This window comes from Castanea sativa, chromosome 10 (assembly GCF_040712315.1).
Source record: "Castanea sativa cultivar Marrone di Chiusa Pesio chromosome 10, ASM4071231v1".
Taxonomy (NCBI): domain Eukaryota; kingdom Viridiplantae; phylum Streptophyta; class Magnoliopsida; order Fagales; family Fagaceae; genus Castanea; species Castanea sativa.
In genome coordinates this window covers 40,272,014-40,344,102 of record NC_134022.1, presented here as the reverse complement: position 1 = coordinate 40,344,102, position 72,089 = coordinate 40,272,014, and the positions used below count along the sequence as shown (strand labels likewise).

The 72,089-nt window shown below is 33.4% G+C and overlaps 1 pseudogene; it reads right to left on the bottom strand.

The window, feature by feature from the left end:
• Positions 1-37,781: 37,781 nt before the first annotated feature.
• LOC142613863 (very-long-chain aldehyde decarbonylase CER1-like) lies at positions 37,782-45,751 on the bottom strand (annotated as a pseudogene).
• Between the last annotated feature and the right edge of the window lie 26,338 nt (positions 45,752-72,089).

Below are 72,089 nucleotides of genomic sequence, written 5' to 3'. Positions count from 1 at the left end.
TCTCAACAAAAATGCAAAGCATTCAGAGATCCAAAAACACGCACTCACACTAAACAAGTCTAACCAATTCTATATTTCAAAAACAAGTTAAGACAGTTTAGTGAGTAGATATTTACACATGTATTCCTTCTGATGACCAAATCACATTGTACCTATACATGTATCAAAAGTAGCAAAGAATTTACACAATTTGTGTATGAAAACATAGTAAGAGTGTATAAGTGTCTCATATTATGACAATTTGAGATATGAGAAAATGAAATACACTCACACACAATCATAATTGCTTGATGGGGACTATCACATTCGACATACATCCTATAACTCTCACATCGCCTAAAAACACGCTTGCAACCATATTCAAAGCATTTTGATTCTTTTTGCTTTTTATATTCTTTGCATATTTTCTTTTTTAAACATATCATGCATGAACATATATAGAGAGAGAAGAAATACCAAATTATGTATGCCAAAACATCACAATTTTGCTATGCCGAAACACACAAATGTTATATATGATTGACGGGCTTTTGTGGTAAGATGGCTGTTTATGTCTTTCTCTTAGGATGTTTTAGTCATTCCCTTCAAAAAGAGTGATATAAGTGTTAAGTATAAGAGATAAATTTAATCGTACTCATCACAAACACGAGCCACAAAGCTCACTTGCTTAATTGTGTATTAAAGTGCTCATCTAAGCTACAAGAGATACAAAGATTAGAAAACTTTGCTTTAACGGCCATCCAAAGTACACAAGTACCAATATACACAAACACATACTGTTTTTGTATTTTTCTAATTTTTTCTCTTTTTTTATTTTGAAAACAAAACAAAATAAGAACTAAACATCCAAACAAAAACAAACAAATAATATGAAAGCATGAAAGAAAGATGCAGATGCATGAAAGCATGATTCTAAAAAAAGATAAGAAATCAAGCAAGAAAGTCCTACTTTAGATAAAAAGAATTAAAGTAGAGGACAAATAGGAAAGAAAATTAAGTCTTAGGCTCCTTTCTCACCCGAACAGCACGAGTCTTTGGCCGTGAAGATGAAAAAGCAAGTGTCCTAGTATATCTACTAAAGGACATAGAAGAATTAGAATTTTCCTAAAATTGAATTAAAAAGCTTAAAACTTTTAATAACTCTCCAAACAAAGGTGTAGTTCCTTGAAAGGAAACCTGTGACTGTTTGGACACTAGCTTTTGAGGATACAACTTAAAGAAATTAAGACGAATGTGTCCAGAAACATCATAATGGTGACAAACATGAGCAATTTTAGGACTACTAGACTTCCTAGAGTGAGGTCTAACAAAGGATTTAGAATTAAACAAATCAATTATGGAATTCATACCTTTATTACCTTTCTCAGATTAGGGTACAAAGACAGTATTTGATCCAGAAGCCATGGAAGAGGAGGGGCTGGAGAAAACAGCATATCTTAAGCCAGTCTTATCAGAATTAGGTTTTTAAGCACTCAATACTTCATCAAGCTTTACACTAGACATCCTCTCCATTTGAGTTCTAGCTTAACTAAGCTCAACGTCGAGATTCTTAACCTTCTCTTCTAATAAGGTGCTCTTCATAACAAGAGTCTCAAATAACCTTGTAATCTCATGTAGTTTGACTAAGAGTTTAGCTTTTTCAGTTTTTACCTCATTAAGCTCTTTTCTATAAAGATAAGAAGTTTTTTCAGATTTTATAAATCCAGTGCATAGCTTATCATAAGCTTCTTGAATGGCCAACTTCTTCGGTACTTCATCATCAAAAGAATCCGCACTGTCACTAGTACTCTTCATAATCACCTTATCAATTGTGGCAGCAAAAGTCATAAAGTGACCACATTCATCCACATACTCATCAGTAGAGTCAATCTTAATATCACTCCAAGTAGCAACCAACCCTTTATCTTTTGACTTCTTGGTCTTTTTCTTCATAAGATAGTTTGGGAACTCCATCCTCGTCATCATCTTCATCTTCATCTTCATCTTCGCTTTCATCTTCATTTTCAAAGTCATAAATCTCTTTCTCTATACCTTTAAGAGCTAAGTTTTTACTATTTCCACCTTTTCCCACTAAACCTAATCCCATCTCATAGGTATGGAGGTTCCCTACAAGCTTAGTCAAAGGAATTTGATCAATGTTCTTCACTTCTTCAATGACAGTGATCTTGGCATGAAATCTTTCAGGTAGGGACCTAAGAATTTTCCTAACAATTTTGGGTTCTGCAATAGATTCTACAAGATTGAAGGCAAAATTCATAATATCTTTGAGTTTAGCATAGAACTCATCAAAGGTTTCATCCTCCTCCATCCTTATTTCTTCAAAACTACTAGTGAGTCTTTGAAACTTCACAGTCTTTACTGCCTTGGTACCTTCATAGGTGGTCTCATTAATGGTCCATGCTTCCTTGCCAACTATTATGGATGATATTTTCTTGAATTCCTCCTTGGTCACCTCACTAAACAAAGCATTCAAGGCCCTACTGTTGCAATTTGCCGCTTTGATTTTTACATCATCCCAATCCACCGACGCTTCCTTTGGCTTAATCCAGCCAACTTCAATAGCTTGCCATACATTTTCACATAGAGCTTGCAAAAAAACTTTCATACGAACTTTCTAGTATGCATAATTAGTGTCATCAAATAAATGAGGAATCAAAAGAAATTGTCCACGATCCATGACAACAAGGGCCAAGGATCACACTCAGGAAATTAATCCAATAAGAGTGTACCCACTCTGATACCACTTGATAGACCAAAAATGTATTAATCCCTTTGAAAAATTAACTAATTAATTAATTATCCAAGCTAGTCAATTAAGTCAATTTAAAATGCAATAGAGTGGTAGCACAAACAAATCACCAAATAAATTAAATGCAACGGAAAATAAATTTGATACAGGTGATTTGTTTATGAATGGAAAAAAACCACCGAGACAAAACTCCACTGGGTGAATTTAAGGTCACCACTCCCAAAAATCCACTATTATCAAAACAAGCGGTTACAATTAAAAGTAATCCCAGTACCTAATACTAACCTACAGTTGAACCTTTACCCCAATACCCAATTGGACTTGTAATATAACGGCAATCTCTCCTTTCAATGCACGAATTCCAATACATGACTAACACACACAATCTTGAGGAAGATGTTGTTAGCTGCAAAGTTCTTCACTTCATCAACAATGAAGATTTAGAAGTACTTAGTTACAAAACCCTAAGGCGCAAAAGACGCAGTAACTTCTTGCAAAGAGAATAAAGCACTAGGTCACTTTTTGCTTGTATTCTCCTTGTGTATTAACTCAATGCATATGTGACAGCCTTTAAAATAACCCTTATTTATATCTGGGGTTGTAAGAAAAGAAACCCTACATAAATATACAAGAATGGACCGAAAATTAGATCTGAAAATTTTGATTTCATAAGTCTCAATAGATTCAAGTTTTATCGAGCTTCCTTCATTAAGTCTCGATAGATTTTCTGTCGAGGTATTTATCAAGCTTTAATGAACAACTTTTCTTCACTTATTTCTTGGTCTAATCTCCATGGTTTTAATACTTGGCTTGAACAAGAAGCTTTTTAAAGTACTAAACACATCCTAGATCTACCGAATTACAAGTAAAATACATTTTGTCAAATGATTAGTCAATTACATAAAATATATTCTTAACAAAACCCATTAAAAAACCCACTAAAAAATCACAACAACGCACTACCACTACCACTCAAATCCCAGAAAACTCACTGACCACCACGAGCCCACATCAACCACCAAAACTAAAATAACCACCACCACGCCACCACCATGCCAACCATCAAAACCCATGAAGAAAACCGCCAAACAACCACAACAACACACTGCCACCACCACTCACATCCCAACAAACCCAACAAATACCACGAACCCACATCAACCACCAAAACCACAAATAACCACCACCACCAGGCCAACACCATGCCAACAACCAAAAATTGCACAACTCAACCACCATTGAACCAACACCTAGCCACCAATGGATCAGTGGAGACTAGATCGAAACACCTAACAACTAGCGGATCGGTGGAGACTAAACTTGTTAGGACATATGTGATTCATGTTAGGAAAATATGTCATCATGTATTGGCTAATCATTTGACAAAATGCACTTTACTTGTAATTTGGTAGATTTAGGATATGTTTAATACTTCAAGGAACAAGGTTTCAAGTTCAAGGGTTAAAGCCATAAAAGTCTGTCCAAGAATCAAGTGATGAAGTGCTGATTTTTAAAACTCAACAGCTAGTATCTATCGAGATTTAAAAAGCTGTTTTAGCCCAATGCTCGACAGCTGCTTGATAGATAGGGGATCTATCAAGATTTATGAAAATCAAGTTTTCAATTCTGATTTTATTCCAATCCATGAGTATGTGTTTAGACTTTCTTTTCTCACAACCCTAAACATATATAATGATTATTTTAAGGGTCGTCACAGGTTGCACAGTTGCATGAGTGTGAAGTAAAGTGTTGTTCATGCAAATTGTGACTGAAAACCTAATTTGCCCTAGTTCTTCTTTCTCTTGAAGAAGTTTTTGTGTTTGTACACTGTAGGGTTTTGTGACCAAGGAGCTTTGTGATCTTCATCGTGTGATGAACTGAAGAACTTTGTAGCCAACATCTTTCACAAGTTAGTGATTAAGTCGCGTACTGAGATCCGTGCATCTATTGGTTAGTCATGTACTAAGAGCCATGCATTAAAATGAGAGATTGTTACTCTAGAACAAGTCCAATTGGATATTGGGGTAAGGGTTCAATTGTAGGTTGATATGAGATACTAACTGTTTGTTTTGATAATAGTGAATTCTCAAGAGTGGTGACCTTAAAATCACCCAGTGGGGTTTTTGTCTTGGAGGTTTTCCCCATTCGTCAACAAATCACCTTGCCAACTTTATTTTCTGCTGCATTTTATTTTAGTTGGTGATTTGTTTGTGCTGCCACGTATATTGTATGTTAATTTGATTAATTAATAAACTTGGCTAATTAATTAATTAATTCATCACAATGGGTCAATACATTCTTGGCCTATCAAGTAGTATCAAAGTAGGCACACTTTGATTAGGATTTAATCCTTACTTTGTGATCCATTGACCCTTATTTGTCATGGATAGAGGACAATCACTCATTATACCTCTGTTATTTGATGGTATTAACTATGCATACTGAAAAGTACACATGAAAGTTTTCTAGCCGAAGAAAGTGCTGGCCAATTGGGATGACGCTAAGATCAAGGTAGAAAACTTCAATAGCAGGGCATTGAATGCTTTATTCAGTGCTATCATGAATGAGGAGTTCAAGAAAATATTCTCTACTAAAATTGCAAAGGAAGTATGGATCATTCTCTAAACAACCTATGAGAGAACAAAGGCTGTCAAGGACTCGAAACTTCAGAGGCTCATTACCAGCTTTGAAGAGATTAAGATGGAGGAGGATGAGTCATTTGATGAGTTTTATGTCAAGCTCAAGGACATAGTGAACTCAGCTTTAATCTTGGGGAAACCATTCCCGAACCCAAGATTGTGAAAAAGGTACTCAGGTCTCTACTTGAGAGATTTCATGCTAAGATCACCACTATTGAGGAATCAAAGGACATCAACAAAATTCTTTTGATAGAGCTGGTTGGCAATCTGCAGACCTATGAGTTGGGTTTGACAAGGATTGGGAAATCTAGTAAAGGTAAGAGCATGGCACTGAAGGCCAAGAACAATGACATTGATGAGTCTTCAAATGATGAAGATTCTAAAATGAAGTCTTATATCACAAGGCAATTCAAGAGTTCATGAACAATGCCAATGGGAAGGGCTTTGACAAGGACCATAGGCAATCTAGTTCTTCTCTGTCTAAGAGCCAAGACAAAGGGAAGAAGGATGCTAGGGATGGCGGTCAATACACTGTTCCCTCAAGACCTAAGTGTTTCAAGTGTCAAGGCTTTGGTCACATGAAACAAGAGTGTCCTACTTATCTTAAGTCCATCGGGAAGAGCAAGACACTTGCTGCTACTTTAAGCAACACTGAACCTGAGGATGATTCCGAAAAAGAGGATGATGGAATCCTAAATACCTTCACTGCCACTGTCAATCTTACGGAGGTGGTTGTAGAAGAGGACTTGGTGGAGTTAAAGTTTAAGAAGATGGATGAACAAGATGACATCCATACAACCTATGCAAAGTTATACAAGGTCTCTGAAAAGCATGAGAAGTTGTATGGGTTACCCACCAAGAAGCTTAGTGATGTGGAGCTCGAGCGAGAAGAAATCTCCACAAAGTTTGATGAACCCAATTAGACTATTAGAGCACTGAGGTTTGAGAACAATTTCTTGGCTGAAAAGACCAAAAAGCTTGTTAAGACATGTGATTCATGTTAGGAACATATCTTATCATGTATTGGCTAATTCTTTGACAAAACGCACTTTACTTGTATTTAGGTAGATCTAGAATATGCTTAATACTTCAAAGAACAAGAGTTCAAGTCTAGTATTGAAGCCATGCAAATCTGTCCAAGAAACATTTGCAAAAGTGCTGATTCATTAAAGCTCAATAGATAGCTCAACAAATAGCTATCTATCGAGGCTCAACAAATACTATTTATCAAGTTATCTATCGAGAATTACGAAATTCAGATTTTCAGATCTTATTTTCGGCCCATGTTTATGTATTTGTATAAGGTTTCTTTTCTCACAGCCCTAGACATATATAAGGCTTATTTTAGAGGCCGTCACATAAGAGAACATAAGAAGAATACATGTAAAAGGTGACCGATGCCTTATTCTCTCTGAAAGAAGCTACTGCGTCTTTACGCCTTAAGATTTTGTCACCAAGTGTTTCTTGATCTTCATTGTTAATAAAGTGAAGAACTTTGCAGCCAACATTCTTCTCCCTCAAGTTAGTGAGTGAGTCACGTACTGGGATTCATGTAAAAGAGTTAGTCACGTATGAGAATCTGTGCATCAAAGGGCAGCGTTCATATATTGAAGAGTTCAAAAGTTTTGAAACGGTAGAAGGTTTATACTGTAAGTTCATCTACGGGTGTTAAGAACCTAGAGGTTCCTAATGGGGATGGGTATGAATTATAAGAGGATTGATGAGAATTGTAGGGAAATTGACTTAATTCGAGGTAATCACCCTCCATAGAGAAAGAGAGAGATTGAGAGAGAGAGAGAGTGATGCACTAATGCACTAAGAAGTTGGTTTATTCTTCAATTGATATCTCATATTGGATTATAATCATGTATTTATAGGAGACTAGCTCTAATATCATTGGCCAATATGACCTTATCCTATTATAACTATTATTTTCCATGTGCATTAATAATTCCAACATGTGCTAAATGTGATTAACATTGGTTCTATTATTCCCCATGTGTATTAATAATTCCAACATGTGCTAAATGTGATTAACATGCTTGTAATTGTAACTAACTAACTAACTAAATCTCAATACAACAATTATTATCTATATGCTTATAGCATTCCTAACATTTTCCTCCCCTTGAAAACACCTTGCCCACAAGGTGTTGTTGTAAAATGACACCTTCAGTAGGGCAAACCAGCCACTAACCCAATATGCCAAAGCATCTTGACCATTGATTACACGAATAGCTCCAAAGCAATTAATCACAGCCCATGACATAGGAGCATAACGCAGAGCAGTCGTATTGAACTTAACCTTCAACAATATAGAACTCAATTTCTTATAAAAGTTGTAATCATCTCGGCTATGGAATCCATCATTTATCCCACAACTACCACCAAGAAAAGAAGCATCTAATTCCTTGGCTTTGTGACAGCCACTAATAAGCAAGATGTGGCCCCCATAGCAAAGTCCAAATTCAATGGAATTGCCACCAACATGCATGACTGTTAAGTCCACGCCCTCATTCATGATTATATGAGCAACCCCATTTGTTGAAGCATGAGTTTGGCCAACATCAAACCCTATTGGATCACTTGTATTCACACCAACTGTGTGTTCTTGCTCTACACCAACAAAAACAAGTTCATGTATTGTGGATTCTTGGTTAGTCGAATTAAGAGATTGTAGCTCATCTTCCGTCAAATTCTCAAAAACCTCTTGCAATCTTGAGAGCTCTTTATTCATGGCCTTGTTAGATTCAGCAAAGGTCTTGAATTTCTTTGAAATAGCCTCGTTAGATTTTGTCAATACCTTTACCTTCTCTGAAACTTCATTCACCATTTGTCGTAAATCTTTCAAGATTTATTGTTGGTCATATTCATCCATCTTAAGATCGATGGCTCTGATACCAAATGTTATGAATTGTAGAGGGGTTTACTTGATTCGAGGTAGTCACCCTCCATAGAGAAAGAGAGAGATTAAGAGAGAGAGAGTGATGCGCTAATGCACTAAGAAGTTGGTTTATTCTTCAATTGATATCTAATATTGGATTACAATCATGTATTTATAGGAGAATCGCTCTAATCTCTTTGGCTCACATGACCTTATCTTATTGTAACTAATATTTCCCATGTGCATTAATAATTCCAACATGTGCTAAATGTGATTAACATGCTTGTAATTGTAACTAACTAACTAACTAACTAACTAAATCTCAATACAACAATTATTATCTAAAAGTTTTGTACTAGCTCTGAAACTTCTCTTTACTATAGTAGATTGATTTTTGAGAAGGTTTCCCCCTAGGTTTTTTACTGTGAAGCTAGTTTGTTTAATTGGTTTTCCTAGGTCATCATATCTTGTCTTATTTACTTTTTTGCTGCACATGATTTTAACATGATATTGATATTTGTTTTTTTTTAACAAGTTTTATTTATAATAAATCTAATTAATAATTTGGGTTTAAAACTTGTTAATTCTATCAACCGGGGTCTAAATTTTCCAACAAAGCTTGAAGCGGAACTGTTTCAAATTAGAGCTCAGTTGGAGAGGACTTCAAGTGCAAAGGTTGATGAGATGCTCAATATGCATAAATCTGCTTCCGATCGAACCGGTTTAGGGTACGATTTCTCTTTTTCTAATATTGCTTCTTTTAGTACTACTATTTTTGTTTCTCCTGCTAATAATGTTGAATCTAAGAACAATGATGTTAAAACTGTGATAGCTAGTGAGAACATTGATAAGAGTAAATCTATCTTAGGAGCACCTCTAAGCTTACTGAGAAAGAAACTAAAAACCCTAGGGTTAAGAAGGGCAATACCCAAAAGCCTAAATAGAAGAAGCAGCATCTCTGTCATCACTGTGGAGCAACTGGACATACTCGACCTAATTGCTATAAGTGGCTAGCCACTCAACAGAGCAACAATATGGTCTCATTAGAAAACCTGAGTCAGTTTCCATCCTCTTTTGCTCCTCTTGGAAATCTCCTCAAAGCCCTCATATTCCTTTTGAACTTGAACGGTTGTCATTCTTCCCCCTTAGTTCCAGTTTAAGGGTTCCTTAAAAGGAAAAGTTCCTCCAAGGTGTGGAAAGAAAAACGCTTTAAGTGATTTAGTCACTTTTCGTTCTCTCCCTTTTTTTGTGTGTTTGCATTACTTGTGTGTTTTGCTTTTATTGTATTGAGTCAGTATAGTTTTTATGCATTACTTTGCTTAACATGTTTTTGTTTGTGTGTTTTCAGTTTTGTTTTATTTTTTTTTTTCAAAAAAAAATTTTGAAAAATCAGAAAAATACAAAAATAGTGTGTCTATGTACATTGGAACTTGTGTACCTTAAATGGCCAATGAAACAAAGTTTTCTAAGTTTTGTATCTCTTGTAACTTAGATGAGCATCTCTATGCACAACTAAGCAAGAGGGTTTTGTGGCTCATGTTTGTGATAAGTAAGACTAAGTAATCTCTTGTACTTAATACTCGTATCACTCTTTTTGACGGGAAGGACTAGAAAATCCTAAAAGAAAGACATTAATAACTATCTCATCACTATTACCCGCAAATTATGAAATGACATTTGTATGCTTCGGCATAGCAAAAGTGTAATGTCAAAAACTTAACATAATTGAGTATTTCTTCTCTCTCTCTCTCTCTTATATGTCCATGCATGATATGCTTAAAAGAAAATATGTAAAGAAAAATTAAAGTAAAAAGAATCAAAATGCTTTAAAATATGATTGCAAGCGTGTCTTCTAGGAGATGTGGGAGTTATAGGATGTACCTCGAAAGTGATAGTCCTCATCAAGTAGTTATGATCGTGTGTGAGTTAAATTGATTTACTTATATCGCAAATCATCTTAACTTGTAGATGTTTATGCAATCTTAAGATGTTTTCACACAACACGCAATATATTTCGCTATTTTTGATATATATGCAGGTACAATGTGATTTGGCCATCACAAGGGATACATGTGTTAATGTATACCCACTAAATTGTCTTGACTTCTTTTTAAAATAAAAAATTGGTTAGACTTGTTTAGTGTTTGTGTGTGTGTGTGTATTTTGGATCTAATTGCTTGACATTTTTCTTGATTGAGAGATGTTTTTTTAGAGCTAAAATTGTTAAAAGGAGAGATTGTCACTACAGAACAAGTCCAATTGGGTATTGGGGTAAGGGTTCAACTGTTGATTGGTAAAAAGTACTGGGATTCCTTTATTTGTAACCGCTTATTGTGATAATAGTAAATTCTCGAAAGTGGTGACCTTAAAATCACTCAGTAGGGTTTTTTTCTTAGAGGTTTTCCCCATTCGTAAACAAATAACATTGTCAAATTTACTTTCCGCTGCATTTTATTTTAGTTGGTAATTTGTTTGTGCTGCCATGTATATTGCATGTTAATTTGATTAATTAATAAACTTGACTAATTAATCAATTAATTCATCACAAGAGGTCAATATATTATTGGCCTATCAAAGTTGAAAACAGCCTTGATCTTTGCTTCTCTGCTCTATTGGCTTGGTGGCCTAACATTGGCATCAAGAGGCAGGTTAGAGAGAGAGAGAGAGAGAGAGAGAGAGAGAGAGAGAGAGACCAAAGGAAAAAAGAATGAAGAGAGAGAAAGAAGCAGATATTTTAGGAAGAGAAAGAATAAAAATATTATTTTATTTTTCTAACCTTGCTGCAGTATGTTCTATTTTTAGGATGTTACTATAGCTGAATTGTAAATTTTCTTACAACTAGCTACCTAGATAATGCATGTATTTTGTGGTTTGATGCTAGCTAAAAAATAGCACATTGGGAGTTTTTGAACTTCCAATGCTAATGCTCTAAGAGCATCCACATTGAAGGTGCTAAAATTTCATAAAAGTTATTTTAGCAACGAAAACACAAAAAAACAAGCTACATTAGTGGTGTTAAATCTACAGATTTTAGCAACAAAGTTACTAAGAAACTGCCATCTTTGACACTTTAGAGCATTCACAGCAAAGTTCCTAAAACATTTAGCTTTTAGTAACTCAAAAAATCACTTTATCTATTTTACCACCTCACTTTACAAAGTACCCGACATCAATGATTTTCTTTTAGCATTCAATACATTAAAATAATTTAAATAACACAATAAAATAATATATCTAACACAATAAACAACAGCCACAATCACCCATAGCAACAACCACCATAGCCACACACCGAAACCCAACCAAAATCAAATCACAATAGAGAAAACCCAAATAAAACATTATTATGAATTGTGGTTGTTATAGGTGGTTAGACATGGCAAAACAGGTTAGAAAATTCTGACCCGACCCAACCCAAAAAATACTCGACCCGAACCTGATTTTTTTTACCCAAAGCAAAAACGGGTTAACCTGACCCGTGTTTTTTGCGGGTCAACCCAACCTGAACCATTTTTTTTAAACTTTTTTTTGGTAAAAAAATAGTACAATTAAGACAATATTGGTTTAATTGTTTATTGTGAACTTTAAGGAAACAATTGATACATTTACATAATTGCATGCAAATTATTTGAAAGACAGATGGTTGAACGTTCTGTAATGAGTAAAGATTTTTAAATATCAAATAACAATGTACATGCCAAGATAATCTGGTTATAGTAAAGTTAAAAACATAAATTTAAAATTGTAGACATATGTGAGAAACATTCACAAGTGTGAAAATAGTGAAGCCAAAGTATTAAATTAGCATAAATTATGAATGCTTAGACCTCTTTTTTAACAATTTATGTCCAAAATAAATGGTTTTTTAAAATAAATTATGATATTTCCTAGAGTGTGTGTTGCTTAATAATGATATGATATTCATAAAAAAGACCATGTATAAATAAGTAAGCAATCAAACTTTAATGTATATCTCAAATTGAAATAGAGTGTTAACCACAATTGATAATAGATTATAAATTTAATTTTCAAGATTGTAAATTTCTTATATGTTTTTATTCTTTATCAAATGAATTATCTAATAAGTCATCTGTAATTTTTTTATATATATAATTTGGTGTAAAAATGAAATTTGTGTATTTGTTTTACTTATCTTTGTGTTATTTTGTTTTAGATAGTAATGTTAAGATTTGTATAATTTTAAAATTATTGAATAAGTATTAATAAGTTTAACAGAGTTCATTCTTGATGTGGGGGGGGGGGTCAAAACTCCTAAATAAACATTTGGGTTTTGGGCCTGATTGGCTGGTATCTGTCTGTTTGTGATCATGGCCCCCAGGCCTACAAATCAGTCTACACTGTAAAAATTCGAGGAGTTGTCCGAGGAGGAATGTCTCCTCGGACGGGCCCGGTGATGACCCTAGGACGTGCTAAACGGGTTAAAGGCAGGATTCTAGAAAAACTGATGGGTAAGAAGGTGATCCAAGCACCCTTTAGAAGCAAGGACGTGAGAGAATATCTAAGAAAAAGGCTGCTACCTCCACATTAAAGACCCTACATCTACTTCCCTGGCTGCATTAATGGGGAAGTGACCTATGAACAAGAGGATTCAGCCTCCCTGCTATTATTTGAAGACTTCAAGAAGGTGGTGGATGGGACAAGTATCTAGGGGGAAGATTGGTATGACACGTGGATGAACTAGTGAAGGAGAAGTATATAAGGAAACGAGAGAGGAAAGAGAAAAGGGGATCGAGACTTTCCATTGAGAGTAAGCAGGAACCAAGAATTGTAAACTTTGGCACAGAGAGAGAGTATATGTATATAAATCGTCCTCGGCTTGCGTCCGAGGAGGTTTTTTGTTGTACTCGTTTACCACTTGCATAGATTGTGGCACTCTAGCCTACTAATCAAACTTCCAACATTCCGAACCTAGATTTCAAATCCATACTCTACAAATCTTATTGCATAAGGCTCATTGGGCTTGAGCCCAACACTTGTTTTTGGGTCCGAGTACAATTGTGCACTTACACTTGATATAAGTGGTGAATTAAAAATAATGCATTTTACATCAAATAATTTGTTGCATAACTTTTCAAATGGCAAATACATGTTGTTTTCTTTATAAAAATAAAAAAGAAAAAAAATTCATGTGAAAAATATGGGTCAACCCAACCCAACCCAACCTGCAACCCGATAGACCCGAACCCGTTTTTAACCTGCTTAAAATGACCCGTGACCCGTTTGACCCGTAACTCGATTGACCCGACCCGCCCATTTTGCCCTATCTATAGGTGGTTGTGGCTTTGGCTAGGTTTCTGCGTGTGGTTGTGGTGATGGTTGTGGTTGTAAAGATAGTGGTTATGGTTGTTATTTATTGTGTTATTTATATTATTTTAATGTATTTTATGCTAAAATAAAACTATTGATGTTGAATATTTTGTAAAGTAAAGTAAAAGCTAAAATTTTTTGCTCCTTTGATATGAATGCTATAAGCCAAGAGTAATAGGCTAATAGCATTATTTGTTTTTCATATGAATTCAAATCTCCTTCGTTTTCATGGTGTAATTATCAAATTATAATTATAATTATTATATTGAATTAAGTAACATCCGCTAAATAGTTGAGTGCTCCAAGCTTTAATATTATGCTAAGGCGCACACCTTTTTATGAAATAAGAGCAACCACATCAGTTCGGTTAAAAATTCCGTCTATTTTACACAAAAAATCTCCTTCTAAAATTTTACACATTCATTTTTACAAATCACTCACATCAGTTCATTTATTCTACTCCATCTATTAATTAAATAATCAATTTTTTCACATTTTTTATTATTTATCTCAACGGCCTAATCTTATACTCGCGCACTACTGCTCCTTCTGTTCATTTCTGATTCATCTTTCTCTCTCTCTCTCTCTCTCTCTCTCTACCCATTTCAGATCAACCGTCCATCTCGATCAACTCTCCGATCCACGAGCGCCGTCCTCCATTTCTCAATCTGACCGAGCTCCGATCCTCTGTTTCTCGACCCGATCCAGCTCCGATCCAGCTCCGTCCTCTGTTTCGCGACCCGATCCAGCTCCGATCCAGCTCCGTCCTCTATTTCTCGACCCGATCCAACTCCGATCCATCTCCGTCCTCTGTTTCTCGATCCGATCCAGCTCCGCTCCGATCCGTTCCGAGCTCCGTCCTCTGTTTCTGGATTGAGGCAAAGCGGGTTTTCTGGGTTTCTTTGAATTTAGTTTCTGTTTTTGTTTATTTTGGGTTGAATTTTTTGTTGATTTTAGTTTTTTTGTTGAGGCAAAGCTCCGTCCTCTGTTTCTGTTTTTTTGTTGTTTTTTTTATTATTTTGGGTTGAGGCAAAGCGGGTCCGTTCAGAGGAAGAGGGAGAGGGAGAGAGAGAGAGGCAGAGAGAGAGAGAACAGATGGAGAAAGAAGAGAGGTGAGAGAAAAAAATATAAAATAATATTTTACACCGCTACAGTAACCGTGTATATTTACACGGTACTGTAGCGATTTTGAACGAAATGTAAAATATAGACAGTTATGAAAGGACTGATGTGAGGTGTTTTTGATAAAAAATGTGTAAATTTAAGCATTTCTTTTATTATACACACTTATACACCAACTGATACAATTGCTCTAAGGCATCCAACCTTATACACCGTTCAATTTAGTTATAATAGTGCTGACACTCACAATTAGTTCTTCGCTAATGATACGTTTCCTTCCTGCGAAAATATATATTAAAACTTTTTTTTTTGTCTTCTTTGTAGAAATTGATGTGATATACATGCCACTTGCTGCATACTTATAATTAAGAAAAGTGAAATTGTCCACTTTAATATATATATTATATTTTATTGGACAAAAGAGATCGAGAAGAAACAACAAGAATAATTAAGAATTAATTATAACTTTAATGTTCTATAGAAAAAAGAAAAGCGGGGAAAAGAATAACAAAAAAGGAATCGAAGATTATGATAATAGTCATCATGTATTCAACCCCAGGAATCATTCCCTTAGCATAAGAATTAGAAGACGTATCCTTTCCCAGTCAAGTACTTCACTAAATGTTAACGGCTACTGTCTTTGTAAAATATTGTTGGATTCACTTTTCTTGTGATCTTTTGCCATGCGCATTGGCCTTATATATATATATGATTCAATGAGAGGCAAGAGCAGCAAATCTCGCCCAAATTTCTTTTATAGGCCTCCTTTTTCCCTAGCGAATCGGAACCATCATCAGTGCAATGTGATTGCTACTGCACATAGTTGCAAACACGTTTTGTTATAATGGACCCCTAGTCAGGCACTTTTTTTAAGTAACCCTACTAAATTTTGATGGATGCTGATGTTCTTATCTCACGTTTCTTTAATTCATTCATATTTTACTAGTATTTCCAAAATATTGTCTAGAAAATTCTCATCCCGTCTCAGAAATAAGAGAGAGACAAATTGATTCATAAATCATCCATCATTGTCATTTGAAAATTTTTATGATAAACAGAATTTAATTTTATGTCCCGAAAATGCATACAGATATATTTTTCCTTATTTTATTTTATTTATGCAACATGATCCTTTGCAAAAGAACTAGTACTGCCAAAAGATTTATTTACTTTTTTCAAAATAACTTTGGAATTAAGAATATGATATATGTAATTAATCCCCACAAATGAATCTGCAACTCAGGTCATCAGAAAATATATAGAACCATATCCGCAGGCATTGGTCGTTACGCTACCCGTATGAATTGGAACTATATATCACATATATAATAAAGTTGAAGGTGGTCCCGTGGGTTTCTTTGAATTAATGATCGGAAATATGGAGCCGTAAAGTTGAGTTGTTGAGGGACAATGACTAGTGTGTTTTGGGGACAAGAACTTATATGTTAATATTAAATTGCTACAATAATAATCCACATTAGATTAATTATTAATTAATTACCGGGATTACTTAAAGGTGCAAGCGAAACTATATGTCAAACCCAGTTCACTTAGTTTGCTCGGCAGGCTAGAAGACTTCTAGACCAGAAAATTATACTCACTGTTCAAGTAGATTAAAGCCAAGCTATCTAAAAATAAATAGTGAAAATTAAACTTGATCATCCTAAATTATATCTCGATTATACTTTGTACTCTAAATTTTTCAAATACACATTTTACATCCTAAATTATGATATTTGTTACACTGGACACCCTAACATTAATTTTGCTATTAATTTGGATGAAAATTCAAGTTTTAAGATGCAAAGTGTAATAGGTAGTATAATTTAGGGTGTTAAGAAGATGAATAATTGAGTCTTTCTACGTGATACCATACTTTTTCATCCAAGTTAACAACAAACTTGACATTAGGATGCAAAGTGTAACAAATGGTACAAAACGTGTATTCGAAAAGTTTAGGGTGCAAAGTGTAATCTAGAGTATATAATTTAAATTAGTAAAGTATAATTTTCCCAAATAAATAAATAAAGAAGAAGAAGATGTAAATGAAGCCAAGTCATTTAACTTAAGACAAAATTTAGGTATAGTTGTTTAATTGAATGGTGACCTTAGAAACAGTTATAAGTGCACAATTATACTCGGACCCAAAAACAAGTGTTGGGCTTAGGCCCAATGAGTCTTATACAATAAAATTTGTAGAGAATGAGTTTGAAATCTAGGTTCAGGATGTTGGAAGTTCGATTAGCAGGTTAGAATACTTCAATCTATGCAATTGATAAACAAATATGACGAAAGGACCTCCTCGAACGTAAGCCGATGACGATTTTATATATCTTCCCTTTCTGTGACAAAGTTTACAACTTTTGGTTTCTGCCTTTTTCTTCGTAGAAAGTGTCCTTCCCCTCTCTTTCCTATCCCCTTTCCTTATATACTTCTTCTTTACTGGTTTTTCCAGGTGTCATACAAATTTTTTTCTTAGATACTTGTCTCATCCGCTATCTTCTTCAAGTCTTCCAACAACAACAAGAAAGCTGAATTCTACTGTTCAGAGGTCATTTCCTCATTAATGCAGCCAGACAGATAGATGCAGGGTCTTTAATGTGGTGGTAGCAGCTTTTTCCTCAGATATTTTTCACATGTCTTTGCTTCAAAAGGGTGTTTGGATCGTCCTTTTATCCCCTAGTTTTTCCAGGAGCTTGCCTCTAACCCCTTTAACAAATCCCAGGACCTTTGTCGAGCCCGTCTGAGGAGACATTAATCCTCGGACGACTCCTCGGACCTCTACAGTGTAAGCTGACTCGTGGGCTTAGAAGCCCCCTAATAAAAACAAACTGGTACCAACCGATCAGGCCCAAAGCCTAATTGTTTATTCAATAGTTTTTACCCCCCACAACAGTAATTAAATATACACAAGAAAGTCATATTTAGTAATAAAATACATATTTGAATTTAAATAATTGAAAAAGAGATACTAAAATTATTACAAATTTTACTACATAATTTTTACAAACTCATGTAGTCATATGTCACAAATTAAAGAAAAAATAATTTAAAAAGTCATTAATTATATTTTGAAATTTACCAATCACATTTGTAGGGATAAAAGGTCCAAAGTGCATTTTTGGGCCATGGGCTTTGTTCAAGGTTATTCACTTGTCCGAGAATAGATTGATAGTGATGAAGATGTCAGACCTAGAGATCCACGAGCAAATTGTGACAAGATAAACTAAGGAAGGTAATCCAAGGAGGAGTATCTCCTCAGCTAAGTGAAGTAAGGATTAGATGGTACATCATGTTGTCCAAAATAATCTTCTAGGAGGTCTTGTGAGTAAAGATATGTTTTGCGGGGCATAGAAAGCAGGAATAGTTGTGAAATATCTAAGAGAAAGCTGCTATCGCCGCATTGAATGCTCTGTATCTAAATCTCTGGCTACATCAATGAGGAAGTGATATTTGAACAGTGATTTTCAGCCTTACAACTATTACCTAAATACTTCCGGAAGGTGCTGATATGACAAGTATCAACATTAGCAGTCTAGACCTACACGTAAAGAGTAGAAATGAGGAAGAAGGAGATATAAGAGAGAAGAAGGTCCTGGAGGAAAGGGGATCGAGAAAAAAGGAGAGGAAGAGAGGAAACACTGTAGACATAAGAACAATATCTGTAATTTGTCCTTGAGAGAGTGAAATATAAAAACTAACCTCCTCGGCTTAAGACCGAGGACAATTTTTACTATTGAAATTGTTCCAATTTCTTTCTATTATAATTTCAGCCCAACGTTGTTGCTAGCAAAACTCATTAAAACCTAAAGTTTTAGTACACTCTCTAAAAATTCACTGTATTGGGATCTTTAGGCTTATCCCCTTCCCATTTGTGGGCTTAGGTGCAAAACGGGACCTTACAACATTCATTGCTACATTGACTTGTAAAAATTATTTAGGAAACTTAAAGTCAAGCACAATGAATTTTGTCCTAGTATTGTACATTACTTTGAAGTATCAAAAAAAAAAAAAAAAACTTTGAAGTAGGATATTACCAAAATTATCTACTGATCAAGACAACGATGAGGATAGATGATTTGTAATAGCATATTATAACCAGGGTGGTCGATACCGTACCAATACTGGCCATACTGGCCGGTACATACCGTACCGGCTAGTGCACCGGTACCGGTACACTTTTATATTGTACCAGAAATAATACCGGTCGCATACCAGCCATACCGGTCAATTTCGGACAATACCGGCCGGTACCGGGCATACCGGCCGGTATAGAAAAAAACTTTTTTTTATTTTAAATTTTGTAAATTTTGAATTTTTGTAAGGGTATAATGGTAACTTATTTACATTAACTTATTAGTATTATTTGTTTTCTTAGTATGCAATGAACAACTAAGTTTTCTATTTTTTATATTGTTTTTTTGTTCTTTTAATTGATACTAAAGTTTAAGACTATGAATAATTTGTTCTGAATTGAGGTAATGTTTTATGATAAACTTTTATATTTACTATAATATAAGTGAAATATTATATGTTTATAAACATGGTTCTAGAGATTTTAGTGTTTGTGTGTGTGTGTGTGTGTATAAAATAGCGGTAAACCCGAAACGGTACACCGGTATTGATCGGTATCCGAAATATATCGTACCAGTGGCCAAATTGGTACAGCCTCCGGTACGGTATTGACTTCCTTGATTATAACTGCTTTTGATTCTCCTAAAAACTACACATGCAAGCTTGTTTTGAAGCTAAGGTAATGCTTTCAGTGCCCAGTAATGACTTTTATGGAAAAAGCCTATGATATCAAAAATTAGATAAAGCAAACAATTGGATTATTTTGAAGGAAATGAACGAATGATATTTGAATTAAGGATTTTACTAATGTGTACCCTAAGGGCACACAATAGTATACCATTTTTGGAAAAAAAAATTTATCGGGAATTGAAAAAGTTTTGACAGTTATTTCAATTCCTGATAAAAATTTTCCAAAAACGGATTTGTTAGTGTATGCCCTAAGGGCATACATTAACTAGACTTTTAAATTAATTATTGCCATTGAATTATCACTAAAAGTAAAGTGATGTCGTTCCAGCTTTCTTTGGAATGGTTCAAGAATTTCAAGGAAACAATGTATTCTGTGTGGGCGCTTGTTCAAAGAGAGGGAGGGTATTAGTTCTTTGACAATAATATTATACTTTTTTTATTTTGGTTGGAATTGACATTTGACAATAATATTATATATGTTAAGAGCATTTACATCTAGAATACTAAATGTCATATGTTGCCTTTAGTTAGTATTTGTCTCTCAAAACCTCCCACATCGAGAATTGTAAAAGTCAAGAATGGTAATTTTTTTTTCCAATACTACTATAGTGCCATCCCACTTTTATGATGGTACTGTAGACTATTGCATTCGTTTTTTAATTTGTTTTATTCTTTCTCTCTCCTCTATGTTAGACTTCTCAACTCTCTCTCTTTCCTCATTTCGTCTCCCTTTCTCCCGCTTTGCTCTCAATTCTCACTCTCTCTCGTTGTGTGGATTTTTTTTTTTTTTTTTTTTTGCTGTGACCAATGCTTAAAGGAAGAGGTGGGTATGATTGAATTGGGTATGGCTGAAGTGGGTTGTGGCTCGTGGCTCTCTCAAGTCTGGTGTTGCTGGGTTTTGTTGGTTGTTAGAGATCATTGGTGTTTGGGTCTGATTTTGCTGGGTTTGGGTCCGATGTTTCTAGGTTTTGTTGCTCGTTGAAGATCATCAGTGTTTGGGTCCAATTTTGCTGGGTTTGGGTTTGGTGTTGCTTTGATGTTTTGGGTTCAATGTGGCTTCGATGTTTTGCTTCGATTTTGGTGGTGTGGGTTTTATTGATGGGTTTGCTCCAATGTTTTTTTTTTTTTTTTTTTTTTATCTGTTGTGGCCGATGCTAAAGGTTTAAGGTGAAAGAGAGGTTGGTGGTGGGGGCTTGTTGTTGTGGTGGTGATTGATGGTGGTGGTGGTGATTTTTGGTGGCCATGGGTAATGTTCATGGGTGTGGTTAAGTTGTGTTTTGGCCGTGTTTTTTCCTAGTGGTGGTGGGTTTGTGACTGATGTGGTGGTGGTGGTGGTGGTGGGTGATGTTCATGGGTTTGGGTTGGTGGTGGGTGGATGAGAAAAAGAGAAAAACAGAAAGAAGGAGAAAAGAGATGAAGAGAGAAGAGAGAGAGATTTTTTTATATTATTTTATTGTATAATTTATATTATTTTAATGTGTTGTATTGCAAAATAAAATTTTGGATGCTGGAATATTATAAAATGGTATAGTATAATTGATAAAGTAACTTTTTGAAATTGTAAAATAGGATAGGATACAATTTCCGGATGCGAATGCTCTAAAAGTATTGGTACTATAAATTTAGTAATTTGGCACCACAAAAAAATTAATTACTTTATTTATTTTACCACCTTATTATACAAAATACCTAATATCAGTGGTTTTATTTTAGCATTTAACATAGTAAAATAATACAATATCAATAATACAATAAAATAATATATTTATTACAATAAATAACAACTACCACCACTAATACAATAAAATAATATATCTTTTAATAAAATATTATTTTTTTATCATCTTAGCTACCGTGCACAACGATTTTTGACTATACACCGTAGCCCAATGACAAAAAAAAAATATAACTTTTGCTTCATTAATGCATTAGCCTTTTGTTATATTCAGTAGTTAAATATAGCATTTTGCCTATTTGCCTCCACCAATACTAGTGGTCTAAGTAGATTAAAAAAAATTTCATTATTAAGCCAAAAAGAGGAAGCATATATATATATATATAAGGTTTTTTTAATTTTTATTTTTATTTTTAATAGAATGTATATAAGATTGTTTTAAGAATTTGGAAACAGGAAAACAAGAAAAGAAACTTAGGCGTAAAAAAAAGAAAAGAAAAGCGAAACTTTCGCTTAATTTGCCTATTCACACGATACGAAATTAACTCATCCAGTAGTATTACCAAGATTGACCACTGTTGGCATTGGGGTTTAATCAGTACTACGTACAGAAGGCTGTAGGCCTAGATTAAAGCATTACTAGCATGAACTACTCGATCAGTCCAAATTCTATCATAAAACCTCCATCGATCGTGCATGATTTAAAAATATCCAAGACCAGATATGTATATATATATATATATATATATATATATATATATATATATATATATATATATATATATATCGTTTTCCATACTTAAGAGGAGGAAAAAAAATTTGAATCCAGGAAAAAGTTTAATTTTAATTTTTAAAAGAAGAAGAACAACAGAGGCAGCTGCACCAACGTATGTTGTAGGTTTAATTAACGTTAATTAGAACCAAGAGAGATTATAAATCTTCCACTTATGAGATGACTCCTTAGGGATTTCCAAGAGAAGTACATCTGCAAAGAATCAGAGAAAGGAGAGAAGAAAACTAGAAAAGCCTATCATCGATATTCGATCATAGCAATATTCACTAGGCTATTTTATGGAAGAAGTAAGCATCTCGTTAATCCATTAAAACATATAAGCACAATTAATGGTTGCACTACTTAACTATACACACACACATACATATAAGCACAAACATAACATCGATCAGTCTTATTATTTGTTTAGTGAATACCCAAACCACAAACGATACCATCTCATGCACAGATGAAGACGATCAGACTTGCACCAAAGCAGGAATATTTATTAATGAAAGGAAGTACACTCATGGGTAGTTGGGGCAATGTCCTCCTTGTCCTTGACCATTCCCTGAAGGGACAGAGTAGTTTATGTAAGTGCAAGGAGAAGGACCAGATGGTGGGACGGGTGCTCTTTCAAGAACAGCTTTAGCAGCAGTACTCGTAGTCGTAGGGACTCCTGCTTTCTCTCCTATTAAGGGCCTATAAGCTAATATTGGTTTGGTTGCGAGAATTAACAACATAATGACCATAGCTTTGAAAGACCTGTAGAGAACTTCTCTGCAAACTTCCATTTTTGTATAACGAGTCAGGTGCAAATGTTAGAGATTGTAGTAGGTAGGGCTTATTAAACCTTTGAATTCTCTGTAAATCAAGCTCTAAGGAAGCGTTTTTATATATAGATGGATTCGCAAACCACCAGCGCCGCCCCCCCGACAAAAAATAGTTGCTGGGGATTTCTTTTGTCCCATAGTTGCATTTGGATTCGTATTTAATGATAGCATTTTTTTCCTTGATCATCGTAGTTGTTAAAGATGATGATATTAGCAATCAAGCACTGCTGAGTGCTGAGTGCTGAGTGGAAAGACAAAAGAGTCCTTATGTAGAGGACCTTATCCTTGGTTATTGGGATTTGGGAGCTACCAGAAACTGAAAAGAATTTTAAGTAGCTACTAAAATTATATAATATATATTTTAAACATATATTAAATATAGGTGGGATGAGTTAGATTAGGTGAATTTGTGAATCTATTGACCCACACCCAACCTGACCCATTGTAAAAAAAAATTTTGACATTCCAATCAAACTCACAAACTCTTAAAAATTGACCCAATCGGGGAGATTGGGTTGGATCAGGTCGGTTTTGGTGGATCAGCAGTTTAACTACGTACACTTACTCTCATAACAATAGATCTAAATTAAGTGATGGTCTTCCAAATTTTAGGGGGAAAATGTGTGCAATCATTTTATAAAATTGCGTTGTAACTCATACTTACATAGAAAAATATTTGACAGTAGTACCAATAGTGGCTCTAGGAATTTTTTCTAGTGTAGTCATAAAGAAACTTAAATTAAACAAAATCTAATAAAAAGATAAATTCATATATTAACAACAACCAAAAAAAAAAAACAAAAAAAAAAACCAAATACATGAAGTTTTACAATTTTCTTCTACGATTTGTTTTTTAAATTTTGAAATCATTGCATGATAATCTCATTATCAATACTGCAAGCTACATCTTTTTCAAAATTTTAGCTAAATAAAAGTTTTCTTGGATTTTTCTTTTTGTTTGTAAGGGCTCGACATATTGTTAAGAGGAACTAGAGCTGTCCACAGTTCGGTCCGGGTCTGGTTTGTGTCCAACCCGGAACCGACCTACCAAAATCGGGTGGAGAAAAAATGCACCTATCGCTAACCCGCCGGAGTAATCAGGTCGGGCAATTCAGACCATCAACGCGTGGCGGGCGGGTCGGTCGAAGTCATAGATTTGAGAAGACAACGAGAAAACGGTGAAAAAAAACACTGATCCAGTGAAGAAACCCAGATTCCGGCGAAGTTTTCCAAATTCTGGCGATATTTCCCTTAGATCCGATGAGATTTTGCAAGATCCGGCGAAAATCTCATCGGATTTGATGAGATTTCGCCAGATTTGGTCAAAATCTCACCGGATCTAAGGAAAATATTGCCGGAATCTGGGATTTTTCACCGGATTCTGGAAAAATATCGCCAGATTTTGGAAAAATGTCGTCGGATTATAGAACTTTTGGCCGGAATCTAGAAATCTCTTGGTCGGTTCAGATTTTTCGAGTTTTAGGGGAGGAAAACCAAAACTGACCTACTAGAATCGGTTTCTGGTGGTGACGACCCGCCGTCGACCCACTGGAGTAGTCGAGTTAGCCAGATTCGAGTCAAATTCGGTCGGTTCTTCGAGTGGGTCGGGTTACTAGATCAATCTGGACAGCCCTAAGAGAAATAAAGTTTGAGGACAAAATTTGACTACAAACTTAGTTGCAGCTTAAGACTACAACTTTCACTAAACAAATTAACATGGCTACATATTTTGAAAATCTAACTATTGAATTGTATATTCTTTATTTCTTAAAATGTATGTCAAATTTCATGTCAACCGAATGTTATTTACTATTTAATCCATAAACTTATTTTTTGCGTATAATTTTAGACTACAAAAACTTGAAATTTAAACATTTGATTGATGACATAAACTATTGATCTTCGATCTTCTTGAAGTTTGGCAAGCATGGAGGATATAAGAAAAAAAAATGTAATCTAATTGTGGATTTGTTGAAATTTGTATTCATTAAAAAAAAATATCGAGCAGAGTTGTAGTCTTAGTTTACAACCAAGTTAATTTGTTGCTAAACTTTGTCTAAACTTTAATTATAATGAGTTTAAAAAATTTTAGGGTGGTCACATTTTCTTAAGGGTAAAAATATCATAAAATTTTTAAAGTTTATATATAATAATGATTTTTTTTTCCAGGTCAAGGTAGTCCTATGACCACTGGCTCTAATGTGGAGCCGCTAGTTTGTAGTAATAATGACGTAGTCTTACTTAGATAAGTGAGATTGTCATCTTAGTTTTTGCACTAAATATTATAAATAATTTACTTGGCACTAAACTAATAAAATTAAAATGGACATGAAACGCAAAAGGGGACAAAAATTAGAAGCTAATTTGGATTTTGGTAAGTGAGATTCTCATCTTAGACGCTCGGGACATCGAGTTAATAGAGGACCTGGGTTAGGTGCTAGGAGTGAGTAGACTAAAATCCAAAGGTGGAGGTACATATAGTCTTGGCCCCCCCAAAACTTTTGAAATCCTCGTATAGTTCTATATAAAAATAAATTGGGCCCCTACAAATTATAATGATTGGCCCCTCCAAAAAATTTCACAGAACTTTCTTGTTGTCAATGGAAGAAAATTGGTCTAGCATAGTTGGATAGGCCACCTAATACATGAGTCTAGACTACTCTTAACTCAATTTAAATTATAATAAAAGAGAAAGTAACCAAGTGGCCCAACTACTTGCTAAACATGCCAAGAACCTGGAGTTTCCAAACTATTGAACAGAAGATAGTCTCTAGGTTTAAAGTTCCAATTAGCTATGAATATTCATCATCTTCACAATTCATGCTTTTTTTTTTACTATTGTTTTGCTTAGTTTTCTCTTTACTCTGATTTTGAATAATGACTTTCCTTTAAAAAAAAATGTCATGGAGATCTATTTATTGTTATTTTTTATGTTATTTCCCTTTCAAATATAGCAATGACTGCATTTAGCCATTTACAATTCCAATATTTAGTTAGTTTCTCAAGTGGACTTCACCCAAACAATACTCACACTTCTACCAAAATCTTATAAATCCCTAATCTCTAGGTGTCTTTTTTTTTTTTTTCTAAGAATAGAAAAAAGAACGTTGTTCCTATTGTTTTCAATTTTTAAATGCAATGAGCGTTGCTCGAATTGATGTGTTTTTCTTTTTATTCTTAGCCTTCAAATTCATTTATTCAAGTCCCATCATCGTCATTTTTTCACAAAATTTGATCATTTTCTCATATTTCTAATTTTTTCTCTCATATGTTTTTCTCTCGTTATCATCATCTCATTTTTATATATTTTTAGTTGATTTTTTGTTTTCCTTTTGAATCCAGGTGCCTTATAATTTGTACCAACATTGATGTGTTAAATTTGACTATTATATATAAAATATAATTACTGTAATAATAATGAGTTATGACTAACTTATAAATATATAATTTGGTCTCTCAAGTGAAAAATCCTGGCTACGCCCCTGCTAAGATCCATGTGATGGAAGATTAAAATACATGCACTTTGAGACATACACTCCTCCAAAAGATACAAAAGAGATCCACCGGACCACTGCAGCATGTGTCCATACCACATATGCTAGTATCGATTACTACTGGATAGGGAGATGAGAGAATGAATCATTGTTTCCTCACTGTGTGAGTTTGATCTTATACATATATTGTGCCCTATGTGACGTTCAAATGTGTAATAAGATGAAGGCTTGAAAACTATCTCTTTGCCTTACCCTTACTACTTGAGGTCATGCATGCTTTACTTACGAGTCATGACTTGAAATAACGTTAAACTAAAGTTAAGTGGCATTAGGCCGAAGGGAAGAGGATCTCATAACACATCATGGTCTTGTGCATGTGTTTGGAATTCATGTCCACTCAAGGAGTTTGGGACATAAATGTGGGTACCGGTAATTGACGAAGCATCTTAATTTCCCGAGTTAGGTTGAGTATAGAGTTGGTCATCTATAGCTCATGAGGGGATCAGAGGACACTTAATGTAATGTAATCAGATAGGTCTCATGAGGGGATTAGAGGACACTTATGGCTTGTTTGGAAGTTTAGAGAGGGAGGAGAGTAAAGGGGAGGAGAGTAGAGGAGAATGATTATCATTTACCTTGTTTAGATGTTTTTAAAATTAGTAAGGGGGAAGGGAGTAATTAGCCCTTACAACATTGGATTTACAACATTGGCCTATAATTAATTTGTTAAATTAAATAATTATTTAATTAATATTCTCATTCCATCAAATATCCCTAATAAGTATAAAACTACTATTATTAACTATTATAAAAATTCTTCATATTATCTACGGTTTCCTTGCATTTCTCACCAACCAAACAAAATTTTCAACAACAAAAAATAAATTTCATGTAGCAAAACGAAACCAGAAAAAGAAAACGCACCTAGGCAAGCGCGACCACAGACAGAGATGACGCCAATGGGACCCTTGACAAGTTGGAGTGCGGCGACGGCCTTTGGATCCATCCAGAACTTTCCTTTCTCATCGGTGTAAACGAGTCGGATTGGCCTCGCCTGACCGGTGACCGGCGACGCAGAAGGAGAGAGGGAAGGAGATGAGGAAGATTGAGGAGAAGAATCGGAAGAAGAATTGTCTCTTCCTCTGAAATACTTCAACATCACTGCCTTTGATTTGGTTTGTTACTGCTCCACCGTCGTGTTGGAGCACAGCGAGTACTCGCCGTTGTTGTCGCTCGTTGCGTCGACGGAGACCAGAACCATCAGGATCGTTGGTTGCCTAGAAAGTTATTTTATATAGATTTAAAATAATGCTACATATTACCTGTTTGGTTGCCTAGAAAGTTGGAGTAATAAAATTTAAAAATTTCAAGCTATTAGATGATTTTTTATTATTTATTTTTTTCATTTTCGTGGTCTTTTAATGGTTTTTAGCAAAAATGACATGGTTGTTTAGCTTCATTGTTAGTGAAACAGTGAGATTCAAATTTTTTTTTTATTCATCTTAAATTTTCTCAGGAAACAAACAAAGATTATTTGCATAATTGGTTTGTAATTTTGTTAATTTAGAAAGGGTAAATTGGAGAATTCATTTGATCAATAATTTAACTACTCTACTCTCCTTCCAAATCTCTCCAATTTGAGAAAATTAAAAATGAAGGGTTAGAGGTAGTTGAAACCCCTCCAAACCCCTCTCTCCCATTCCTTAAAAAACTTACAAACAAGGTAATTGAATTATTCTCTCTCCCTTTACTCTACTCTCCCTCCTCTTTTTAACTCCCAAAGAGGCTGTTAATTTTATGTAATCAGATAGGTCTCGACCTATTAGTTCATTGTTCAAGCTTTGGGTGGATGCCATATAACGTCTCGAGGAGCTCCAATCAGTTCAGGCTGATCACTCCCCAGTTGTTCAACCCCCCAGCCTTACCCATTGGTCTCCTCCTCCAAGTCCTTTTCTTAAAGCCAACTTCAACGGGCCCCTTTTTCACGACACCGTTACTTCTGGAATGAGTGTAGTGATCAGGGACTCTACTAGAAAGGTTGGTGCTCTCTCGGAACAATCGGAACAAATTATTTTGCCTCCAATAGTGGATGATGTCGAGGCATTGACCTGAAGGAGAGCAATTGTCTTTGCTTTAGAGCTCGGACTGTAGAATATGGTGCTGGAAGGGAACGCTAAGACTGTTCTCAACTACCTTAAGGCTGGTTCTCCTTGCCTGGCTTCATTTGGGACTGTCATTGAGGATTCCCATACTTTGGCTTTGCAACTCAGCTCTTGTTCTTTTTCTCATGTTCGTAGAAAAGGTAATGCTAGCTGTGGCTAATAAACTAGCCAAATTAGCAAAGCATTTTGTTGTACCCAAGTCTGGTTAGAGGACATACATAGAGATGTTACACCTCTTGTTTTGTTTGACAGTAACTTTGCTGTGGTTTGAATAAAATTCATAACTGGTTTCTCAAAAAAAGAAAAGAAAAAAAAAAAAAAGGATAGGTCTCAGCCTCAGGCAAGGCAATTTGTTTCTTTTCCTTTTATTTTTTAGGAGTCACACTTGACAGTAATTTTTCTACTTTTTATTAAATTTTTGTTTAATTGATATTTTTCATTTAATAATTTTATCGAGGATAGCGATTTTTGAAATTGAAATCCTAGTGTGCAACATTCTCTCTTCTTTTTTTTTGTGATGAGAGTTAGATATCTATTAGCTTTATTTCCGATTACATTAGATATTTATTTGTTTATGAAAGATATCAAATCTAACCCTCACTTTCACAAAATGTAAAGTACCACATTCACAAAACTTTAAGTATGGAATCATATACTTTCTTTCTTTGTGAAAGAACTTCAAATCCATTTCATGGGTTTGTCTAAGGCAACAAAACGAAAGTTTTCACGGCACTGCCAACAACATTACATATGTGATAACTAAGCTCCATCCCAATTGAGATATCATCCAATAATGTGTGGACTATTCAGCATTCACGATGGGCAAGTTTGAGGGTATTAGTATTTGGGCTCGTAGGCAGGCCCAAATAAACACCCATTTAGATAGTCCATCACGAAAAAAACCATGACCTTACGATTTTATGTTGTGCACATTATGAGTCTGTTTGGATACGGTTTATTGTTGAAAATTGAAAACATTGTAGCAAAATAATTTTTAAATATGAATAGTATCGTGTGGGACACAGTTTTATGGTTTTTTAGGTTGAATTCCATACTTGCAGGTCCCATGGACAATGCACGGGACCCATAGAAAAACGTCCAACGCAGCTAAAATTTGTTTTCAGCTCTATCCAAACTCACACTATATAAGTCTATTATTCTCAAAGGCATATGTACGTTTACACACATATATACAAATATACAGAGAAACATGCATATTCTCTAATCAAGCTCTTCCTTCCCTAAGGGTTCCATCATTTAGCCCTTAGTCGGCATGTCAATATTTGTAGGGTACCCTTTTCGTGTCTTCTACATCCAAGCAAGCAAAACTGAAGTGGAGGTCGTGTGGGTGGCTAAAAAAGTCGTTGGAAGGAGCATGACTCATCTAATTCCACTGCACTACGGGTTATTATTGAACTCAAGAGGTGAGAGCATGTCCAATAGATGCTCTATCTCTACTTTTTAGAGAAAAAAGCTCACCGTTCACGCTCCAACAGCATGTCTAAACACAAAACTTTTCTAAATAATTTTTGAAGTTGCTACAGTAGTTCTCTTAATCTAGAGAACATTGTAGCAACTTCAAATCAATATTTTATCTTAAGAAAACACACGGTTGAATAAAAAAATAATTTTTTCTCTCTCATTCCTTTTCTCTTTCGTTCTTCACTCTCTATCTCAACAGTAATATATCACAATCAAAACAAAAACACAAAACCCAATCAAAAGATTTGAAACATAAAAACAATCTTTCTCATAAGCCTAATGAAATCTGAACAATAAAATAAAACTAATCAAACCTAAACCAAAAAAAAAAAAAAAACATATAGAACGACGATCTCCACTTCTCTGCCAGTGATCTATGTGTGTATAAGAAAGAATTTGTTTGTGTGAGATAGAGGGAGAATGTTCTAGAATCAAGTAGAAGTAGAAAAAGTCAAAAAAGATAGAGCTAGAGAAAAAGAGGGAGATAACTGAAGAAATGATCCGGAATGAACTAGAAAAAGAAAAAGAAGGTAGATAGAGGAAAGGAGTGGGATACGTGTATGGTGGAGAAAAAACCAAGAGAAAAAAATAAGAAGAAACGCAAGGATGACAGATGGTGTGAAGGGAAAAATAATATATATATATATATATATAAAAGAAATAGCAATTATGCTACCACAATATTTTCACAATAAATCTTAAGTAATAGATTGTTATTAGCTAATATTGGTGTAAAAAAATAATTTCAGCGGTAGGTTCAAATTAGAACTAGTAACAACTTTCCACATAAGATTTTGATGTGATTCTTGTGAAAGTATTGCGAAAAATGTTGTGGATATAACACTTTTCATTGAAAAATATAATTGTTGGGAATGAATATAGGAAGAATAAATGATGATAAAAAAAGAATAAATAATGAATGAAGAAATAATATTTAAATGAGATAGAGAATATGATAGAGAATCTGTTGGAAAGTGTATTTGAAAAAGTGGGTAGCTAAATGATAAAAGTCACTGTTCATTCTCCAAACAGTACAAAAATTTGGAGAATCTGCTGGAGATGCTCTAAATACCAAAACCCCTTGACTTTATTTTATGAAAACATTTATGAGAAATGCTAATGGATGTCCTTAGAGTAATGGTTAATAATCCATTTAAAGAAAGTTTTTATGGAAAAAAAAATTAATGTTTTGATAACTTTTTCTATTTTTCTCATAAAAATGATGTCAAAACTTTCCTAAAATAGATTGCCCTAAGGGCATTCGTTAACCTAACCCTTAATAGTGTTTTCCTTTGCTCCAGCATACAACAAATTGGTTCCTATAATTTACAAACTCGATCAGTTTAAGCTTTTTAGAAACCAAAAGTTACCAGTTTAAATTTTTTAAGAGCCTATTCTCAAAAGGAAAAATGACTGGCCGATTTAGAAGGGAACTCAAACTAAAGAAAAATAAATGAAATATAAAGGGGAAAAAACATATAAAAAAGTTTCGAAGATGATCTAATGAAAGTTGCACATATACATGAAATCACAAAATTGCGAAGTAGAAGCGGCTCCATTGTATGTCTTAAATTTATTCACATTCCATTCCAGAGTCGGACCTAGATAATGGACTCAGTAACGAGTTAATGTAGTAACCTTTAAAGCTTCCAATGGAGTTTGACCAGGACTACATGCTATTTGGTTCAAAATTGTGCATCCCACGTGCAGCTAGCTTCCATGACCCTTAAAAGTTGTTTTGGCTTGCAATATAAATGGTAATTATGGGACCAGCATGCATGTAAGTCCACGAGGCCTCCAGCATACATTTAACCCCATGAGCCTCAGCATACATGCATGTAGGTCCACGATCCTCCAACATCATGTAGGTCCTCATGCGCAAGCATCTCGTATCATCCCATTGAGTTTTTTTTTTTTTCCTAAATTTTTTAATTTTTAAATTTCAAAAAACATCAGGATTGCATTAAACTAAAGAGCAAATAAAGTTTCAGGACAAAGCCTGCTTAAGTGCAGACCATTAAAATCATAGTTTAAAATCTATAAAATGTCCACAGGCAGAATATCATAGAAAACAAATCCCTATCTTGAGTCACACCCAGTCTAACTAAAGCGTTTATATATCAATGTGTTTCACAAAAGCAATGCTTGCTCCAAACTTGAAGAAGCTGGGAAATCAATTGCCTACAATCATCTACCTAGGGAGAAACAGAATAACTGGAATTAGCAAGCAAATCAATAATATATTTAGCGTCAAGTTCTATTTCTACAGTTGTTAAATGTAAACTGTGCCTTAAAAAGGAGGTATCTCTTGGGGCCCAAAGCTCCGCTATAAAGCTGGATGTGAGCCTTTTTTCCTTAGGGTAGACGTGCCTTGCGAACCACATATTGTGCTAGCATTAGCAATACTAGCCACACAAGAAACTTCTCTCTATTGATTGTTTTTAGCCATTATTATCAATTATGGTCGTTTGATACCCCACACGTCTTGTGCATTTCCAAATGAGAGGTGCTACGTCCACAACATTTTTACAACAATTTTACAACAAATCATAGGTGGTTAGTTGTTATAGGTTCAAATTTGAATCTAACACTAAGATTACTTTTTTGTCCCAACAATAACAACCAGTAACAACTTGCCACTTAGGATTTGTTGTAAAAATGTTGTAAAAATGTTGTGGACATATCATTTCTCTTTCCAAATTGGCCATGTTATACATTTAAGACCTTACAAACTCAAGGTTAGACCTTAAGTTTTTTTTTTTTTTATGGGTGGTGGGGTGTGCAAGACATATAACTAGTCCAAGAGGTTTAAAGATGTTGTAGGTCTATATACTTGTATAACAAATATATAATTAGGGGTGGTAATTCATATTCGCATGTCGAGTTCGTATCGTGTCAACTCTTGAGTATTCGAATATATAGGTCAACACTAACCCGACATATTTATTAAACAGGTCAAGATTCCTCAACTCTAACATGACCCATTTATTAAACGGGTTAGTTATGTCGACCTGTTTATCAAATCTTATCAAAATAAAAAAAATTATTTGTGAAAAAACAAACAAATAAATATTTTTAATATAAAATTCAAAACTAGCGAGTAATAGCATCACAAAAAATCATTCAAAACTAAAGCATATCTAAATATCACAAATAATCAATCACAATATGTCAAAGAAAATAAACCACAACAACTAATAAGTTTATGTACCTTGGGTTTGATGAGTATATTAGTAAAATGTCATTTAATTAAACAGGTCAAACGAGTTCCATATGTTAAACACTAACCCAACCCATTTATTGAACGGGTCAGTCATGTCAATCCGAATATGATATAAACTCATTAAGCCTCAACCCATAACCTGCTAATTTCTTATTGTGTCGTGTCGGATTCGCGAGTCGTGTCCAATTTTGCCACCCCTACAAATAATAAAGATGTAGCTATTAAAAACTATTTGGTTTTAGAACCCTATTAAAATACCAATTAACCAATTTTAAGGCCAAGTTATTAATTAATAAAATTATGAACAATCATTGGTTATGCAATCAACACCAATATTGTGTAATCTATAATAAGTGCAATGAAAATAAATAACACCCAATATGATGACCTAGAAAAAACCAATAGAACAATGTTGAAACTACACAATATGATAATGGAACCATTAAATATGAGAAAAAAATGGAATCACCAAATGTGACAAAAGAACTGTCACATATGATGTTGGAATTGCACAATGTAAAAATGAAACCGTCAACTGTGAGAGATAAAAAGGAACCACCAAATGTGACAAAGGCATTGTTAAATGTAATGTTGGAACTGTATAATGTGAGGATAGAACCATCAAATGTGAGAAAAAATAAGGAACCATCGAATGTGAAAAAATAACTATCACATGTGATGTTGAAATTGCACAATATAAGGATGGAGCCGTAAAATGTGAGAAAAAATAAGAGAACCGCTTAATGTGACAAAATAACTGTTATATGTGATGTTGGAACTTCACAATGTGAGGATGGAACCGTCAAATGTGATGTTTTGATAACTTGGTATAGCAGGTTGCCTACTAGTGGGTACCGTAACCTCCATTTTTTTTGCAAGGATACAGTAGAGTTGCCCCTCTTTTATGATTGAAACTTATACTTGCTTTTTTCTTTTTTTTCTTTTTGAAAGGGCAGTACATTTAAATGCAATATTTATTGGACGGGTGATATAATATTTTGGTAAGTCCTAAGTATAGGGGTGAACATTACACTCACCAAGCCAACAAATCGACACAACCCAACCTTATCCTACCCCTTGATTTGGTTTCGTAGGTTAGAGGGCTGGGTTGGGTTAAGTTGAAATTTTATTTTTAGTCTAGGGTAAGGTTGAGTTTAGGTTGATAGCATTTTCAACCCATTTGATCCAACCTGACCCACCACGTAGATAAGTTTATTTTTATTATCCTTATTATAAGTTTTTGGTTCGATTGATTTTAGTATTTTGAGAATTAATTTTAATGAATTTAAAACTCTAGAATATAATTTAAGCATATTATATGAATTTTAATAGTTTATTGAAAATACTTTTTAAATAATTGATGAAACCCTAATTTCTTACAAGGCATAAAACATATATGCACAACCCACTGACCCAATTCAACCCAATTCAACCCATGTAGGTTGGGTAGAGAATTTTTCAACCTAACAATGTTGGGTAGGGTGGAAAAAACCCTCTAACTCAACCTATGCACACTATTAGAACTGTAAAGTTGTGATTTATAACTATTTTGTGTTGGCTTTAATTCCGTGCCAAATTTGATTGTAATTTTATTCAATCTTTTATACCCTGTATTTATTGTGGGATTTAATTGTAAGAGTTGTGTGATAGAGAGAGAGAGAGAATGTGAAGACTTAAGCATTTGAAGACAGAAGAGTTTTCGCGAGTAGCTCGTGACTAAGCATTCTGCGAAGTGATGCATGTGCCTTGCAAATGACTAGAATGCGAAGAGTCATGACAAATGGTGACAGCTGATTTTCACGAATATATCGGGGGGTAAGGCCTTCTCACAAGATACCCGCGAAACAATCTGTTTTGCTATTTTGTCTTATCTGCTCCAATACATCCTCATACACACTATATATACCATCATTACCCACATATTGAATAGAGAGTTTTTCAGAAGAGAAAACCCTAGCCTCAAACCCTTGCGAGTGTGAGATTGTCATACCCACAATTTTATACACCATCCATTATCCATTATGGTTTTCCTCTACTCCTACCTCTCCATTTCCAAATCCTTAAGAGGTTGATAGCCCAAACACTTACCACACCCATACTGAGCGTCTAGTGAGTTTTTGGTGCTACTGGAAAGTATTGGAAGAAGCCAAGTTTTGGCGGATGCAATCGGGCACATTGCGGAATCCGGAAAGCTAGACAAGACACAGTTCCGAGAAGTCTTGTTGGAGTAAGAGCTTGGAGGGCTTAGATGCACTGGGTAGACTAGGCTTGGAGGGTCTTTTGCTATTCGTGTATCCCAACTTATTGTCTAGTGGATCGATTTACCGCTTGGAGGGTGGCGGAGAGGTTTTTCGCCAAGTTCTTCGGTTTCCTCTTCTATAACACATCAGAGTGTTATCTTGTGTTTGCATCTCTCTTCCTTACTCTTTTAGCTTTCATTTTACTGTTGTGATTTGTTGAATATGGCTTAGAGTAGTTGTATTGTTTGTTCACTCGCATTTATTCTATTCCGCACTTAGTTTAAGTTATATTAAAATCAATCAAGCCGTAATCCTTTTAATTTGGGGTCTAAACAGCTCTTGTGTTTATAACACAAATCCGAGCTTTCAATTGGTATCAGAGCGGGTGCACTTGTTGTGATTTCATTACCTAAGTGCAATCCTAGACTCCTTGCCTTGCTATGGATAGTGTTATGGCTAAGGCTAACATGAAGTGTACTTCATGTGTTTGTGAAAATGACTCTATGAGTATCTATAAAGATTGTCCTAGCAATGAACTTTTAGAGTTATTCAAATCTAAGAAACATGCTAGAATTTTTGTACACATGCTGAAATCCTTAGAACAAAGAAATCATAATATTCATAATAGTTTGTGTGAATCTAATTCCTTAATTGCTAAATACAAGAGAAGGAATAGACATTTGTGTGATAAACTTGATGGTTTGAAAAGAAAACTCAGAGATAATTGCATGGTGCCATAGCCCATCCAAATCCCTAACCAATTCATCAATTAAAAAAAAAAATCATCTTAGGTTGGGTTTAGATTGAAAAATATGGGATGACCTTATCTAAGGTATATAATATTTTGAAAATACATATTTTATTAGGTGCTTTTACCCTTTAGCCCTTGAATGCCATACCAAACCCTATTTGTAGATACCCTATTTTATTTTGGCCTATATCTGAGCCTCTTGGTTCCAATGAAAAGAAATCAAATTAAATCGCTACAAAAATTATCAATGTTGTGTGGAGAGCCCAATAATTTAATAAAGCCCAAAATGTGAATCAAGAAACCAAGCCTAAGTCCAAAATCCATTCTCAAGCCCAATACCCATTTTTAAGCCTAACTTCCAAAAGGCTTACAGAGAGTGCATAAGCGTACGCACCAAATTGACCTATTGTAACCTACCATAACCAACTTCTCCCCCTCTCTCATTGCATTTTTAGCCTTGTTAACGAAAAAAAAAAGGTCTATGCTCTTTCTACCATTCAACTCACTTGGGTCCAATCGAAAGTCTTGTAACTCAATTAGTTGGCACCTCTAAGTATTTCCAAGGGAGACATTTAGGGTTCAAATTACATTTCTCCTAACAGTATATTGATTTTTATTCGCTTTTGGGCCCACAATATTATAACCACAAAAGGGAGCACGTGTAATTTTCAATGAACATTTAGTGCCTTTAGACTTTTTGGATAATTTTGTTCCCTTGACCAAGGCATGATACTTGTAAAATTCAAATATATCACTAAGAGAAAATATTCTTTATTTGTCTAATGCATTTATGTATAAATTCATGTAACACTTTCTTCTTCTTCTTCTTCTTTTTTATTTTATTTTATTTTATTTTTTATTTTATGTGAAGTACAATGTTTTTTTTTTATAGATAATTACAATATGTTACTAACCCCACAGCTCAAAGCACAATGTAGTAGCACTTAAAAATTTCAATTTGGACCATTAACATTATTTAGCATTTTGAAATAAGTTATTCCATTCATGCTTGGTAATGATGTGTCTATTAAGCACAACCTAACTAAGCCTATAATCTTACTCAAAAAAATAAAAATAAAATAAGCCTATAATCTTTACGGCAAGTCAATTTAAACATGAAACATTATTTAAAAGATACAAGTCTTTCTTATCAAATTTCAACAAATAAATAATCTTAATTTCTAGTAGAAGTTTATTCATACACAAACATGTTCCTTTCACGGACCCCTGCTAATTGTCTAACAGGACAAACAGGACATGCATGATATTAAAAAGTTTATTTTAGAAAGTTAACTTTTATATATATATATATATATTTATATATATATATATATATATATATATATATATATATATATATATATATATATAAATGTATTACTATATTTTATTGTTCGTATGAATGAGCTTTGTTAATTCCAAATCACACCAAATTAGTATTAGGACTTTTGTTATCGTACAACACTACAAAATTAATTCAAACACGAACATGATCCAATAATTGTTTTTAGTGTTTTTGCAGACACCCAAAAAGAAAAACCAAAAATTTCAACCTGCCTTTATCATTCAACTCACGTAGGTGCAATTTTTAGTGGACTTTTTCCATAACTAACTTTTGCATAATTTTATTACTTTGCCCAAGGCATAATTTTAGTATCCATGCATACACACAGAATTACATACTAATAACAAAATAAATTACAAGACATGCATGATATTGATATCCCCAATACATTGCACGCACAAACCAAATTAAGTAAGCAGTTGCATAATTCTACCCAATTAATTAAACAAGACATCACATCCCGAATAGAAGGAATACATATAAATTCTAACCACACTGCACACACCAATGCAAAAAGTTGCATCTGTGTATGCATATATATGCTTATAAAGCTAGTATTTATATTCATTTGGGAACTTCAAAGGTAGAAATCCGCGTCGAAGACTTGCTTGCCAAACTTTTTCCATGTTGGACATTGTGTTACCACACTCGTGCTCATTCCATCCTTCTAATGCATGCACTATCCCAGCTATACGCCATGCACTCATCACCCTTCTTGGTAACCAGTTCTGTGGTCACATTTAAAGGCTCACATAAACAAATGAGTAATATTAAAAAAAAAATTGAGGTACAATGCTACAGTTATTTCTTAATTTCAGTACCTAGCTTTCATAAACTAAGTAGTAGTCTGCCATGCAATGCACGGATTAATAAAAAATTTTATGTAAAAGAAAAACTATTTTATAAATTATCATCCCTAGAAACTTTACTAGAGGCTTAGTTTGAATTATTGAGATACAAACATACCAAGTAACTTGACATAAGAATGGTATGTTATACGTTTTGTTATATTAATTTAGTAAAATTAAAAAATTATGATAAATCATTAAAAAAATTAAAATATTATATATATATATATATATGTATATATATATATATATGTGTATGTGTGTGTGTGTGTGTGTATGTTTCTTTCTTTCTTTCAATTTCTAGTACTTGTACACTTGTACGTAGTAGAATCTGGGTTGGATTATAATTAAAAAATTTGTGACTTAGTTAATAAATTACTACCTAGAGTGAACTTTCCTAAAAATTAATAAGATAAAATATTTTGAATAATTTTAAATAATTTTAAATAATTTAATATAAAGCCAATTTTTTATGAGAGAAAGTATACATTAAATTTTATTTCAAATTTGTAGAAATTTTTTGTAATAAAATGTAATTGGAGTATAATTTTAAATATCTTGAAATTGATGTAAAAACGTTTTACCTAAAGCAAGCTATATTAACAATTAATAAGATAATCTATTTTAATAAAATGAGAATGAAGCCATTTATTGCAAAAAGAAAATTGCTATTTGATGCAACAACAGCTTTTAGGACTTAACTTTTATTATATAGTAAATGATTTTTTTTAAAACAAAAAAAAATTATTATGTTATTGATGTAACACTAATGATACTTATTATCACATTAATTTGTGAACGTTTTGTAATAAAATTAATAATAACTTTTAGTATCATTCTCATTTGAAAAAGACTGAAAAATTAAACATAAGAGTGCCACCATAACATTTTAAAGGGAGGGAGGTGATTGATGCTTAACACAAAATCTCATTAAGTGTAATACTACGAACCTCACAAGAATGGACATTCTCAAGAGAAGTGGGAATCAATATTGCTGGCGTGCTATGGTACAAACAGTCTTTTCGTAATTTCTTTGGTGGAAATTGTGATTAGGGAATAAATAATGTTCCCTTAACCACTTTCAACTGTTCTTCTTTAGTCAATCCATCTCCCACTAACCATATCTGTAAAAATTTATAGTAATATTTTTGTTGTTAAAAATTTAATCTTCGTCTGGCTAGATGTTAGAATTTTCAGGTGTTGAAAAGAAATGGTGTCAATTAATAATATATAAGTCTGTGAATACTAATTTAAATATTTAGTAAGAACAAATATGATATGTACTTGAGGTTGAGATAATAGAGGAAAAGTATTTTATGGTTTACCTTTTGACTGTTACTTTTTGAAAGGATCAAACTACTCTCTGAGTTCATGTCCAACGATTTGTTAAGCTTCATGTGTTCATCCTCATGTAATGTAGATACCTAAAATGAGGAGCTCAACTCATGTGAGAAGATTAAAAAAGTGATAATAATTTACCTTTTTACTGGCCCATTTATTAATTCCGAAATTAATTGAAGCTATTTCATATTTGAGCTTTTCTTAAAGTTTAAAATTGGTTATAAAGTATAAACTGACTACACCACCAGTGCATGAATGGTAACACTAAATAGCATGATGCAGTTTATTAATGAAAGCCTTCATGAACTTATTATGACATGGATCTGAGAGGTATACACAATACACATACTTGGATGCCTCGTTTGCATAAATTAACTGCAATTGCACAAGCAACCTTAGTGATTTTGCCTCGGGTTGTCCCTTTGGGAATGTTGTTTAGCACAATGGCAGCTGCGAGGTTACTTCCATCCACCACCTTTATTTTCAGTTGAGGATTCCTCTTGACATAGAGTTCGCCATATCCGTTCAGTTCCTCCCCCTGCAAAACCTTTGATGTATTGTGAGAGAGAAAGAGAGAGAGAGAGAGAGAGAGAGAAAGAGAGAGCGAGCTAGAGTACCAACTTATCGTTTTTAAAACAACAAAGTTTTAAACCACCAGTATTTCATTGAGGATAGTCCCACTTTTTTTTTGGGGGGGTGCTTGGAATCTGGTTTATATTTTTTTAGTTTATGTTTAAAATTTTAGAGTCCCTCTATCTTTTTATTTATTTTTTTAGAGGTATAACTATATTTATCAACTTCAAACAAATAAGCAAATCAAATTTCAGCAAAAAATTACATGCACATTAAAAAATTGGTAAAAGTTTTTATTCTTAAAATTTTAATCATAGTTGTCTCTCAGTGCACCACCAAATGGCATAAAGTATAAACCCATTAATGGACATAAATAAAAAGAAAAAAAAGTTTAAAATGTTGTCAGGTTCTAAGACCTTAAGGTGTTTGGCAAATCATAATAAAAATATTGAGTCTAGGTTTAGACTTGCTCAAAGTATGTTTTTATTGTAAAATTGGAATCGAGTGAATGCAGAAGTTAGTGGACAAATTCTGCAAGACTCGATCGATCGAAAATTAGATTCAATCAATCGAGAATTGTGTAGATTGTTTTTTCTGCAGAATTTCCAACTCAGCCCAAGCTCGTTTGCACGTATAGGGTTTTATGTTTTACTTCTCAATAAAAAAGAAAAACTCTAACTACGTTTTAGAAACTTTTGATGTACTGTATGTTTGAATCTCTTGTGAGATCTAGAGGTGTTTACCTTCATACACACTTAGAGTTATCAAGATTGATATCAAGAGCATGGTGATTGCTTCAGTTGCTACATAAAGAACTTAACGAAGATCTGAAATTTTTGAGTGGGGTCTCAAAGTCACAAGTAGGAGAATTTGTAGTTGCTATGGATCAAGAGAAAGAAGTAGTTCGTGGATTCGGAGCTGTCACGTGGTCATGATAGTAAATTTTCTACTCGAGGTAGCAATAAGATGTTAGTGGTCTAAGTTTTATTGTATAAACTTCAATTCTTTTATAATGGATCTGTTTTACCTTGAGGATAGTTAAGTTAAATCATTCTCAAGTTTTTTACCGGTTTGGTTTTCCTGGGTCATCAGATCTTTGTGTTCTTTATATTTTTCCGCATTATATTTATGTTACACCTATTGGTTTAACCTAGTGTTAATTAACAAACTTGTAAATCAACTTGGCTTAATATTAGGTTAATTATATTGTGTTAAGGGGTTATTTGGTTCTCACTTTGCAAGTATACTTCAAAAAAATTTCGATAAGCGATTGCCAATATCGTGGATGAGAAATTTAACATAATTAAAGGAATTCATGAAACTAAGCCACCATGAAGTCTACGAGGTAACATGAATTCCATTAGCCACGTCAGCATATTACCAATATCAATAATGACATTCTTAAAGCAAATTTGAAAGTATATAGACTAAAGTAAAACAATTAAAAATATAAAGATAATTTTGAAACAAAAGTTAAAGGATAAATACTAGATATACAATTTAACAAAAGAAAGGAAAAAAAAAAGAAGAAGAGTGAATTACAATTAAAAGAAAAAAACAAAAACAAAAACTGAGTTAACTGACACTTGCCTGGTTCAAGAGACCTAGACTAAACACTTCAACGCCTTTTTTCTCTGCTTCAAGTATGGCTTGTTCTATCACATGATTGATAGAGTCATTATGCCCTTGTAAGAAGTACTGTGACAATAGTAGATGAATAAGTAAGCAAAATATTATATTTGATTTGAATATATACGCTTCCAACAAATTTTATGAACAATGACGAAAATGTTTGTCGAAGTTGTTGAAGAAAGATCTTTCAAAACTACATATTAAATTAAGAACTAGTGGTGAGAAATTTTCTTACTTGATCACTATATTTCGGGATGACCCAAGTTTGCAAGCTGAGAATATTGAAACGATTCCTCTCAACCACAAATGTACGACCATAAATCAAGGTTAACATTGTAGACAATAATGTTATAGGCCACATTATCCACATGTAACATTTGAAGGTGTGAGGGCTAGAGGCCAAGGAAGAAAGTCCAAGCCTTAGATGATAGATTGAGTCTAGTGTTGTGAGATGTGTTAAATGCACTACATGGGGCACTTCTTCCTCTTTGTTGAGAGAAGTTTCATATAGTGGATCAGTGGATTTGTCCATGGTACCATAGATATAATCATAGAACGGCATGAAAAGCGAGTAGTTAGTTTGAAATTGTGTATGATGCAGAGAGTGAAACCTGGGTGAAAAAAAAGAAAATGTTAGAATATTTATTAAAATGATTAAGTTCATTTGTGATTTTTAATAGAGAAATGGTTATTATGCACACACCTACTTGTTTTTAACTAAAATGGCGATTTTAATTAAAAACAAAGTTTGTTTGTGTAGAAGATAGGGGTTTTGACTTACGTAGGAGTGTACATGAGATACTTGAGTGGAGGAAAGAAGGAGAACAACCACTTTGGAATAAATTCAAAATTACAGTGACCCATGTTGTTCATGAAATCAACATAGGTAATATATCCGAATAGAGTACCCAAAGAACTAGTTCCCGTCAAGACCGTTGTTAACGATGTTATGGACAATAGCATAAAGTATACCATGTGCTCAGCAAATGGATGAATGACAGCTGCCATAAAAAGATATTACGTAATATAAGAAAGAGATTAAATTCTTTAAGGATGTGATGCGTAAAACCCAAGTTTTACCCCTCCAATTCTAACATATCACATTATCATGCATATTACATATTATATAATATACACAACCACACTCAATCAATTATAATATTCATTTAAAAATCTAACTTAATTGTGAGTTTATTAAAATTTTATTGTATGTGATAGGATATATTGAGTTAAGTAAAAAACTAATATGACAATTTCTTGTTAAATGATATAAAATATTTAGATAGTATAAAATATGAGTTTTATACCTCTTCCTTACCAAATTCGAATTCTATAAAAATAGCATTGCTGATAAAATTATGCGTGTAGTTTACTTAGATATGGCAAATGGTTCGAGTGGATCGAATTCAAGTTAGACCCATTTAGGTTTGTATTAAATTAGGTTTGGATCAGAAACTTATTGGACTAGTTTAATTTATTATCGGACCCCTTTCTAGTTGAAAATCTATAATTTAATTTATTATTGATGTGAAATCTATAATTTAATTATATTACTTATATATTCATTTTATGAAAACAATAAGTTATTCATGTGGAATCTATAACTTGTTATATACAGAGAATTTATATCTAGTAGTGTATTTATTCATGATAAAAAATATTTAGTGTATTTTTGTTGTCAGTATTATGTAATAAAATTCACTGGCTTGTGAGAAGTGATAATGTAACAAAGAGCACAATAATAGGCCAAGTTAGAATATTGGTATCTAAACTTTAGTCTATGAGTGATTTTAGTCCATCCGTAAAATCTAAATTTATAATTTAGTCCCTAACAAATTAACTTAAAAAATACTTCATATTTATTAGATACTAAAAACGATTGTTTAAAGTTCAACTACTCAAAATCATGAAGTACAGGACCAACAATAATTTTTTGTCCTAAAATAATATGATAGGGCTTACATGTAATAGGCTCTGTGACAATTGAGGAATGGTGGTGAGAATGATAGCGAGAGTAAAGGTAATGGTGGTGCAATGCTCGGTGAAACCAGTAGTAGAGGAATTCCACGAGACCCACATGAAGTAAAATTGTTATAATTACTCCATCTGTTCTCCAAATAGGAAAGTGTGAAGCCCCAGGCAACGTGCTGTTGAGTAAGTAGTATATGATTCCATTGAAGATTATTTGGTCATCCCTAAGTTTGATATAAAAAGAAAGAAATGTCACGTAAGAAAAAAAATTTATATCATCTTAGCTTTTGTGCAAATATGTTGCTCACACCAATGCGTATATATGGGAGAAAATTGGCATTTGCCCCTTTCGTCAAAACTTTTCAGCAAAATGCCTCATATTTGAAACTATTTAAAGAAATGTTCCTGTCTTAAAAAATAATAATAATTTCTAGAATTTGAGTTCCATGTGAAGTACTTGAGTTCATGAAACTCGAGTTCCAAAAAAAAAAAAATTTCTAAGTCCACGTTCGATATAACTCGATGTTACAAAAATCGAGTTATACATTTGAAACTCAATTTTTAGAAAATTGAGTTTCAAAACAGGGACATTTTCTTAATTAGCTTCAAATATAGGGCATTTTGCTAGAAAGTTTGTGAGAAATGGATAAAAGCTTATTTTGGCTCATATATATGTATATATATACTGACCAATTTTGCTCTCTGTCGACTTGTTCAAATTGAAGACTCTTGTCAACAAGTAGGTTGTTGCCTTTTGCATTTCGGTAACGAGAAATACTAATCCATATCTGGTTGTGAAGCACCCTCCATAATAGAAATGGGAGTATGAGAAAGTTGGAAAGGTCCCTTTCACTTTCTTCCTAGACTAGGAATGAGTATATGCTGTGTACCACCCATGGAGCCAATACCAAATACTTCAATTGAATGAAAGGATGAGAAGTTAGTATACGAAATGAAAACCATTTATATTTTTGAGCTGGATATCATCTTAAGGATAAAACTTATGTATTGTACATTTAGTTTTTCAATTAAATTAAAATAAATAACTTCAATGAATTTAATCATCCTCATAAAAGATAATGTAGTTTATACTTTATTAGTCAATACAGTCACATTTTGAAAATATAATATATTGCACTAAGGAGTTGTATCTAAGTTTTGTGTATGTCTTAATTAAGAAGGTTTTTTTTTTTTTTTTTTTTGGAGAGACAATTAAGAAGGTTTCAACAACACAATAACAATTGTAAAGAAGATAATACATAATTACAAAAAGAGTAATATAAGTCAGTAAATAATAAATATAAATAAATTTCAAGCACATACTCATATTATATTAATGGAAAAATATATGTACATATATTTTCAGTGTAATAGACCTTGTGAGTGGTCTCGATCAAAATCTAATACAAATGGGTGAAAAATTTTAAGTTATACTACTTCTAAAGGTTTAAGTTAAGCCTAGTCCTAACATTAAAATAAAAGATTAATAAGATAAAATTTTGAGTTGTGGTTAAAATTTTTTCTGCATGGGTAGTCATCCAGCCTTTATAGAGAAAAGGACCACAAAAGGTTTGAAAAGCCGGATACAGATTACATAACTTGCATCTTGACCCACTGCCTGTATGTTAACAACAATCCACAAGAAACAATTTTTCGAAAATTTTGCTAGAAAGAGGAACCCTAGAGAGAGAGAGAGGGATATAATCCGGACTTGTTCACGATGTGGACCAATTAAATAATCTAGTGTTTAAACATATAGTTACTATACAATTCACGCAAAAAATGACCACCAAGTTACATACAGTGCTTGTAGGGGGTGTGTGTTCAAGTGAGAGAAATAGTAAGTTTAGATAAAAACACCACCTTAAAGCTTCCAAGAGGCTTCCATGGCCAATCAGTGAGAATTCCTGGATTAGAAGCCATATTTTCTATACTGTTTCCCTTAAGCATTCTGCCTCGGGAAGCCTCATATTTATATGCTATTAGAGTAATGCTACACGAAAATTTTCAGATTATTATTATTATTATTAACTAACGTACATCACTTATTATTATTATTATTATCAACTAACGTACATCACTTTTATGTAGATATATGTCTTATGTCATTTTTATTAATAACAATTATAACATGCAAGCTAAGCAAAAGAGCAACGTATTTAGCAAATTTCTATCCTATTTCAGCTACTTTCCAGATTGTACTGACTAACAATAAAATTCAAGTACTTGAATACTAAATAGTACTCTTCGATCTAGTGGAGCACTGTAAAAAGTAAAAATAAGTTTTTTATTTTTATTTTTTAGAATTAAGAAATTAATAAGACAAGGACTAGTAGGTAGAATATTGATATAGAGTATTTATTTTTGGTAGTACGGATATTTATGACATAGACACTTATAACAATAACATAGTACTGTTAGCTGAGTTAGGACCATCTTATTTTGGAACGAACAATGTTAAAAATATAAATTATTTTACAAATTGTTAATGTAATAAATGATTATTAGTAAATGAAAAAGTAATATTAATGGTAAATTTAGATGAAAACCAATAAGAGGTTGATTACATCAATATATTGTAAATGTATAGTAAAATAGTTTGCGATTTTAGCATAACTCTATATAAAATGTTTCTATTTTTGCGATAACTATACTAAGTTGTAGATTATGACTAATTATATGTCAATTTTACAAGAATCCACTACTAGTTATCCACTATTCATAGTTTACTATATGAACAGTTATAACGAAAATTGTAATGTAAGTTGTAATCCTACAATTTTTGTTTATATATCTACCACCAAAGTTTGGTGATACTTATTTAGCACTATAAAAAGTAAAAGTAAGTTTTTTATATTTATTGTTTTGAATTAAGAATTTAATAAGACAAGTACTAGTCGGTAGAATATTGATATAGAGTATTTATTTTTGGTAGTATAGATATTTATAACATGGATGTAGGTAACAGTAACACAATACTAGTCGAGGTAATGGTGTAAATTTTAATTTGCTCAACTGATAAATTCTCCGGTGGTTGAATAAGAAAGAAAGTTTTAATTCCTATTCATATCAAAAACCGATTGGTGTCTTAGTATAATAATAAAGAACTACCATAATGCCATAACTTAAAACTCTTAAAAAAAATTAAAAAAAAAAAAAAAAAAGTCAAGGTAACAATAACACAAGTCAGACCATACGTACTTGCTTCTTTTTCTTTTTCTTTCTTTCTTTTCTTTTTCTGTTTTGATAGGACAGCACATATAAATGTAATATTTAATGTAAGGTGATATTTTTATGGCAAGAGAATTTATTGTAGGGTGATAATTTTCTACAGCAACTTGTGAAAGGTTTATATTGTGCTTTATAGTACTGGTGGGTCGGTAATTATTTTTTATAAAGAGGAAAAGAGGGAAAAAGTCGGTGAAATTAATATTTTAATAAATAGATGAAATAAATAAAAGTTAAGATATTAAGTGTGTGTTTGGATAAGAATTAAAAAGCTAGATTATTTCTTATTTAGCTTATTTTTGCTAATATTCATAAGTCCATTGCACTTTTTGGTACCATTTATGGACCTACTATATTATTTCAACTAACTTTTACCTTTATTTACAGTACTTTCAGCAATAATTTTTCAGTTTCAGTAAAATAAGTAGTATCCAAACACATCCTAAGTGTGTTATAAAATAATATGATATAACTGATAAAGTAACTTTTAAGATGATAAAATAGAATAATTCTAAGAAACCAAATGTGAATGCTCTTAGTTCTTGCCATATTCTTCCAGATGTGCTAACTAGCTTATTTATATCCACTATATCATGCATTTACTACTTGTTGATGTAAGTAATTTTTGTTTAGCATTTTATCTCTTTATTATCTTTTTAATGTTTTTTTTTAATTATCTTAACTTTTACATCTCCACAACTAAGTGATAATTTATTAATTGCATGTTGCAATAGCTAATCCAAATTACTAACTAACTCATCAATTTACCAAACTGGGTTTAGCCCAATCTAAAAAAATTTAAAAAATCTGGTATTTCACGTTTTTTTTTTTTAAATGAATTGGAGTGAGTTGATTTTTTTTTTTATAAAAAAAATAATAAAAAACAAAAAACTTCATCTTATTTTGGATTTAGGTTGATAAATATGGAATGATCTGACCCAACATATGTAAAATTTTGATAATACATATTTTATTAGTTGCTTTTACCCTTAGGCCTTTAATGACCTACAAAAACCTAATCTCGATTCATTTTCCCTAATCAATGGATACTTTTGACTCATCTCCCCAAACTTCCTCCTCCTGTTCTATGTCGAAACATAGTTAATATTCTTTCAACATTTTAAAATAAAGTTTTTTATTTTTCATTAAATAAATTTTATACTACACATTATACTATAGTTTTCGAAAACATAAAATATATATCAATCAATTAATTTCAAATAAATTAAATAATAAATATCAATTTTATATGCTTCAATATAAATAATGTAATATAAGAGAAATATAATTATAAAAATACTAAATGAATTTTTTTTTTCTTTTTTATGAATGAATGTCCCAACTTATTAACAATGAAATTCATATCATCATTTCTTCTTTTGAGAAAGCCAAAAAATCTATGCATTTCTATACTTAGATTTTACGGGAGAGATATACTTAGATTTTGTTGGAAACATATGTTTTATATATTTTTAAGTTAATGAATTATTTATGGTAAAAAACATTGAATATTAAAAGAAAAAAAAGAGGGAAAAGTATTCAATACTCTCAAAGTGTAGTGAGGTATTTTCTCCTCTCACATGATTAGTGGGTTGTACCATAAATTTCATTATTGGAACTCATCATTCATGTGGAAAGAGGGCATACCAATCAACTATATTTTGAAAGTACTGAATTACTACTAAAAAATAAAATATTATTACTTTAAATGATTGCTTATAAAATTTTATATATATATATATATGAAGCGCGAATGCGCTAATACACAGTAACTACAGTGCCTTTTGGTTTATTCAATTGGCATTGTAGCTACAGTGTCTACAGTTTTTTTTTTTCAGTAATTAGTTTGTGCTTTTTTTTTCTTTTAAATATTTATGTCAGCTAGCATATATATTGTTGTACTAACACAATAAATTTCACAATATTTTAATAATTATTAAGGTGTCAATTTCTAATAGGTCGAAATAAAATAATAAAATATGAAACTGTGACCAACCACAACTGAAAATACATATTTTGTAAAAATGTTATAACACTTGTTGTGTAAGTGTGTAAAAGCTACAGTGTTTTTTGGGTTGTTCAATATGTATTATTCATCACTTCATTGGGTTTTTTTTTTTTTTTAGTCATCGGTTTGTGCTTTTTTTTTTTAATATCTATATAAGCTAGCATATATATTGTTAATTAACAGGAGTGCCATCTTTACAAAAATGGAGTTTTACGTATACATTTGCACGCTCTACATGATGCCCAAGCATTGTTACCTAAATTATGGTTATTACCTTTATTTAATTAGAAATAATGGTTTCAGAAAAACTTAAGAACAATCTAATAAATCATTTACAAGATAATTATTGATTCATTACCACTTCTTCTACATATGAAGCAAAGTTTTTTGAACCACTAGTATGTACATTTGTTTGCTTGGAACAACTGTTCTTGTTTACCAAAGCAAGATCCTACGTTCAAAAAAATTATATATTTAAACAGAGTATTATTTGAATATATTTTTCATTGTAGATATTTGTTGATGCCCATTTTGGCAAAAGGGCCCAATGATAGAAAAAGCCCAACAATATAAAAGGGGTGAAGAAATAAGAATTAGCAAATTAAGAAAAATTATTAAGCTTGAATGGCAGGAATAATGGTACACAGGCCCACAAAATAGTAAAATGACCCCAAAGAAAGTAAATAGGCCCAAGGGAGCCCTAAAGAAGGAAGTAGTAAGCCCATGGTAATTATAAGAAGTAAAAAACAAGCAAAGACGAGCCAGGGGAGCCCAAAGAAAGGAATTAGTAAATGGGATTGGTTCAAAGGCTAATAAACCCAAAATTAAAAGATATGATAATTGGGCTAGGGAAGCCCAAAAGATTTAACAAAAATCCCAAGGGAATGTAATAAGTAGGAAAGAATGGAACAGGACGAGGATGCTCAAGGGAATAAAATGGGTTAAGGAAGCCCAAGATGATATGAGAACTAACCCACCAGAAATACTGGGCAACGTAAACTAAGGGAATGAATAATACATGGCAAGCCTAGAGGAAGCCTAGCAAACACAAGTTAAACGATATCATGGCAGAAAAAATGCAGTGGCGTGGTAGGAATACTAGTTAGCCTACAAACCGGAAGTAAAAGGAGACAGAGGCTGAATTAAAGAAGAAAATGCCCATACCCAAGCAATACCCAACCCAAAGAAGAAACGAGATGCAAAGAATGAAGACCTAATGACTCATCCATGCCACGAAGAGTTAAACGAGCAACAAAACGCGCAGCAAGACCAGACAAACCCGCAAGCAATGACAAATGCGTGAACACTAGACAAGCAATGGACTTATATGGGAGTGGAGCACGCACAAGGCTTAGGCACTACCCACTTGTACCCACCCAATACAGGGGCGGTGGGCCATAGGTCAGAAGTAAGAGAGAGTATGGTCTGGCTATGAGGCGCAGGGAGAAGCAAGGAGAAGCTTATTCTAGGGTTCCCACTCAAGCTCTTTTGGGAAAAATGTCCTACTGGGATGACATACCACCCAAAAGAGGAAAAGATGAGTTGGAATCATTAGGTGTATGCTATAGGAGTTAGTAAGAAAGAAGCCCAACCCTTATCCAAATGGAAATGCCACGGGAAGCAAGAAAATAAAACAAAACTACTTTTTTCTGGGAATGAAGCATGGCGCGGCCAGCACAGAGAAGTAGTGGTGGCTGGGCAACCAGCAGACCAGTGGGCAATCTTAGAAGGACACCCACAATATGCCAAAAGTAATTGAAGGGTAAAATGGTAAATCTTACCATGGCAGACAGTATAAAAAGGCCTTAACCGTGCACAATAAGGGAGGAACAAAAAAAAAAAGGCAACGAGAAGGAATATTAGAAAGCACTAAAAAACAGAGAAACATAAAACAAAGACAGTAGAGAGGCTAAACGAAAGAGAGTAGAAAGTGAAGTGAGAAAACAGGAATGTGAAAAGTGATAGAATATGCGCCAATAAGCTACCCACTTCTCTCCCTCTCAATAGCCTACTCTCTAGCAAGTTAAGAATCTGAAATTAAGTCACTTAGGTCCATTTTCCAAAGTAGGTAATTTCTATGGCAGGATTTCCCTGTGAGATTACCCAAATTAGAGATTGATTCCCTTTTTGGACTTTAATCTTCTAAGAAACCAAGTTTAATAGAATAATCTCCTTCCTTCTTTTATCATGATTTTTTAAGTACTAACGTTATTTTTCTTGTTACTGATTCATTTCTGCCATACTCATATTATTGTATTTTCTCGTTGCAAAATTGTTTAAAACATTATCTTTAGTCAGTAGCAAGTACTTTAGTTAGAATATTTAGCTATCTTGTTGTATTATGTTTCTCCCGCCATAACGTTTTTTATGACAGCATTTCCTGTCGTAGGTACGTGACCAAGATCCCTACCAAGGGTTCTAACTTGCGCACAAGCTGGCTTAAGGTGGGTTTCAATTGAGCCAGTCCTGACTCTCCTACCCCAGAATCATTGGGTCTTAGTAAGGTAGAAGCAATCCAACCCAAGACGCAAAAAAGCCCACCACAATATTCAATGTAGAATAAAGATATCCATATGAATGTTCTTGTTCTAATAACTACAACGACATTTTAAGAAAACGTCTCTATAAGCCAAATAAATGTTGTTGAAACTATACTTTTTGTGAAGTTTTAATAAACATCGCTATTGTTTTGGATTACAGACATTTTAAAAAAAACTTTTGTGGTGGGCCTTTTTGTCTTTTTGGGCTGGATTTCCTTCTAATGCACTAGTCCCGAGTATTCTGGATAAGAAAGTCGGGATCAGCCCAACTGCAACTCACTTTGGTCCAGCTTGCACACAAACTATGCCTCCGTTTGCCAAAACTATTGTCATATGCCCACGGCAAGTGAAACTACAGCAGAAGGAAGTTGTGGTGGAATGGGTGCAACAAAACAATGATGAGCGAGATACGTTGTTGTTAGGCAAACTAAATAAACAATCTTTCGCTAAAATAAAAGAAGAGAACGGGTTGTAAAAGTAATAATAAAGGCTGGAGGAGAAAATATAGCAACAATCAATAAAGTTAAAGAAAAATATGACTAGTTTGCTATACTTAGTTTAGTTACAAGGCTGTAGCCAAGGAGGGAACCATTTCCTCAATGTGGGTAACCTCGTAGGAGCATCTTGCTGCGAAAATTACACACTTTGAGGGAGCGAACCTGAATGGCTTGTACCAGAAAATATTTCTTAGCAAAAAGTAGGCTTTTAAGAGGGAGAGAAGGAGAAAACTCATTGGTGCATGCTTGCCATTCTAATCTCTCTTCCTCTTTTAACACTCTGTTTCTTTCCCCCGTTATTTTACTATTTCAATTTTTCGTTTTTTGTTTTCTCTCTTTTCTCTAATGCTTTTGTTCGCGTAAAATAATCTGCAAGCGCACAGAATCGTAACAAGTAGTAAAGTGTTTTTAGAAAACGAATGTCGAACCCACAGGGATTAACTATGTTATTGAATACCGAAATTCACTAAATTAATTACTATTTGGAAAATCAAAAATAAATGGAACGTTCTACTATCTGAATTAAATTAAACTATTTAATAAAAATAAATCTACGAATAAGAGATTAACAAAATGCAAAAATCTAAAAGTGTAAAAATATGATAAGAATGGACCTAGAGTGGTTGATTTCACTTAACAAATCCCACACAATTTATTCTTCCTAATTATTAAATTCTAATAATCTCCCGTTGATGATTAAAAATTCCTTAAGTATTCAATATCTTCTCTCAAATAATATCAAAAATATCTTCAACTAACAATTCCATATCTCTATGTGAATTTAATTAATTGGAGACTTATTACGTACTTTGAATTTTCTAAAAAAAGCACACTAATCGCGGTAAAGCATCTCTACTTTCGCTCAACTAATGATGTTTAATTCTAGAACTAAAATAACAAATCGCCTCTCGGTCTCTTTGTAATTCAATTGATCAAATAATAATTCGTAAAAAAAAAATAGTAAGCGTTAAGAATAAGAATTAAACACTCAATCATGGAAATATTAAAAATAAAATAACTCAGAATATAAATTGTGTGTTCATTGCTAGACTACATCAATACTCTAGAAAATAAATTTAGTTCATAATAAAATTGAAAAGAAAACAAATAAAACTTATGTTTTTCATCTTAATTAGTTGATCAACATGAAGCTCTTGCCTTTGTCCTCAGATTCTCCTGTTCGTAATGATTCTCAAAACAAGTTCTTCTATGCGGCACCCCCTTTTCCTCTCCGGTTTTTTTTTTTTTTTTTTTTTTTTTTTTTTTTTTTTTCTTCCTAAAGAGCTTTTAAATAGGTCAAGGAATCCTCTTCCCTTTTGGAGAAAATCCCAAATTTTTAGGCTTCACTTAACCGACGATTTTGACCCATTTAACGTCAGAATTTGGACTTTTGGTAAGCTACAAAGTTGTAGCCCTTTAAGTTAACTTTCCATCCCAACTTGAATCATCTCGATTGGATATCTGAGCCGAAAGTTATGCCAAAAATACTACTAATGTGCAAGCTGGAATTCTAATCCGAATTGAACTTAGATTTGATGCAAATTTCCTTTGATTCCTTACTCCACTTGCACTTGAATTTTATTAGGTTGGTCTTCTCTTGAATTCATGCCTGGCTGGATGAAAGTTGGCTTCATTCAATTGGCTTAACCCCACTTTTCATGTAAAGCTCTTGTTACCTACAACACAAAGATATTATATAATCAGTAACAAAATAACATAAAAATAAGGCTAAATATGTAGATATGTGAGTACTTTATTGTATATATTTCATGCATATCAGCTTTCTTGTGTGGCATGATGGTGATCACTCTCATGGTGATTGTTACCGTTTCCCCCCCCCTTTACTATGCACGGCAAAGACTGTTTATATACTACCTGCCACGACTGTTTCTTTACCATTTTACCCATTAATAACCTTTTTATGGTCTGGGTGTCCTTCCTGACCACCACCAGTCTGTCAGTGCCCCAGCCTACCAACACTTACTTGTGCTGGCTGTGTGCGCTCCCTATTACCAGACAAAGAAGGTTATTTTGTTTGTTTGTTCACCGCGTCCTTCTCATCTGCCACGGTGTTGGTGTTTTCCCTTCCTATCCCTCATGGCATGCACCTAGTGATTCCAGCTCATCCTTCATCTTTTGGGTGGTATGTCATCCTAGCAGGACATTTCTCTCAAAAGAGCTTGAGCAAGAACCCCAGAATAGGCTTCCCCTTCCCCCCACCGCCAGACCATACCCTCTCTTACCTCTGACCCATGACCCACTGCTCTTGTATTGGCTAGGTACAGGCTGGTAGGGCTTGGGTCTTGCTTGTGCTCCATTTCTTGTGTACGTCTAGACCTGTCTACTGCTCATGCATTTGCTGTGGTCTAGGGCTCGTCTGTGTGTTCTGCCGCCCACCCTTGATCTCTTATGGCATAAACAATCTGGTCTTTCATTCTTTATTGATCTGTTTCTTTCCAAGGGTTGGGCCTTGCTTGAGCCTCTCTTTTTAGTCCATTTCTTGCTTCACCTGTAATCTTGTTGCTGTTCTTGCCACACCATTCTGCTGTTCTTGCCACACCATTCTGCTATTCTTGCCATGGTATTATTGAACCCATGTTTGCTGGGCCTCTTTGGACCAGCTGCCCAGCCTTCTTTCAATGACTCTGTATGGTCATTCATGTCACTTTGAGATTTCCCAATCCGTTACATTACTTGTGGGCTCCTTTGTCCCATTTCTTTCTCTATGGATATCCATGGCCCATTTGCTTTCTTTGGGCATTCTCAGCCCATTTCCTGATTCTACATTCTCATGGGCACTTTGCTAACTCTTTTGGGTTTCCTTGGCTCAATTACTTTATCCTTAATCTTTGGGGCTGATGGGTTTTCCATCAACCCTTTTCTTTCTTACTTCATTACATCGGGCCTACTGTGGTCCATTCTTATTTTTCTTCATTACATAACACCCATGGGTTTACTACTTCCTCCCCTAGGCTCCTCTGGGCCCATTTGCTTTTCTCAAGACCCATTTATTTATTTTATGGGTCTGTGATCCATTATTCCTACCGTTAATGGTTCCTTCCTATCAATCCACAAACTCTCTTCTTGCCCATATTGTTGGGCATCTTCCTGCTGGTAGGCTTTTTCAAAAAATGAGCCTCAACAACTTCGCAAAAGGCACACGCTTTAGTGGCACTAGTTAGAAATGTCACAATATATCACTTATAGTGGCAGATTTAGAAACGTCGCTAAAAAAATGCCGCCTAAACCTAGATTTCTTGTAGTGACTATTTTATGTCCTAGGATTTTTGTGTTGGAATCTAATTGAAAACGCCTACAGATCGTAGTAGATTGAGATTCGTCATGTGTATCGAGAAGTAAATTTTTGTGCATACCTTTTCGGCAATTCAACTTCAACGGGTATAGTAACTACAGTTACAAGATTTCATATATGACAATTCTTCTCCATAACCACCTGATGCATCAAGCACAGGTAAATTAAATGCGACTGTAAAGAAAACCATCACTAACAAAGCAATAGAAATTAAGTAAAGATATACAATTCAAATCACGCTAATGTTAACATTTTTTTCTCAAGCAACTCACATACATAGAAGAATTTAAGAAAGAAAAATTACATACATGTGCAAATTAACACAAATATTATCTTATTTTGCATTTTTGTTAGGTTCTAAATATTTAAGATTAAATGTTTAGGTTCTAATTTTATGTATGTTGGCAAACTGAGTATAAAAACATGTCTAGTATATGATATTTATGTCTAAGAACAGTTTAAGACATTGCTCAAGTTGATTCAAGTTAAGATTCAAGAATAGTCAAGCTGCAAAAAGAAGAATTCAGTAACTACCTTGCTCAACTGATCGGGAGACACCTTCGACCAATCGAGATGCGTTTTCTGCAGATTTTAAATAAATCCCAAAAGCCCGTGAAACAATAAGGTTTGAGTCCAACACTGCTAAATATAAAAGTAAAACCTTGATACACATTTTCCAAGACTTGTGAATTACTCCTATGAGATCAGAGAGGTTTTGTAACCTTTTAACTTAACAAGCATCTAATAGAGATTAGATTGATATTGCATGAATCGGCGGAGATAAGTTGTTGTATACAAGATCGACTACTGCTGATAATCTAAACCTTTGAGTGAAATCTCAAAGTCACAAAGTGAAGTGTTTGTGTGCAACAAATTCAAATAGAAGAGTTTGTGGATTCAAGGTTGTGTGTAATTACATAAGTAAGTACTACAAGAGGTAGCATTAGATTTAAGGGAAAATCTATTGTAAACACTTTCATTTTATATAGTGCATTTGTTGCCTTATGGATTGTTTAGGTTAAATCTCCTCAAGTTTTTTATTTTGAAACTTGACGACTTTATTAATTTTCGTGAATCATCATATTACTTGTCTTCTTTACTTTTCTTTTATTGTGATATGATTGTCATTATTTAACCTGGATCTGTATAATAAACTTAAATTACTAGTTAGCCATTATATTAAGTTAAATAATCTGAGTGTTCGAAAATCTAAATAACAAACAGCTCTACACCCAATAAAGCACTCTTACCTAAACAATAAACAAACACTCAACCTCGATCTTTGGGTGGAAGAGGTTTATCCTTTAGGATAAACCGAGTATATGTACTAATCCTACTAATCTTTCTGATAGGATGACAACCAAACCGACAGATCTTTTTGCTTTCCCATTTGACCCTTATGATTCGTTCCTTTTCCAGTCAAGTCTTAAATTTTTAGTGGTGCTTTTTATATGAAAACTCATAAAAAAATTTACTTTACCTGCATGTCTTCTTCGCCATGCGCACTGGTCATCAGAAAAATCAACGAAACTTTTTTAAATTCCATTTTGTTCCATTAGCTTTGCTGACCATCCTCGTTGCCATTGGCCAATTGTACAGGCTCACTACTAATTTTAATTAATGGAGCCAGCTTCCAAATATTAAAATATTATATATATATGCCATTTATATTTTTTACAGAGCGAAGATTTAATTATAAGGATTTTGTTTTTATTTTGTTAGTATAAAATGAACTTTATTTTTGTTTTGGAAGGAAGCCATGAGTCACATGTACGAACTAGGTGATCATCACTTTAAATTTTTAGGATTTTAATTAGGAGACTGATTTTCAATTTAGGGGGAACCAAATCTAAATTTCTTTTAAACTAAAAGTTCCAAATAAGATATAATTTTCACCAAAAAAAAAAAAGAAGATATAATATTACTATCTCTACGTGATTCATCACGCGCGGACCTTCAAAATCTCCTTTATCAATTCGCATGGTAGGCTACAAACTTCTTAATTAATCTGAACAGTAGCTGGAGATTATAGAATATTAAAGCTGCCAGTAATGTAATTTTCGGACAAAATTTAGATATAGTACCTTACGTGTTATTCTTTAAGTTTTTTTTCTTAAGATTCAACCATATGACTACTTAACTAAAAAATACACATCTTTTTCATGAGAAAAAATCTACATGACAGAATCTTAAAAGGAAAATCTAAAAAATAATACCTAAGTACTGTATTTAAGTCTTGCTCCATAACTTTCAATGATGAATTTGACAAAGCATCTCAAGAAAATATGGACTACGCACAAACTATACAACAAAAAACTATATCATATTATATAATAAGGTCAGTAGTTTTATGGCCGAGTAGAATCTATCATTTTTTAAAAAAAATTATAATCATTTTTAAAATTGATTTAACTACATAGATATATTAACCAATGCAATAAAATTTTAACAATGTTATCTTTTTTTTTTCGAGGTTAATAATTTAAGTATGAAATTTATTCATCAACACAATCACATAATTGAACTTCATTAGAGATGTAATGTTATCTGTTTTTTTAGGACAATAATTTAACTATGAAATTTTTTGCTCAACACAATCACGTAATTGAATATCATTAGTGATGGAAGGTTCAACATCTAAGGATTTGTATCCTTATATATTTATAATTCTCTAAACCTTCCCGGCCACTAAACTTCCCTTTGGAAGTTGGAAGCAACATCTGTAATTTGCAACGTAGTATTTTATTTCCTGATATATTCTCCTTCATATACAAAATGTGGAAGCCTACGAGGCTTTGAAAAAGTTTCACTAGCACACAAATTGTGAAACCTAGAATATTCTTTCTGTCCTTTTAACGAATTCTGCAAAACTATGTGATCTAAATCATTTGGCCTTTTTTACTTGAAAATCATTTGGTCTCTTTTTGATATAGCCATTCAGAATTTGCATAAAATTATTAATTAACCTAAGAAGAGAGAACTAGCCACGCGTACTATTGTTTGTAATTCCTTAGGGATTAAACAGAACTTTCTTGAAGTGTAAAAGCAGTTCAATTATTAAATTAATTACTTAGGGATTAAATCTCGTGTGAGTGAAGTGTAATAATAATAATAATAATAATAATAAATTTTCCAAGCATTAATATCTCAAACTTCTCACTCAAACCAGCCACTTAATGGAAACTAAACTGACTATTAGGGAGATTGGTGTGTTACTCCATTTAATCTGGTGCTTGCTATTAATCCCGTATTTACGTCACGCCTAGAATTTAGAAAAGAAAAACATCTGAAAAAGAAAAGATCAAATTCATAATCTTTAAATATTTGATTAAACACACGTTGTGGATTTTGAAGGATAACACATTATTACAAGTCTAGAAAATGTGGAAGAAGAGGAAAAAAAAAAAACAATCACACCAGTAACGCGATAACTTGAAGCCCACTATTACATTAAACTATTTCACAAACCGTAATAGAGACACCAATATACACAAGCTAATTAAATCACAGTGTTATTCTTTAAGTTACACAATACATATATAAAACCACAGACGATATATGTCGTACCATATTTAGGGACTAGTAATGTTTCCCTGCTTTTTGCACATAATACGTATATGCAGGAAATGAAAATTCACCGATGAGTCGGGCAATGGGCATCGTGGCCACTCATGGTGTGTCCTATATAAGTGCAAGGAGAAGGACCAGAAGGTGGGACAGGATTTCTTTCAAGTGAAACTTTTGTTTCATTCTTTTCATCTCCTAGTGCTGCCTTCACTTCTTTAAATGGCCTATATGCTAAGAGAGGTTTAGGTTTGGTGGTCGTGATCATGAGAATTATTAACAAGAAAATTATTTTGCAAATTTTGTAGGTATAGCTATAAACATCTCCTCGACTAACTGCCATAGTTGGAATAAAAAGGGACGGGCTAGGGTGGATAAATGTAAAAAAGTCAGTTTACTATCTTATATAATGGAGCCTCTCTCTCAGGAACCAATCCTATTGATCATGGGTTTCACAATGAAGAACTCCCCTATAGGACCCCCCCCTTTTATAGAACGAAAGCCCTCAAAGGCTGGATATGTACAATAAAATGTATTATCCTGTGTTTCTATATCCCTGGTCCCTCGATCTCTTTTGTTTTTCCTCTTGAATAAAACTTTCTTCCTTCTTCTTATTATTATTTTTTTTAGAAAAAGAAAAAAAAAAAAAAGATTGATATGTCTAAACGTACTTCAGAGGAAAGACTTAAAAGTCCTCAAGTACAATGAAATCTCGTGGTCAGAGAAAGCTCTAAGAGGCTACAAAGATGAGAAAAATGTAATTATACGGGGTTAATCCACAGCTACTTGTTTCCTCCTGAGCAATATAAATTTTAAACATTTTGTCGAGCACTCGAATTAAAATACTTTCTTAAAGAGAACAGTCTCTAGACAAGTGGCTGTCCCTCATCAGGAATGCACTAAAGAGAGCTGAGAAAGATAGTATTAAATCTTTTTTAGCTTAAAAAAACCTTTCCCAAGGTTTGCAGTGGAGGATAGTATAGGAATATTTCTCTTTTTTGCTTGATGTAACAGGAATATCCCAAGTATGAGTAGAAGGTGATCTATGATATATGCAACTAGTTACACGTCTACAAAGGTTCCAAGTTTTTTTCAAGAAGAACCATTGATTTGGAGAGCAAATTATATAAGATTTGGTTAGGGATGATTGGACACGTTATCGTCACAATTATGGGTTCAATGCATTGGATTTGGAGCACTAGACCCATTTTGTGTCCAATTTTTATATAAACCTCTTAGAGTTTTAGGGAGATTTGTAGCCTTGAAGTTCTAATTCATTTACTATTTATCCTATAGTTTGAAAATTATTGCAATCCAAACCCGTAATTACTTAGTTTTTATTGACTAACAGTAATGAAAACCTTCAAATAAAATATATTCCAGACTTATCTAGACACGTAAAGATGTTCATGAGAATGCTAATTAAAAGACTACCAAGACACATACAAAACATAAGTGCCTTTATTCTGTTTGTTTATTTATTTCTTGAGAGACGTGCAGTGTTTACAACATTTTTACAATAAATCATAAATGGTTAGTTATGATTGGTTCAAATTTGAAAATAGCATTAAAATTACTTTTTTGCCACAACAATAATAACCAATAACAACCTATCACTTAGGATTTGTTATAATATTTCAAGCAAAATTAACTATAGCATCTTCGTAATAAAAAAAGATTCAATCATAGGATTCAAATCACATTCCTTTAAATTTTCTCTTTTTTTGTCTTGTTAATTAGTCAAACAAGTTTTGCGTGTGCTTTAATCTTAATTTATTATAAATTTTAACAAAAATGAATTTTTTATAATATAATCAAGCGTGACCGTGGCCACTTTTCGTCAGTAATAGATGACAAAATTTTAAGAGAATGATCAATTTGGACAAAGAATGTTGTCTAACTGTTTAGGATAATGACTTTATTCAATGTTCAATAAATTCAAATTCAACAAATTTATGGAAAGCACAAAGGGTTCCCTACTTGAAAGGACAAAATTTGTATGGATTTCTTGATAGGTCAACACCAAGTCCACCTCAAGTCATCTCCATTAATTCAGGCAAGTTGTGGAGCTCAAGTCATTCTAAATCCAGGGTTTAATTATATTAGAAACTAACATTTACAATATCAAATTATTCTTAGTGCCATCATCTTCTCTCTTTCTGAAACAATTCTTGCACATGTGGTGAAATGTGAAGCCTCTCTTGATGTATGGCTGTCCTTGGATTACGTGTATGTACACCTCACGGTTTAAAGTTTGAAACATGCATGCAAATTCACTACCAACTTTCTACCTTAAAAAACAAGGGCAACTCCTCCATCGCAAATTATTTCACAATTTCACGAGTTTTGGCTGACACTCTTACAACAATCGATCAACAACTCAACGAATTTTATTAGAAGACCTTTGTTCAGAAAATGACTCCTTTGTGAATTCAATCATCATCACTTGTATTGATCCTTTCTCACTTCATGACTTAGATGGGAATCTATACGCTCATGAATCTCGCCTTTGAACAAAATCAACATGTTGTTGATATTTCTCCCTTGTTGGGGCGAATAAAACTTATACTACTACAAGTGATGGACGCGATGACCACCACACAAATTCATTTCAAGCTGGCCGAGGTTTCCATCACCAAATCAGAAGAACGATTGAGGGAAGGGGCGTGGTCGTGGAAATCCTTCATCCCCCAATGGCCTGGTATGCAATAGATCATCAGGTGAGGTCACATAGCTAGTTCTCAATTGCTACCACCATTTTGATAACTCCTACCGAAGTGAATTCGACTGCAACATGCAAGCTCTTCTTGCATCTACCCATGTTCCCACATATATCATTTTGTATCTTGACTTCGGTGTTACTCATCACCAGACTTCTGCTTTAGCAAATTTGAATGTGCGAGCAGAATAATATCAAGGCTCAGAACAAATCCGCATTGGCAATGGTCCTCCTTTCTTACTCCTCATATATCACCAAAAATTAAATTTCAATACATAAATTTACCGAAGATACCTGTAATACCCAGAAAAAAAAAAAAAGATTTAAAAGGAGGTGTATTTAAGTAAATTTCTTGTGGACTCAATTTTATAATTTACAATTATAAGGGAGATTTTAGAAATATAGGGTTGAAACCCTAGCTATATATATAAGCTAATTAACTTAGAGAGTATAACGATAGATATTTTGGAGGACTTCTGAGTTTGTTTAAGTAGTGAAAGATTGACAGCGCACTTGAGGTAAGACCTAAGAAATCTCATTCTTTGTCAAATTTAGGCTTTATATGGAATTAAAATATTTTTTTTATGAGTATTTTGGCCAATAGTGAGACTATTTATATATCTAATGAGATTAACGATGTAAACGAAGAAGAAATTTGATTAATTTTCTCTGTGCCCTGTGTTGCGTTAAGTGTAAAAGAAGGCTCTTGGGTCAAGTTTTTGCACAGGTTTGCCGAATTGGGATTTTGGCGAATTGCAAAAGGTAATGGTGTCTTTGTAGGCTTGATTTTGTATGATATAGAATATAGTAGCTTTTGCCTAGTTTTGTCCTCATCTCAGAGATAACTAGGGGTGAATGGAGATTAATATATATATATATATATATATATATGAGAACACGTATAGAAGATTAGGTGATGTACTTTTGACCCTATATGGCTATATGTATGGTGTATCTATAGGCTTTATCCATAGATACTATTAGTGGCAGAAAGTGGAGGGAATGTATATATTATGAATACGGTGGATTTTTAATCATGGGATAATAGTGAAAAATTATTGGATATTTTTAGTAATCTCTCTCTTTTGGCCGGGTATTCATATAAGTTTTATTTAAAAATATTAGATTATTGAGTAAATGATATTTAAAAATTTTTTTAGGCGATATTTAAGGATTTTAAAAGAAGCGTTAGGGAGAAGTTCCTTTTGGTATGGCTTTTGGAAGTAAGTAATTATATCCTAATTGATTTTATTTTGCATATTTTAACTACTAAAAATTTGTTTACAGTTGTTACAATTTTATTTCTATTGTATTACTGATTTCAAGTAAAGAATTATCACAAATATATCTGGTTATTGAATATAAGATTTATTTTATTTTATTGTTTTTAGCTATACTAATTCAAAGTAAAGAATAAAGAATTTTCACAAATATATATGAGCATTGAATATAAGATTTATTTTATTTAACTGTTTTTAGCTATATTGATTCAAAGTAAAGAATAAAGAATTTTCACAAATATATATATGAGCATTGAATATAAGATTTATTTTATTTAATTGTTTTTAGCTATATTAATTTAAATTAAAGAATATAGAAATATCACAAATATATTTGAATACTGAATATATAATTATATATATATATATGTATGTATTTGAATGAGATATATTTTTAGTTGGTTTGAACTATGATTTGATATATATGATTTTGAACAATTTGACTACGTTTGACTCTGATACCCAACCAATGAGGGTTATTCATTGGTATTCTGATACTCAAACCAATAGAGGTTATTCATTGGTATTCTAAAACCCAAAAGAATGTGGGTTATTCATTGGTACTCTAATACCCAGCCAATAGGAGTTATTCATTGGTACTCTAATGCCCAGTCACGGGGATATAACATGATCATAGTCATAAGATTGTTAATAATATGAATTACGTTTGAATATTTGAACCATTTGAGTTCTTAAAACTACATATGTGATTTTGAAAATGTTTGAGTATTTGAACTATTTTGAGTCATTAAAACTGCTTATGTATTTTTGGAACTTATTGTAAGCTATAGTTTTTGATATATAGAAAAGTGACTACTTTCTAAACCATCTATGATTTATTTGTAAGATTAAAGTATGTGATCTATTTGCAACTTATTATTTTAAGATTATGAAACTTCTTAGTTATTTTTGGAAACCCATAATATATTATAAATTTTGAAAACACATATTGCATCTTATACTTTACAGATCTATTGCTTGATGGAACTTATTAGAATTTTGATTACTTATTGAGTTGTCAACTCACCCCCCCCCCCCTTTTTCCCCTCCAATTTCAGATTGGGAAGAATAGCAAGTTTTGGACGTTTTGATGTTGTGTTGTGAGCAGGAAAAGAAGCTTAGAGATTTTGAAATTGGATGGTCTTCTAATAGTTTTATATTTATTGGCCAATTCGCATTATGTACATGGGGTTTGGATTTGTTCCTATTAAATCATTGGAGATCTATTCATAAAGAAATTGTTGAGGTATTTTGGATTTATTTGATGAGAAGGCCTTGCACACTTGTATGATGCTTACTTTATAAGCGTGCGACGGTTGTCACGTGCCTATCTTTATAGTTGGGTTCGAGGCGTGACAATACCAGTACTTACCTTCAATTTTTATATTAACATGTGTAAATCATGGAATCAACACCAAAAAAGAGAGGGGAAATGTGATATTAAATCTTGATTTTCAAATGCTTATGACATGATCATAGAAAAAGTACAATAAAGATAAGATTTTGATCGGGAGGTAATTTGATTTCAGTGCAATCTTATATATTTTTAGGCCGAGTCTATACTATATTTAGTTAATTAATCAATTTAGGAATTCAGAAAAAAAAAAATGCTAAATTAATTTAGGAATGAAATCTCAGCGTTATTGGGCATCAAAAGCCAACATAGAGATACGCAAAAAGAAAATAAATAAAATGAAAAAGACAATAAAAATTCTTTAACCGAATGTAGCCTAACCTGGACATTCAGATGCCATTCCTTCTCTAATAAATGAGTTGTTCTTTGTATATGGTATGGGATAATTAGACATGACAAAAATGGTTAAAATTTCCTGATTCGACCCGAATCCGACCAAACATAGAACCAAACACACCAAAACCCAAATATATACACAAGAACCATACCCAAAATGTATTTTTCCAAATCTAAACCCCAAACCATCAAAAGATTAAGGCGAAACTATACTATTGGTCCTTAAACTTTACTCTGTGTGCGCAATTGGTCCATCAAGTTTGAAGCGAACATAATTAGTCTCTTAAGTTTTAAAATTGAGTTGTATTGGTCCTTTTACTAACTGTTGTTAACGGTGTTACTTACGTGGCTAACAGAACAATGACTTGGCATTTTTTTAAATGATGTGGCATGTTTTTAATTAAAAATTTTAAAAAAAATAGTTTTCACATTAGATGAAATTGAAAAATCATATTGATTGGATTAAAAACAAATTTGATATTTTAAATTCCTATCAACAGTCAACACCTTCCACCAAAACTCAGCCACACTCAGCCACCCAAACGCCACCAAATCTGATCGAAACCACCCAAATCCGACCTTTAGACCCCAAATTCAACCAAAACCCATAACCACCTCCACCACAGCAAACCTATCCCCACCACCACCACCATCAAACCCACACATCCCACAACAAAAAATCAACCACAAATCAAAAGCAACTACCATCGGCTACCCACAAATCAGCCACAATACCCACAACAAAAAATCAAAGCAAAAAAGGAAACCCTAGCAACCCCACTCCACCACCACTACACTACATACCACCATCGCTAGTAAACCCACCGCTGAAAAAAAATCATAGACCTAGTAAACTAGCACCACCACAGACCACCATAGACCCACCACGGAAAATACCCATACCAAACCCACCACCATAGCACCGTCGATCTCCACGGAACAAAACCAAGCCACCGATCTGATAGAGAGGGAGAAAGAGAGCAAACCACCAAATCCACAACACTACCGATCTGAGAGAAAGGGAGAACGTTTGTAGATGCGATACCCATTTGCTTCACAAAAAATGAAAAAAAAAAATCAAAACGTATGGGAAGGAAACATTTTCTATTGATCTGAGAGAGAGGGAGAAAGAAAGAAAAAGTAACGTCTAAGAAAGGGTAAAATCATTTAAGAGTAAGTCTTGGCTAAATTTATAACACACAAGTCCAACGAATTTGTGGTGGGGGAGATGGACTATTAGTTAGTGGAGTGGTTTTCCAGATTTGATTTTTTTTAATTATAAAAAAAGAGCTTGTGATGGAAATTCCCTTTGAGTTCTTATGGCTGTCAATCTCTCGCTTCCCCTTCTCTCTCTTAGTCGTGCCTTTGTCAAACAAATATCAGATTTGTTTTTAATCCAGTCAATATGATTTTTCAATTTCATCTAACGTGGAAAAAAAAATTTTAATTTAAAACATGCCACATCATTTAAAAAAATTACAAGTTATTGTTCCGTTAGCCACGTAAGTAACACTGTTAACAACAGTTAGTAAAAGGACCAATACAACTCAGTTTTAAAACTTAAGGGACTAATTGTGCTTGCTTCAAACTTAAGGGACCAATTGCGCACACAAGGTAAACTTCAGGGACCAATAGTGTAGTTTCGCCAAAGATTAAACCAATTAAGGGAACTTTCAGCCACATAGAAAATAAAATCAAACAGAAAAAAGAGAGACTAAAAATTAAAATCGAGGTAGAGAACTTATCAAACAAATAATTTGGAGCAGAAAGGATACCAACCACCATCGATGGTGGTGTCGCTGGCAACCACTTAGGCGGTAGTGGTGCTGACAAATCAAGTCTTTTCGTGGCTGGGCTCAAGACCAAGAAAACCAAGATAGGAGGGAGACGAGGATGAGTGGATGACAATGGAGGGGTTATGTGGCAATTAGGAGGATAGACTAGTGGCGGCTAATAGTCTCTGCCATGGAGGTCGACCATGAGATTCTCCATTGTCGAGGAGGATGACGGTGGCACCGATGGATAAAGTTTGGTTTGGAACAGGTGGAAAGAGAACTGGGTTAGGGTTGAAAGGGCAAAGAGATCAAGAGAGAGAAAGGTGGGAGGAGAATGGCTTGTTTGTGTGTGAAAACTTATTTAATTGAGGGCCCTCTCAATAGGATGGAGAATAACATGACCGTGGCAAATATGATGCAAGGAAATGAATAGAATTGGGATGGTATTTCCTTTGAGCTTCCAACTGACATTTTGGATAGGATCAAAGCCACTCCCATGCATTCAAATATTTAGGAGTAAGGAAGACATATTAAGCTGTAAATTTTCTCAAGATGGAGAGTTCAACTCGGCATCAACATATCTTTTAGTTATCTCGGATGATAATCAGAGCAATCCCTTCCCAGAAGAATGGATTTGGATGATAAATACCTTGCCAAGCATATGCTCATTTCTATGGCTTTGCCATCACAGCAGTGTCCCATTGAGAGGGGTTATTGCTAGTAGAGGAATTGAATGTGAAATTTTCTGCTCTCTTTGCAGGAACTACAATGAGTCAATCCTACACCTTCTTAGAGAATGGCCCTTACACCATGAAAATATGGAGAAAGATTGGAATTCCTGTTCTAGTGGAAGCCTTATTCAGATTGGATGTCCTTCAGTGGTTGAAAGCAAACTACCAAAGCAATGTAGATATCCTCTCTAACGGCATCCCATGGAAAACAGTGTTCACGTTCACTATTTGGGCACTATGGAAGCACAAGAATAGGGTAGCTTTTAAAAACACTACTTTAAACCCTGATCTTCACAGTGCATGCATTAAACAAGCTATAGACTACTCCTTCTGTATTGAAAATCGCTTTGAGCCAAAAGTATGAGAACAATGCAAGTCCAGTGGATTGTTGGTTTAAGCTAAACACTGATGGTGCTTCACTAGGGAGTCCCAGGAAAGTAAGTGGAGGAGGGCTAGTCCGAGACCACAAGGGGGGCATGGCTGAAAGGATTCAGTTGCTGCATAAGCAACACCACGAGTGTCATGAAAGAATTCTGGGCACTAAGGGATGGCTTGCTATTGGCATCTTAGATGGGGATTTACTGCCTAAAAGTTAAACTTGATGCAAAGATTATTGTGAACCCTGTTCTATTTAACTTAATGCCTAACAGAGCATATTCATCCCTCTTGATTGATTGCAGGTCCTTGCTCAACAAGTTCCAACAAGTCAAGGTGACCCATATATTTTTAGGAAGCAAATAGTTGTGTGAATGCGATGGCTAAGAGGGGATGCCTGCAACAGGAAACTTTTGTGATGTTTAACACCCCCCCCCCCCCCCATATTTCTTCTTTTGTAATTTTTTATGCCAATGATGTGTGCTATGTAAGGTGTTATGCCAATACTATGCCTATGGCTTTGTAGTTTATCAATGAAATGCCTTTTAACTCAAAAAAAAAAAAAAAAAAGATGAAGAAGGATAAGAAAGAAAACTCATTTAATTGGCCATGTGCTTCTCACGTGACTAAGGAAAATTGTCAATTTTTTTAGTGTGCCACCTAATAGTGTTTGTAGGAATTTATGCAACCCAAGTTGCATAAAATCCCTATGTCACGACCCACACTCGATATCCAGATTTGTGACCATGACCGACATATTAATATCAAGCTTAAATATGATATTAACAAGAACCAACTAAACTTTTAAACAAAAACATTCCTCTTTCTTTTCATTCTTATTTCTTTACTTTCTTAATATAAAATTTTCACTTAATATTCAGAGTATCTACATTGTAATCAAGGAATAACATAATCTACCAGTCATTCAATTTCCACACTTTCACATAATACATCTCTAATTACACTAAAATATACAACTCCAATAAGAAGATCCTAAAATACACAATACTACAAAGCTAAACCTTAAATTGCTAAATTAGGATTTATACTTTTAAAACTAAAACTAGCTCCTCCCAAAACTCGTCCAAAGCTCCTTCTGCTCTAGAATAAAACCTATTGATTGAAAAAGTGGAAGGGGTGAGCTACACAGCTCAGTACGGGTAAGTTACACTAGAATTTATTAAGAATGCGTGTAAATCAAATCATTTCATTTTATAAATATTCAGACAAGGGAACATCTTTTCATGCATAGTATTTTATATTATTCATAATATTAACTTATATGCTTTTTATAGGAAAATAATTGTTCTCCTTTTTCTTATTAGAATAATATTACAAAACCTTTCAGACTAAATTTCTTTCATTTCTTACAAAGTCACCAAATATAATATTAACTGTTCAAAATCATATATATTCTTATTACAAAATAATCATTTTGACTTAAATCAGATAATTAGTAACTTTTTCTTAAATTAGAAACATCTTAAAGAATAACTGAAAGCTCAGATTTGTGTAAAAATACAAAACCTTGTTCAGACCCCAAATTAAAAATTACAGTTAGATTGTTTTTACTCAAATTTAACAAAGTGTGGAACAAGAATAAATATGCACAATGAACCGAGAACACTACTCAAAGCCATATCCAATCACAATGAACAATAAAAGTAAAGATTAAAGAATAGGGAAGAGAGATGCAAGCACAAGATAACACCAAGACGTGTTATCGAAGAGGAAATCCAAGAACTTGGCAAAAAAACCTCTGCGCGACCCTCCAAGTCGAAATCAATCTACTAGAGAATAAAGTTGGAGTACACGAATAAGAAAAGACCCTCTAAGCCTAGTCTACCTCACGTACTTGAGCCCTCCAAGTTCCTACTACCAACGGACTTTTCAGAGTCTTGTCTTCTCTAACTTTCCGGATCCCGCAATTCAACCAAATTGCATTCACCACCAAATGGCTCATTCCAATGCTTTCCAACAGCATCAAAGCCTTACTTAACACTCAAATTGGATGTAGTAAGTGTTTGGGCATAGAACCTCTCAAGGATCTAGAGATGGAGAGGTAGGAGTTGAGGAAAATCACAAGAAAATGTGTAGATGATTGTGGGTATAACAATCTCTAACTTTCAAGTGTATTTGCTAGAGTTTTCTCTTTGAAAAGCACTCCATACAATTTGTGGGTAATAAGGATATTTATAGTATGGGTAAAAAAGTTGGTAAAACACTTTATCTTTGCCAAACAGAGAGTTTTGCGGGTACCTTGCGAGATGGCCCTTCTCGTGAAACACTCGCAAACTTGATAGCCTGGCGTGATTCTTCAGCTTCTAGTCATGTGCTTCACACGTGGCCTTTTCGCGAGTTACTCTTCTTGCAGCTTCTCGCGAGCTAGTTGCGAACTGTACTGATTTATCTTTGAAGCTTGATTCTTTACTGATCTCTCACACTCATCCCTTACAAATAAACCCACATAAATATAGGAAAATGATTGAAGAAAATACAATCAAATTTGGCATGGAATTAAAGCCAACACAAGCTAGTTGGAAATCACAACTTTACAATAACAAAACTTTTCTTTATAAACTTATTCTCATAAAATATTATAACTTTCACAGTCACAAAACTTAACGTTTCATAAAAAACAAATATCTAATAACTTTTTAACATAAGTTTTCATTAGAAGCTTTATCTTTATAGAACAGTAAAACCTTTTCAACAGATACTTTATCTTTAAAGCACAACAAAACTTCAGAAATTTTTGTCTTTAAAGAACAGCTTTTCTTTTCATCAAAAACTTCTTCTTTTCATAAGAGCTTTTAACTTTTCATAGTGCATTCCAACAAAAATCATTCTCTCATGATCATAATATAACATAGTTGTTCATAAATAACATATTTGTTAGTCCATATCTGATAAGTCTATACAGATTTGGTAGGCTTCCAACACACTATGCCAGACAACCAACATTCCTCACAATGCTAGTGACTCTCGGGATCATATCATAACACAAATCATCAATAATGGGAGTTGTAGACACCGCATTTTGTTCTCTTTACGACTCGAGCTCCCGTTCCCTAATGATGCTGAATTATAATACCCAAGGTTGATTTAGAGCCCAATCAAATGATAAATTGACTTGAGAAATGTTAAAATGAAAAATATAACTTTTAATGAGCAAATAAATCTATTTTTGGAAAAATAAGACCAAGAAAATTCTCACTATGCGCATGTAAGAATCAGCCTGCGTATGCAACTCTCTGCATACGCACGTAGGCCCGATCTTACGCATGCATAACAAATTCCAAAAAATAAACAAGACAAATTTTCTACATTAATGTTGATATTTGAAACAAATTCCACATCATCTAGGGGTCCTTCCAAACCCCTATTTTCACACTATAAATAGCCTTACATGGTATATTTTCAAAACACATAGAAATCCCACGAGAAAACATTAAGATTCACTAGAAATAGAGAATCAAAGAGGGAGTTTTTCTCAAACCATTCTTAAGTCAATTTTCTTTTATTAGAGCCTTTTCAAACCTTGATCTTTGAGTTTAAGATTACTAATCACTCTTTTTGTGCATTGTGGTTAGATTTAATTAAGGGAAATGGTCAAAAATCAATCTTGAAGAGCTTTTCTTTGAGGTATTAAGTCTAAACTTTTCTTTTCCTTTATTTTCTCTTTTTATGCTTTAATTTTTTTTGTTGCTTTATTTTCTCATTATAATATGCTTTAACATGTTTATCTAGCTTAGGTTTATGTAATTGTATGTTTTAAAAGCATGTTAAGATGTTAGATTTCTCGTTTTGAAGTTTTATTGCATCTATTGTGTTTTTAAGGTATTCTGGCAGAAACCTGCATGCGCATAATCTTGCCTATGCTCACATTCTTGATTATGCGCACGCAGGGTTGTTCATGTGTGCGCATGAACTTCCCCAGAAACCTTAATTTTTATTTATCTGTTTTTGCTTCTGCTTTCACATGTATGTTTCTGTTTAGTTCATTTGCTGTATTTTTATTCCTTCAAAGCTTTTGTTTCACATGTTTAAATGTTTGTTTGCTTTCACATGTTAAAATTAGTGTTTTATTGCTTTAATGATATAAACATGCATTTACATGCTAGTACATAATGTCATAGGTGCTGAGTTACTGCAAGGTAAGTAAAAGTGAGTCATGCATTTGTAATGTACATGCATTTATGATATGATCTTGTTTAGGTTTAAGGTTATGATCGTGATCTTGATGCCTTGGATGATGACATGTTTTGATTAGCATTGTTTCTACTTTTAATCTTAAATGCTCATATGTTTCTGCCTTGGATATGATGATGGAGTTTGTGATGAAGCATGTTTAGATGTATGATGATAGGTTGTTTGATATGCATGATTAGATGTATGGTAAGCTTTGGTTGATAAGCATGATAGATGTATGGTTAGGGATGTTTGATGCCATGTTAGTGTGTGTGTGAGTTAGATACAAC